General features: G+C 39.9%; 1 protein-coding gene and 4 long non-coding RNA genes across 10 annotated transcripts in view; 2 read left to right on the forward strand and 3 right to left on the reverse strand.

The window, feature by feature from the left end:
* The first annotated feature begins 27,957 nt into the window (after nt 1-27,957).
* Nucleotides 27,958-34,869, forward strand: LOC145453419 (uncharacterized). The gene is made up of 3 exons (XR_013919756.1): nt 27,958-28,115; nt 32,489-32,599; nt 34,600-34,869. It is a non-coding gene; the product is annotated as an uncharacterized LOC145453419 (long non-coding RNA).
* An 11,792-nt stretch (nt 34,870-46,661) lies between these two features.
* Nucleotides 46,662-51,120, forward strand: LOC145454234 (uncharacterized). The gene is made up of 3 exons (XR_013920083.1): nt 46,662-48,563; nt 49,864-50,049; nt 50,943-51,120. It is a non-coding gene; the product is annotated as an uncharacterized LOC145454234 (long non-coding RNA).
* A 4,444-nt stretch (nt 51,121-55,564) lies between these two features.
* LOC145453312 (uncharacterized) overlaps nt 55,565-72,089 on the reverse strand; it is a 17,720-nt gene continuing 1,195 nt past the window's right edge. Inside the window, exons 1-5 of one of the 5 annotated variants that reach the window (XR_013919708.1) lie at nt 70,875-71,028; nt 70,364-70,486; nt 70,187-70,299; nt 68,590-68,749; nt 55,565-55,726 (exon numbers count right to left, since the gene is read on the reverse strand). This is a non-coding gene — a long non-coding RNA (uncharacterized LOC145453312). Of the gene's footprint in view, nt 55,727-68,589; nt 68,750-70,186; nt 70,300-70,363; nt 70,487-70,874; nt 71,029-72,089 lie in introns of those variants that run through there. The other 4 variants (XR_013919710.1, XR_013919707.1, XR_013919709.1 and 1 more) reach the window with 4 other exon arrangements.
* On the reverse strand, nt 59,013-68,535 carry LOC145453325 (uncharacterized). The gene is made up of 2 exons (XR_013919726.1): nt 68,010-68,535; nt 59,013-60,959 (listed from the first exon to the last, which is right to left on the reverse strand). It is a non-coding gene; the product is annotated as an uncharacterized LOC145453325 (long non-coding RNA).
* On the reverse strand, nt 61,309-66,806 carry LOC145453309 (uncharacterized). 2 transcript variants are annotated; one of them, XM_080331295.1, is made up of 7 exons: nt 66,554-66,802; nt 65,524-65,662; nt 65,112-65,179; nt 63,600-63,702; nt 62,837-62,902; nt 62,421-62,492; nt 61,309-61,674 (listed from the first exon to the last, which is right to left on the reverse strand). In XM_080331295.1, exons 3-7 carry the CDS (start codon nt 65,132-65,134, stop codon nt 61,405-61,407), a joined length of 534 nt encoding a protein of 177 aa, XP_080187421.1. In that variant the 5' UTR covers nt 65,135-65,179; nt 65,524-65,662; nt 66,554-66,802; the 3' UTR covers nt 61,309-61,404. The 2 variants fall into 2 exon arrangements, with proteins under 2 accessions (XP_080187421.1, XP_080187422.1); XM_080331296.1 differs by lacking the exon at nt 62,421-62,492 and having other exon boundaries at nt 66,554-66,806.

Here is a 72,089-nt window from a genome sequence, read left to right on the forward strand (position 1 = left end):
CTGAAAGCGATATCGGCTAGTTTCGATCTGTGTAGTAAAACTCTCACGGCATAGTCCATATAAAGATTGAAGACGATAGGGGATTCGGGTCGGATTGCTGAATCGATAAATTATTCGCCCATTTATCCACATATGCAAGGAATAAATAGTAGTTAATGAATGTATTAATTAACGACAGCAATGTCGCTTCAAAGTCATTTCTGGTCGATAATGACAAAGACAATGTGGATTTGAGAATAGCATTGCCATACAGGCGCCGCCATGTCTGATTCTCTCTGATCAATCAAAACACGGTGCAATCCTTAATTAAGATTTCAAGGCGCTCGATACCCCAAATTTACCAAGATATCAATTCATTAGGGTTGAGCAGGTGACGAGATAGCGTCGTTGTTCAACTGCGTGGCCTAATTAATCTCGATATTGAATTCATGCGGCCCGCGTCCTATACGAAATTTGATAAGTGGCCCGCGACTCGTTTTGAGTTGGCGACCCCTGGCATAAGCGGTGTCTTACAAAAGCCTAAAAGTGTGTCAAGCTACAAGTCGGAGGTTACGTAACCAAAAATAAGAAATATCAGCCTGGTGTAAATGACCATTGTAGTCGACAAACACCGTGATTACCACAAACGACATTAGGATTGAGTACATCGTAGATGCCGATAATGCAAGTCTTCTCGCTTCGACGTACTTACGCGTAGGATCCACTCTCGCACGTTGCGCATAGTGCGCACACACGTATATAATAATATACAGTCACTTAAATTTGACTTAGTAAGCAAGTAGTGTGGAATCTCGGCAGAATGGGGCCGCGGGCAACATTATCATGTAAGACGGAAAACAGTTCGCGGGCCGGATCCGGCCCGCGGGCCGTATATTGCCCGCCCCTGCTCTAGTCATTAGAATTAGTCAGGTCCAGTGCGAACATGAATTGTGTTGAATCTTTGCTCCGTACGTCGTTTACGCAGTTGCCTTTAGAGCGAAAACTAGAGGCCTAGAAATTGTCCATTGATCCAATCGTACGCCGGGTGCCTCCGCTTTGGTTGCCTATCACCTGGTCGAAACACACCAGGATCGTGTTCGAAACATTTTCGGACAGCCTTAGAAAAACTAGGGCCAATCGATTTGCGTATTCTCTACCACGAAATCATAACGCATGCTACTAAGGATGACCTGATGATTGATTCGTGGCATAGGGACGATTCTTAGTTCGCGCACATTTTGTAAAATAATCCTTTGACTAAAAAAATGAATAAAACATTTGTTACCACTGCACTTAAAGTCACGGCTCACCAGCAAATTCATGTGAGCATCATAAAGATAGTTTTTTACGTTGGAAAACGTCATTGTGACGTCATGTTGATAAAAAGTCGCTTGCAGCCCTTGCCCCACCACCCTATATTGTCACGGGCCGCCACTGCCGCGGAGGAAAATAATTGCCCACCCCTGATCTAAACGAAACACGCATCTTTCATCTCGCTACGGTTTCTGAGCATCCCTGCCGCTGGAGGGGGTAGTGTAGCGACTCGATAAAGCGCGCAATTATTATTATCATATTTTTTATTCACAGTAAAACTGGTAAATACACACATAATCTGGGGAGCAACCTGCCCCCAAAGGAAAAGGCGAGATTGGAGTAAGTTTTAAAAATTTCGGTAATGCAGTCAAATTGTTATTCCTATTCAATACATGGAGTAGTCAGATTATAGAATTGCAGTAGATGAAGAATTGACAAGGGTTACAGAGCAGAGGAAGAGATGATTGAAATGAAGAATCGAAATTACAGAAATTATGCTGTGATTCACTAGTGTAATTTTAGTCCAGTGATGCATTCAAGGCCTTCCGAAGAATATGCACAGTGCCCAATAACGTGATCTTTTGGATCATGTCGAATCGAACGTTACCCGAAATCTGCTGGATATGTCTCATGAGTTCTTTGCTTACGACCCCTGCAGCGCCAACGACTATCGGTACAATGTTTATTTTGCATCGCCACATTTCCTCACATTCCAATTTTCAGTATAATGTGATCAGCTGGGACTGCCAGTTCAATGAATAATCATTCTCTTTCCTTTTTTAGTTTGATTATCATATCCGGGCGGTTGCTCCTGATTTCGTAGTCAGTTATAACTGGTATAGAGCCCACAAAATTTTTACTTCGTCGTTGTCACTGGTGCTGGGCTGTAATCATTCCAATTTTGTGTCGAAGTGGTGATGCTAAAATGTTTGCATAATTCAAGATGAATGTAGTGACCAATCCTATTGTGTCTCCATGTGTATTCGGTAGCTGCAAGTGCACAACAGCCGGACATGAGATGTGCTACAGTTTCATTTTGGTTGTGGCACATTCTGCATTTGCCGTCCGTGTTTTGCTTCAGAATTCTTTTGTGATAGTATTTTGTAGTAAGCGATTGGTCTTGTGCTGCGAAAATGAATCCTTCGCTTTCCGCTTTCAGGCCAGAGCTGGATAGCCAGGTCCATGAATGCTCATCTACATGGGGCTGTGAAGTTAACTTCTTGTGCTGTCCACGAATAGGCATCAACTCCCATATCGTTTCTCTCATTTTGAGTGTTGCATTTTTGTATTGAACTCGTGCCGCTTTTGCTATTGTTGTGGGTTTGGCAACAGTGTTTTCAGTAGCGTACAGGTTAGCTGTTTCCATGTTGACCACTATCCACGTACTTCTATGAAGACACTGAAACAGTTTTTCGCGACGTTTTTGGGCACGCCCCCTTTATGATAGTGAAAAAATTTGTGCCGACCCGCTCATTATGGTATCACAACATATTAAAAAGAGCAACCAGAATGATAGCAATCCCAACGGATAGTTTGGTGGCATAGAAGATTATGGTTGTTGATGAGAGAATTCCGTAATATCGAAGTCGGACATTAAACAGAGCACAAACCATAGTATAAGCGGGGGAAATTCGCGCGGAGCGCCAAAATGTTTTTCATTTATCTTCAGTTTCGCGCCTCCCTTTAGATACTTTCCCGCACCCCAAATTTCGAGAGCCACTGAACTGAAATGTATATGAGATAGTACAAAGCTTGTCTTCGTCGCTGCATTCCGAGCAGAGTGAATCTCAAATAGCCTTGATGTTGAGCGAAGTTCGCAGTTTTTTTTTAAATTCGCCCTCCCTTGACCGAGTGTTTCGTGTTTTGTCATAATTAAAATCCTTAATCTCGGCGACATGCTCGGCAAAAACTGAAAGGTTGGGTTTACCCCTGACTCCAGTATACAAATATTCAGCGCTCTAAACCTTCTTTGAATTTCAGCTTTCGGCATTCTCTTTTGGACATCCCCCGTTCATCTTTAATGGGTGATAGATATGATGAGCCATATACAGGGCCGTAACATCACTTCGTCAGCACCCCCAAAACGTTCGTCTTGGCCCCCCGTAGGGTGATAAACCTAATTCCCCCTCAGCCTGTGCGCTGTTTCCCGCTACTTGTCCTCTACATTGCCTGTCCATTCAGTGTGTCAGCTTTTCCCGCCTAAACGCGTGAAGCGCGAGAATTTTTATAATTCGATGACTAAATCGGTCAATATGATCAGGAATGCATATATATTGCTATTAGTTTGGGGTGCGGCAGTTACGGCCCTGTCCATATAGTAATCGCGTGCACTGATTGACTTGTTTTACGAATTACGGATTTGGAGATGCCTCACGTTACAATTGAAACACGTACCGTATAATGCGTAATGTGACAATGGCAACAAAGATTTCACCCAAACTATATGGAAAGAGTGATTTCTTGTGAATTTAATTGTCCCTCATACTTTGCCACATTGCTTATTTTTTGAATATGGATTAAGCATGCAAGGTACGTAGACAGCGTAATCGTGTCATATTAATAAACATACTTGAAAGTAAACGAATTTCCTGTTTAGTTGATACAACCTATGGTTTTAGCCAACATTCAAAAAGCAGGATTAATGTTATAAATTCCAAGCAACCTTTCGCGGGCCGCACAGAATGGGTTCGCGGGCCGCACTTTGCCCAGGTCTGGTTTAGATCTACTTTCAAGGCTTGACAGTTGACGCATTCTTCTTGCCTGTTTGCTGATGCATGATCGTAGTGCAGAAATACGTTCGTGCCTGTCAGGGTCACTAATGCAGCGAGAGCTCCGTTTACTGCGAGCGATTCTAGTAACATGCGCACAAAACTACAGTGACCTTTACCCAGAGGTGATCAGTAACGAAGTACTTCTACTTTTTCGAAGTACTCAAGTAGTTTCCCTCTACTTCTGGTACTTACTCAAGTAGATCTTTTTTTCAATATTTCTACTAATACTACGAAATATTTTGTGAACTACTTACTTACTTTTCGCTATTTTCAGTTTGTCAAATAGAAGTATTTTAATCCACCAATAAGAATGATCGCCTAATGAATAACGGGGCTGTTTTCACGTAGTACCAACATTTAATTTTCATAAAAGTCACGTAATACCCACAAGTTTCGTTGCCCTTCGCGCACAGTAGTTATGGAGTGACAAATATGTTTTAACAAAAGTATCGCTGAATATAATTTAGATACCGGTTTGCGTGGTTCCGTTCACACCGTATTGTCGCCTATATCGACTATTTCATCACAGTAAGTATGGCCCCCCCAAAACGTTTGAAACTACTGTTTCGCAATCTAGCAAATACCAATTATACCTAGCAGCCCGTGACGTGTCCTAATACAGAAAAGTGGACTTTGACATTTTTTACCGTTAGACCTGTTTTAGCAGCCCACTGTTGAAACTTTCTGGACAAAAGACATGAAATATATTTTCCGCTTTTTAGAAGTAGTATTTGTTTTGTTTTTGTTTCAACTACGAGTATTATACGTTGAGTACTAATTATAGTTCCAGTTCTTTTAACTGGAGAACATACATATTGAAATATAAAGCAAGTGTAGTGATGCCTCATATTTTCAGAAAATAAAGCCATACACTATATGGCATTTTTACGATCTGCCATAATTTTAATTAACGTATACTCTAAGCGCGAAGTGTTAAAGCCGTATCCGACACAACTTCTCCGTATTGCTCTTCGACTGAACTAGGGGCCTTATAATGCCATGATATTCTCTAATACGGGGTGTTCGAGTAAACAAAGGATTAATATCGCATTTCCATATCAACACTATCATATACATCCCATGATGTGGACGACTGCTTATTCTGTCAAAACTTGACACCTCCTGGGATGCATCAATATGAATCAAGCTCTCTACGCCTTCCGCATTTCTCAATTTGCAGCTTTCGGCAGTCCATGCGAGAAAAATTACGATCGTTTTAACAACTACTTACTTACTGGAGTAGATTTAAAGTCAGTAAATTCTACTTCTACTTCAAGTAGTTTTAGGTTTCTTATGAAAGCAGTACTTCTACTCGTACTTGAGTAGATTTTTTCGTCGCTACTTCTGCTTCTACTTGAGTAGCTTTCTTGACTACTTTGACCACCTCTGCCTTTACCTTGAAAATGCAATGGGAACCATTTCGCAATCAAGTCAATCAATCGAGATGAGCGTTCATTGTAAAGTCGCTTCAAAATCTTATTTTGGTTCAGGAACGATAGCATTTCGTATCAAGAGACTGAATTTATTTCTAAATCAAATGGTATATCCTTATTCGATCTCAATCGAACCTTGATCTTCCAGCCCAGTCTGTGAATAAATGCGAACGGTAATCGATGTTGGTCACGGAGGAAATGAAAGTGACCTCTGCAGCATCATCCTGCATATTCCCCTCCATCATGATTCAAGTACCTCAAACCTACTTCACGTGAAATGTTCCGAAGAAATGAATGATATAAGGGAAGTAGTTTGCTATGATATTGTAAGCTGCATCAACTGTTTTCAATAGTGTTGTTTTACTATTGTGCAGAATTACTGCTCTCATTACACCGAATACAGTGCAGTGATGATGGAATGCAGTAAAATGGCAACCATTGAAGCTGTGAAACAAACTCAAGTGGTTCTTGTTTGAATGCATCTGAATTAAAATTCCAGCACGAACAGATCGTGAAATACGGTAGAAACTTGAGATAAACAACTGAGACAAATGTCATGCTCTAATAAAAAAGCCTTTGGCGTTGTCGCATTTAGCGGCGTATTCATTGCTCAGGGATTACAACAAGCATGGCTTAAGTCAAAATGGCGCACAAGTTTATAAAATGATGTTGACAACAATGTCATGATAAGCACGCCTAATACAGGTACTTTCCTGCAAAGTCATTATTCCAATTTTCGACCTTCAATCATAAACATGATGTCGCAATTGGCTTACGCTGTTACATACACGCGATCACATTGAGAGTTAATCCGTATAATCGCAAAAGCATTACCAAAAAATCGCAATCCGATCACGTTGAGTTACGTTCGCTTCTACAATCTACACACTAGTATGGGCATGTCGAAATTCTTACGATGATTACGATTGTGTCGGCCACCTGCGCACGTGACTCAATCGTGACAATTTTATGGTTACGTATTCGAAAACTGATTCGTTTACTCGGCGGTTCCCGAGCCGGCAGTAGTTCCAAACCACGTATAGAAGCTTCTGGCGATGCTGCATACAGCATGGCCGCAGAAAGAAACAAGTTGGTTTATAATACCTCTCGCTGTCCGATTATATCCATATTAGGGATGGTGTGAACGTGAGGTTCACGTTCGCGTTCTGTGTGTGAACCTCAGAAATTTAGAGGTTCACGTTCACAAACGAACCTTGGTAGGTTCTGCACTGTGAACCTTTTTCATATATTACATTTTCAATTCATTATAACATCTTTGGTTGAAATTTATTGCATTTAAACTGCGGACCACTCTATGCATGTCGCTGGCAGCATAAAAATCAACACTATATGAGCATCAAGGACAAAAATAAACTACGTCCTTTCCTTTCCTTTCCATGCATCTTCACAATCTCAAAATTTTACTTGCCTTGTTACAAAAGTTTGCTCGAAAAATCCAGCTTTCCGTCCGTGAATATTTAGTGACTCTATGCTGTGAGAGTGACCCGCAATGACACAACATCAAGAGCGAAATATACTACATGTAGTCAACGAATGATGCTTAATTCAATGGAATTGATATCGTTGTCTGATATAAATAATATACCAGGTGTACGGGGTCAATTTTGACTTCATATGTTTATTGCATCCAGGGATATCTAGATATCCGTGATTGTATCATAAAGATAAAATCCGTGCGATTGGGATGTTGGCTACTGCTGTATATCTTGTTAATGGGGTAATATCGGTAGCAAGTATAGAAACCCGTTTTATACTACTCTGTTCAATATCAACGTCGCAGTGCTCAGACGCCGAATACATTGTTGGCAAAGCGATGGAAGATATTGATTTTATAGGATTATTATATCATTTGATTGCCCCAGTTGATACCTCTGGCGACGTTTAAAACGTCAATATATACTTAGGCATAGTGGCATTATGTGGCCCCAGCCATTTCTTGGTATCGTGTAGTGTAGGCTATATTCATATAGGCTATCACCTCACTGAAATGTAGGGTTGGAATTAGCAATATGACGTCACGTGACGTCATGAGGTTCACGTTCGCGTTCACACAGAACCTTTCAAAAAGGTTCGCGTTCACACGAACCTGAACCTTTCAGAGGTTCACACCATCCCTAAATTCCATATCCATACTGCTCCTTAGATGGCTCGTTGTAGCATGTAGTTTTCTGTTGAATTCGATCCGTACACATTTGCGCGGAAAAAGTAGCAACCTCTCAACTAGATGAAGTAAATCATGGTTGGAAACGTAATTTGAGTTTCGAGCGTTCGAGCCTGTCGAGCCTTCAAACCTTTTAATCGCATGTGCTCTTCACGTGTGGTATGATGCCCGAATGTTATCTACATATCCTTACCTTATTTTATCACTGGGATGTCCCAATTCAACTCTTAAGACTATTTTCGTTGTGCCCTATGTTTCCTGCCAGTGCGTGTTCTATCGAGTGCCAAGTTCGAAAATTCATTTCTTTGTATCTTCATTGCTATTCAATTCATTACCCTCCTTGGTTTTACTGACTGCAAAATTTGAAGAGCTTCTTGGCGGCACAGAACTTCAATATACAATTTAATACTATATTCATATCAAAATGAAGCAAAATATTTTCGGCTGACACTTGTCAGGGGTAATCGTCGGCAACTAGTAGAGAATTGGAAAGAACATTGTATAAATACAATCGCGTATCACAAATGCTGCAAAATGAAATATATTTTCAAATTTAGTTGTGTAAAGTAAATTTAGGCGATTTAACAATAGAAAATTTATGAGTAATAAACTTCAGCTTGCTTACTGAATTACGCTTGAAATACTTGATCTTAATGTCACGCATGACTGTTTTTGAAAGCTATTGGGTACTACACCTAGTTTTCACCTGTTTGAGTTGGAGAGAAGATTTCAATTCTGCTCCATTCTATGGCTAGACAGTATAAATCGGTCTCAACAAAATGGTTTGGCAAGCACAAGATTTTCATTTTAAAGAAGGCGAGAACATTGCGAACGGGTGCGAATTTTACCAAATTCAATTTGTTACACCCAGGGCTAGATACCAGACACTCCTAAGGTTAATTGTGACTCTGAGATCCATTGGCCAACCAGGTGCTTGATTTGACAAAGCAATATCATCTTTTCAAAAGCCAGGTTCTTCAATAAATCAGAGTAAACAGAGATGTACGAGTCACTCGTACTGCATGCAGATAATTTTAAATCATCAATCAGGCCGATAATACTTTTTGCGATTCCTGGTCTGCCGATAGCACGTGTTGCGCGGACTGCCGTGTTAGAAATATGTGAAAGCCCTGTAATCTTCCTGAAGTCATTACTCTGTACTCACCTTTGTAATGTGTTAACCCAGAGGCGGGCAACATACGGCCCGCGGGCCGGATCCGGCCCGCGGACAGTTTCCCGTCTTACATGATAATGTGGCCCGCGGCACCGGTCTGCCGAGATTTCCCACTTCTTGCTTAAACGTCAGATTTCAGTGACTGTAGGCAAGTCCGTAAATGCCGCACCTCAAACCCTCGAATTGGGAGGAGTCGAGCTCTAAGGGGGCCAAAATTATTTCGCGAATTTAAATGAATTTTGAAGTATTTCTTTAGAAATTTATGCAACTTTTTCAAAAAATTTTCGCGCTGCGCACGATTTAATGTTGACAATTACCTTCATTATTGAGTACCCTTATCCCAACAAAAATACGCACGAATATTAGAAATGGAGACTGGCGTTGGCCATTACCGCGCCACGACGCACCAAGACATATGAAGTTATAGGCCATACTGCAACATGCGACTCCAAAACGTGTGCCATATAGATCAGCAGCAAGAAGACCTTGGCCGAAAAGGACTGCCCTTGTGCTGACCGAAAACCTAAAATATATGTTTAAATGTCCATTGGCGCCTAAATGGCTGGCGCCGAATGTTCCTGTCCTGGCGCCCTGAACCCCACAAGACAAATACCATACAGCAGGGGAGAATTATATTAGCCAGGAAAGAAATATAAATTTGAAATCGTGTGCGTCATTTAGTTTAGCAAGTTTGGGCGATTTCAACATCTTTTGACATAGCAGATAAGAGGTCACGAAATAGCATCATTTAGCGAAGTCATTATACTACGGGTCCACCCAAAGACGTTTAATTATTATTTAGTGGCCCTATATTTTCCAAGACACCTCGCTCAGCTCTGTTACCGGTAAATATGATTACGTAAACAGAGAGAGGATATGAAATGATAGCAATACATATGCATTTTGCGATCAAATTAAACAATTCAATCATGAATTATAGAAATTTTTGCGCGCTTCGCTCGTTTAGCGTTTAGGGGGGGGGCAATATCAACATTTTTGGGGGAGGGGCTGACGAATTGCTGTTACGTTCCTGACTGTATGTTATTATATACGTTTGTGCGCAGCGTACGAGAGTGTAGCTCACGCGTAAGTTCGTCAAAGCGAGAAGACTTGCATTATCGGCATTCGCGCTGTATTCAACCCTAATGAATTGATATGTTGGTGAATTTGGGGTACCGGGCTTATCGAACGCATTGAAATCTTAATCAAGGATTGCACCGTGTGTTAAATGATCAGAGAGAAGCAGAGGCGCCTGTATGACAATGCTGTTCTCTAATCCACATTGCCTTCGTCATTATCGGCGAGATATGGCTTTGAAGTGACAATGCTGTCGTTTAAATACATTCGTTAAATACGATTTATTCATTGTATATGTGGATAATGTATCGATTCAGCAATCCGGCCCACCAAGTACCTAATTTTCTATATCCGGCCTGCCGACCGGAGAAGTTGCCCGCCCCTGCAGTTAACCTTACAAAGAATATGACACAGGAACCTAGTTATTTTTATCGTTTCAATTCCATCAAAAGCAGGTTGATTAGCATCAGTATCATTGACTTCAATGGGTTGTATATGCACGTGACGATGCAATATACCGTGTAGTCTAGTTTCACCGATCTTTCACATATCATGCCTCAAATTGATATTCTTTGTCGCATTGTCTGTTCTTACGGAGTCTGATCATAGTCAGCAATAAATGGGCTATATTCGAAAGCGACCGTATCCAACGAAGCGTCGAAAAACACATTTCACGTCACAATACCAAATACGACACACACGTTCTGACAAATGTGTGATTTGTAGCTGTAAACCAGAGGCGGGCAATTTTTCTAGTCGGCGAGCCGGATATAGGAAAATTACGTAGCCTACATGGCGGGCCGGATTGCTGAATCGATACATTATTCGCCCTATCTATCCATATATACAAGGAATAAATCGTATTTAATGAATGTATTTTAACGACAGCAATTTCACTTCAAATCCATTTCTCACCGATAATGACTAAGACAATATGGATTAGAGAACAGCATTGTCATACAGGCGCCGACATGTCTGGTTCTCTCTGATCAATTACCACGCATTGCAATCTTTAATTGGGATTTCAAGGCGTTCGATAAGTCTGGTACCCCAAATTTAACAAGATATCAATTCATTAGGGTTGAGTACATCGTACATGCCGATAATGCAAATCTTCTCAAGTCTATTATTATCGATGAAAAGGTGAGTGACGCTTTTCGCCTGTGAGACCAGGTGCGTCACGGACTAGAATGTGCGATCGATGCACCAAAATGTGGGCAAGAACCGATTTAAAAGTGAGTAGTGAACAAGCAGTGGATAATCTCGGCAAACTGGGGCCGCGGACCACATTATCATGTTGGACGGGAAACTGTTCGAGGTCCGTATGATGCCCGTCCCTGCTGTAAACATTACTACACCAGGATGTCTACACGTTGGTTTGGTAAGCTAATGGACTTTGGCTGTCATATTTCACAAATAAATACCTTCCGGTTGTTAGATTTGTTGAAGACATATCTAATAAACGACACCAGGTGAATCTCCGATTGGATAGATACAATTTCACTGCGGACAGATGTTCACAATCGACATTGTATCATATGATGGATTCCTTATAATACGAATGATTTCTTGTCAATCACATATCGAATTCGGGTTAACTATGAACAGCTGCTATTATAAACCAACGTTATTTCATGCTTGGGACTTTATGTTGTTTTATCAGAAATGAAGGTAAACAGGGCTTTGAAGCCGGAGCAAGGAGCCGGAGCCCCGGAGCCGTGCATTTTCAACGGAGCTGGAGCCGGAGCTTCACATAAAATTCAACCGGAGCCGGAGCTGGAGCCGGTTATTTGAGGAGTAGCTCCGGCTCCGACGTATTTCATGAGATTCTATTATATATTCAACAACCGTATCTGCTGATTTCACATAATTTAACAGCAGGTCTGAATTTCAATGCGAGAAAACACACCCGATTTTAACCAAATAACTCTTCAGCGTGCAGTTTTCAGTGCGTATAGCTGAAATATGACGGAATAGAGAAGACGATCGGAGAGCATCGGCGCAGGCGTGAGGAATGATTCTCGGAAGTGACTACAATGCGACCCTGTGTCCAAAGAACGATATTGGTCTTGCCATAGGTCCTTGCAAGTTAATCGGCTTGGCAATTTCCGGGATCCCACTGTGTCCGGATATCCAAGCCAGAGTTACATGGAGGCGCTGATTGGCATGACTGAATCGGGATACTATTAGTTACACAGAGTTTTTACTGGGTGGCAATCATATATTTAATCACCATTTCAACAGGCGCTCAATCGCGTAGTGGAGAAAATGAGGCGAAAAATAAAATGGTTTTGTTGAAAATGTATTATAACGCGATAATGTGATTTCATTGTGGCGAAACGAGTCCGCTGAAGCAGTGGTCGGCAACCTATGGGCCGAGATCCAAAGTAAGGTGTCCTTATCTTTTCTTGAGATCGCCATGACTTACGACACTCAATTTAATACCGTTGCGATTCAATACAGAAAAAATACTGATCCAACTAGTTCGCAACATTTGCTTTTGTTCTCAGTACAGCTGATTTGCACGCTTCCACAGGCGATTTATGGAGGTTATGGTACCCTAAGATTAATAATGTTAAGATTTTTGGCAACAGTGCTACAATAGAATTCCATTAAAATTGACTATTAAATGTTCTCTGCTCTGGTCGACACCCGGTAGCAACAAAGCGAAATTCGACTGACATACGAGTGAACCTACTCATTTTTTATGCAGATCTCTTCGTACTTTATTAGTCTGTGTGAGTTTGAGTTAATTTACTGTTTCGTGCTCGATCATTATAACCAATTATTTCATTACATTAGATACCAAATCAGGGTATATAAATGTATCTTGATTCTGGAAATATACATAGGTCTACATCAGCCATTCTCAACAGAGGGTCCGCGAAACGTAATTGCTAAAACTCACATCACTAGAATGGTCGTCTGAGATGAAATATTCTTGTGCAAACTCATTTTAATTGCCAAATTGCCATTAGCCTACTGATACAAGCATATGGCTGTTTAGAGACGTTTGTTTGTGGTTTGCGGAAAAATGAAAAGTTGGACATAGTGAGGTTAAACAGAGTGACTTCGAAATGTTTGCAAAACATTTTGGATTTGAAATTGTCAGTCTCAGCAAATTAGTGGTTATTTGAAATAGAAATTCCTGAATATATTTCCTAATCTGTCCCAATGAAGAGATTGAAACATCGCCATGAAATCCATTTTCTCCTGTGATATACATAAACACCAGTCCAGAATAACTTCAGGATGAGATGCCAGATAGAAAGGACTAGGCTCGACGTGATATATTCATTAAAAACCGTTTCTCAATTTAGGAGTCATGGATGTTTCGATCACATCAAAAGATGTCCTCGGAAGCGTTACGCGTTAATATTTTACTTTCGCCACCACCTATCTTTGTGGAAATGAATTTTCGGCACTCGTTCATATCAAATCGAAGACGCAAATTTTAGGACAATACATAATGCTGCAAAATTAAGTTCGAAATATAAAAGTCTACCCAATTTCTACATATAGTATAAGGTTTTTTATCAACAAAAGTCATTTTGTTGCTGTTTATCAGAAGTCTACATTTTACATTTACACAAGACAGATGACGTTTGCAGCTAATTTTGAACGAAAACTCGAGGTCGTCCGCATATTACGAAAACATATCCACTAGGCTAAGAAATGCGTAGCAAGGGTCATCTGCTTCTAAATCACTGTATTGGTCAATCTAAAGATTCCTACAAATCAAGACACAAATTTTTAGTCTCGAAGCTGTTCGGTATTATGCGGATGTTCATCTGCTACGAATCTAAATTGAAGGATAAAGCTATGCCAACACTAACTAGTCGTTATGACTGTTTTTTACATATATATTACATTCGTGAACAAAATGAAATAGGCTACATATTTTTTGACAGAACATCTAGGAGTGTCTTTTGTTTGTTTTTTCAAGGTTGCTGATTACGAATATGACATAGGTTTTGACGGATTGACTCTAGTTTAGAAGATACGAACACCCATATAAAAGCCTAAATTATTATATAAAGCCCCTAAATATTTCACTTGTTAGGAAGTAAATTGTAGCATTTTACTTTTCTACTGCGAATAAATAGATAATGGACTATAAAGAACCCTCCTGTGGTATCCAGTTATTCAATGAATATGAACTTGACCTGATGCGAGATCTTTGTTTGTCGAAAAGCAGTCTGTTAAGCCTAAAAATTGTACTTTTGCACGACGGAAATATATTTTCACCTATGTCAGTAGTTCCCAAAGTATGCGCCAGTGCTCCCTGGGGGCGTTCGCAAGTGTGAAGGGGGGGGCTGGCCATGAAATAGGCGATTAGGGGTGCTGGCTAAAAAATGGTGAGTGATAGGGGTCGCTGAGAGCAAATGAGGCGGCGTGGGTTTAAAAAGCAACTGCTGCGCCGTGTTGAAACTATTGATAAATAAAGCATCTAAATTCGCAGTAAAAATGCAGAAACGATTCAATCAGAGAAATTTGGAGTCGTCCGTCTATTTATTCAGCTGTACCGGAAAAGTCCGATGTTACTTGACAATGTTGATCCTGTCAATCAATGGACTAATTGAGCAGCCGGCAGTATCCCTGAAAAGCGTGGTTCATTGTGTACTGTGTGAACTACGAAGTATTTCAGCAGTTATTGCTCAATGAAAGGTGTGATGGCTTTTAAGAGAGACCGCCTTCAGAGATTTCACTTTCTGTTTCAAATGATCGTGGATTTTCCACATTGCTGCGTGCGATCGTGGCCTTCGACACGGCGCTTCTGGTTGCGAGAAACGATAACGCATCTACGTGACCGGCATATTTTTTCAAAATTAATGAACAGAATATATTCGTTCTTAGTAATGATGAAACCTTATAATTGTGAAAATGGTACGGAGCGGATGCAATGATAAGCCCGTGATATCCCACCAAAATTTTGCGACACGTGAACTGTTCCAATTATCATGCTTCCATGAGCTACCAGTCCTGCTCGAATACCCGATTTTGATGGAGAAACATAAATTATTCATCTCAGAAAATTGCACGTCGATATGGTGCTTTGATTCCAGGATATATTCAAATTGAAAATACCTCATCGGATAAGCAAGGTGAAGTTTCCAAGCATGAAATTATAGAGGAGCTGATTACATTGTAGTATAGAACGATTTTTAGGTCAAACCAAAGCCTAATATATCCAATAAATCTTTCTGGATAAACAATTGAATCAAGTCAGGTTGAGTTTTTCGTCGTTGTCCTTCCCAGGTCATGTTTGATAAAAGTGTTTTCAGTGCCGCGACACAAGTTTCCGACTCACAGCAGAAGCCGACTTGACAGCACGGGACATGGACATAGAGGATTTTAGAATGAGATTGTGCTTTTCAAAAGCCACACCTGATAGGTCGATGATGATGATGATATTATTATTACACCAGCTTCATCCATCTCAATATTAGCTGTAATAAATGAGGAAAAACTCGTTTTATTATTTAGGCGTGGTGAGGGGAGTGTCGGGGGCGCTGGCACTTTATTCGTTGTCCATGATGGCGGTAGCTCAAAAAAATTTGGAAAACACTGACCTATATCAATTCGTCGATCTACCAAGATGATAGAAGGGTATAAAGCTATCAAATTAGTCCTTGCAACGTTTAATTACAATACTGCTATGGGTCTCATCTCTGTTGACTTATAAATAGTCAATTTTCTTCTGGCCAACAAAGTGGGTATACCAAGTAACCCTATCAAACGATAAGCTTAAAGCTGGTATCTTTGATGGATCTCCGATTTTATTACGGATGAAATATTATAATTTGATAAGAAGAAAGGAGAAGTTCTCTGCATGGAATTCCTCTAGGGATGCAGCGTATATATTCTGTAAAATCACACAGTACCCAGTTACAAACATTTGGTCTGAAAACTGATGTCTGCATTTGGAGAACTGCAGGCAAATATGAGCAATATAGTTCACTCCATGTTCAGTCATCTTAATATATTTCCTGCCGATCTTGGTGATTAGAGTGAAGAGCAAGTAAAAAGTTTCCACCAAGACATCAAAACAACAACAGAAAGATACCTGGGCAGATGAGATGACCATATTATAGCAAATTATTGTTAGAGCCCTTCGACAGACTGCCCTAAATAGCTTATAAGTCGAAGTCGTAAAAGAAGAAATTATATTTTAAGATAAATTAAATCTAGTGTTCTGGGTGATTGGTTTGAATTTGCATTAGATAGTTAATGACATAAAACTGATTGAACTAATGCAACATTATTGAGCATTTATGCAGATACTTGTGTAGGCTATATGATTGGAGTTTATGTACGTCAGGGGTGGGCAAACTACGGCCCGCTGCAAAACCGTTTTGTGCGGCCCGCAAAAGCGTTCAGAAACGTTGTAAGAAAATTGATAAAATGCGTATAAAAAATCAAATAACTGTGAGTAGCCTACTTGATTAAATTTTTTTCCGAGCATTTTAAAGGTTTCAATTGATAAACATCACAGAAAGTGAAGCGTTAATGACTTATGCGGACCAGGAGTTTGATTTTAGATTGGCAACACGAGCGAGTATATTACATTTAGTACTGCACTTGAAAAAAAACGATTCACGAGTGTGTTGGATAGATTTGTTCTTTGTATGTGTGGAAGTAATAATATTTTTAATATTTATATATTGTAGAAGCGTATTTAAAGGTAACATGGTTATGATATTTGTCAGCATTGTGAGTCCTGGACAGAATCCAAAAGTACAATCGGCATATCTATAAACTATAATAGCATCTCATTGACTCAAGTTTATATCGAGTTCTAAGAATCGGGACGACCAACTTTCATCCCTAATTTTGACAATGAGGACGACCATCTCATAAATTATCGTCAACTTTCTTTCGCGTACGTTATCACCAAATCAATGTTTGGTTTGTTTCAAAAATACACATAAATATGTTTTCCATGTGTTTGGTCACTATATAATCAAATTACAATATTTATTTTGGCTTATTATCCCAATTTTATGTGGTGCGACCCGCGAATGGATTCAAATGTTGAATGCTGCCCCCTAGCTGAAAACTTTGCCCTCGCCCCAATATTTTTCGACACACGCGCGCGATTCCAAGTTAGCATTTGTTCACGGGTCGCAGTGCTTTCGTATGCGGGTTGCATATGTACTGCGGCGCTTAGACTGTATGGATAGGACTATTCAGCGAAAGCAATTACTACGCCAGGACAATCAATATCAAAGATTTCAGCCAACAGAGGGCGCTCGTTTGGCGCCACGGTATTTTCAATAGCCCACTTCGAGGAGTCACATGTTGACCGACACTTCATGTCCTGGTGTTTCCTGCAACACCCTATAGACCAGTAGTTCTTAATCTTGGCGACAGCATGAAAAGCACAATTTAAAATTTCAAGTAGAAAAGGTTTGCTCAAATATATACCAGTTTCTGTTGAATAATGTAATAATTTTGAGCCCTCTTCGAGCTTGTCTCTTCAGGAAATGGGTTCGGATTCGGTAGGTACGACCGTTGTTACACTTTGAATACCGAATAGACATGATCCACTCAGTGGCGGAAGATGTCTATGAATGATGTCATTGATTACAAAAGATTTAGTATTGCGCATATAGTGGTGTAACCAGAAAAAAAATATGGAGAAGGCAAATACCTGATGAATTCAGGGACATCCCACCAAATAACTAAATAAAAATAAATAAAAATATTGTCTTTGGACCTTAGTGGGTGACGGAGACAATAGCTCAGGGCTTCGCCTTTCAGAGCCTCCATCCTTTTACGGGCGATTTTATCGTTGCCCTTTTTTCATACATTCATTTCCAGGCACACATGCAAGTTTTACGTATCAGACTATGTCCGGTATTACGCGGTTTACGATCGAGCCGGAAGTAATGGTGAACACAATATTTACCAGTTTATGTCTAATAACTTTTTACGTTATATGCATCAAACCGCAAATATTTATGTTACTAAAAATGAATGTGCATATGTGCAATATCCTTTCAAGAGAATTGGCCATTAATGGTACTTGCATTTATAGCATATACGTGATCACTAATCAGTTTTACCGGTTAGAAGTGGTTTCTTCATCCCTGAGTTCACAAATATTTCTCGGGTTCGCTTCAGGTGGCTTCCTTGGTATTACTTACTTTGTTGAAGCATGCTGTTATTTCGTGACTTCCTTATTCCGTGACTGTGGCGAGAATTATCGGTCACAGATTGCAGCTAAAGTTGACGCTACGCTTAAGCGTTTCTTAGAATTCACTCCAAAATCGGATCGGCAAGTGAGTACTAATCTTTGCTTATGCGATCCCATCGTAAGGCGAGGTGTCAGGTTTTTTCAGTAAGTTTTCAATATTATCAACAGCTATCATTCAGCCTCTTGTCATATGATCATTATGACGAGTCAACGAATTAACGAGAGATTACATACATATACCGGTGCATGGTAGCACGAAATCTAAGTCTTGTTACCACAAAAACTATTTTACACGCTACTTATTTCATTTCATTGACAAAATATGACGTACACTTTTTTGAAATCATAAAATCATAAAACTTAGTTTGCCGAATTAGAAAACAGCTGATTTTGTAATATTTACTGGAGATCTTGTTGTGTTGATTAAAAGAAAGGCCATCACTCCGGCCTGACTCCCGTATAATCCACTTTTTACATACAGTTCTGTGGTGTTGACTAAAAAAGATTAAAAAAAATGAATAGGTCTCTTTTCAGATTTTATCCCCGTATAAACCGTCCAGCTTTTAGCCCAAAATTTAACGTCTTTTGTGGTCCTTTGGGCCATTTTAGGCTAAAAAGGTGGACAAATTGTAAAAAAGGATCATTTGGCAGAACATTCGTTTGACATGCCGTTTATGGTATCGTTGTAAAATCGCTCATTCCTATGACTACCGTTTCACATCGCGACAGCAGGAGAGTGCAAAGAAGTTAGTTGTATGGCTATCTAATGAATGTCTGCGGAACAAGGCCAGGCATGTTCACTGAAATGTTATGGTGTGGGTCTATCATCGATGAACATGCAACATTTTTCTTCCCACTGTAGTTTCACTTCGTACGTGGTATTGTATCACCACCATGAAATGCCTCATGACTTAAGCCGTCTTCACGTGCATTTTTTGATCGTTTTAAATAAATATATCTCACTGAACGTTCTTAAATTATAACTCGCCCCCTGTTGCCCCTTGTTTCTCAAAATAGCCCACTGGGGGCGATATCGCCCACGTTGGGAACCACTGCCTTACCTCAACATGAATCAGACACAGACGCTAACTGGATATGCGCCATAAATTTGCCGCTATACAGATGTACTTACGCGTGCTCACATATACACAAGCCCGTGTTTGACGATAATGACTACGGTTTGACATAATGCTTTTACCGACCAACCCATTCCACTTATTTTCCTTGTTTTTCCCAATTATTATTTCGTTGGTAATTTTCATTCAGAGTTCATACATCACATTTTGCATTTCTTTTTCGCAATATAACGCCAAGGTGGCCGTTGATTGATTTACGGTGTTTCCTACAGTCGTTTCAACTCTTTCCTATTTTTTCATCCCAATCTGTGTGTGTTATAAATAGATTGAATTTTAATAAGCCAAAATGAATTTGATATGCACACACGCTCACACCAACTCATTCACTCGTACGGACAAATCCATACATACACTGTACAGTGGAGAGAGATGCTTTGAACACCGAGGTTGGTAAACTTGGTATGTGTAGGTAAACTTTAGATCAATGGTTCGCAACCTGTGGTACGCGTACTACTAGTGGTAGGCCTACGCGAATTTCTGCCAGGTGGTACGCGAGTAAAGACTCTGTTTTTTCGACCGACGGGAGTTTATTAGATCAGGTGGGGTTGAACACAAAGATTGTTCTCCAATAAACTTCAGGCTTAGCATGGCCTCCTCGTACTTGACTCTAGCTTCTCATGCTATTCCCCAGCTGCTAATTTTCCCTTCTACGTGGGAGCAAGGATTTTCATATCCGATGACCAGGCCGTGTTATTTTTGGCATATGCCAAAACTGCCAAAAATAACTTATTTTTGGCATTTTTCGATTTTTATTTTTGGCAGTTTTGGCATCGTCCTCTAAATAGATAGTTTCAGCCTCGAATTAGTCACAAAAACGCTTTATTTGGGCTAGTTTGTCAAAAGACACCCCAAAATGTGCAGCATCCACGTATAATCAGTGCCAACAAACAACAATAAGAAGAAAAAAACTAACGATTTCATAGGTTAATAATATCAAACGAAACCACAAAATGTGGAGTATCCAACGGAATCGGTGCCAATAAGCAAAAAAAAAGAAAGAAAAGCCTAACAAACACGCTCAACAGCTGATTGTTACAGCTGTTGAATAGACTGAAATCGTTTGCACTGTAACAGTGCTTCCAAACTCAGGTCAGCTAAGTTTCTCCTAAATTCTTTTCTCGCCCAGCGAATCTGGGAAATATCGGCTTCAAACAGTAGCCGTTGAGGGAAATAATGTTGCCAGTCAGTTGGAGGGCCGAACCGGCTTCCATGCATCATGAAAATAGATCTCTTCGCCAGTGCCAGCGATCTCACCGCGGAAAGAATTTTCTTCCCGATCCTTTTCCAGGAGTTTCCTGTGTTGTCTCTCGGTACATTCTATTTAGTAGCCCGACTATCATTTCTCCTTCAGTCTACCGATATATTTTCGGAGGACTTTTGTCACTTCAGGTGGCTTTAATATTACCAACTTGCATGGAAGAGTCCTGGGAAGGTTAGCTTGTTTAAGAACATTGACGCAACAAGACTGTCTGGCAAAACGAGACTATGCAGCTCAGAAATAGCCAGACAATTTGTTGCGTCACAATGTTCAACTCGATCACAATGCAAAAATCGTGGTTGATTTTGGGGGTTCCAGTTCCATGAGCAGAATATAATTTATATTTTAATAATCAGTACTGCGGTAGCTTCTCATTGATACCCGTTTTATCAAATTTAGCGCTCGACAAGCCGGTCAAAAATGGTCGTAAAATTGCAATTGGAGAAATGGAAAGTATGACGTAAACCAAATGCAGTCAGCCGTTCAATCTCGCTTTGCCCACATCATTTAGGACACCATGCTTTCATCCCTAATGGGTGAGCTGGACCCAGATTAAGTAACATTCCTTTCACAAACGATCTTCTCGCTTGTAACGCGGTCCTGTTAACACAACACCATGAACGAAATACACTATTTGGCAGGCCGTGTTATTTTTGGCATATGCCAAAAATTGCTTATTTTGGGCATTTTCAAATTTTTATTTTTGGCAGTTTTGGCATCTGGCTCCTGAAATGCCAAAAATAACACGGCCTGCCGATGACTAAAGTCGAAGAAACGAAACCGACTTGTTGCAACCATGTATGACTTTCGATGCGCTGTGAGCAAACAGATGCCACGCATCGACCAGCTAGTGCAGTGGTTCTCAAACAGGGGGTGTGAACGCTTCTGAAGGGGGCGCGAAGCTGCAGCCAACTGAAACAATTTTTCGCGCTCCGCGCGATTTCCCTTCATTTCGTTGTTTTGACTCTGTGTATAGTCCTAATTACTTATTTGAGAATTCTCTTATCAACCGTCATAACTCATAACCGTCCATGCCACCAAATTATTCGCTGGGATTGCTAGCATTCTGGTTGTATTTTGTGATATGACGATAAGGGGGAGGGGGCACGAAATTTTTCACCATCATAAACGGGGGCGTGTCTAAAAAGTTGGAGAACCACTGAGCTAGTGGAAAATAAACAAATGAAGCAATCGCATTCAATAAATTGACGTTTGTTGCTTGCTGTTATTTCATTATTTTGTTCTTCTTGTGACTGGTGGTGAAAAAACAATTCCATGCATCCCATTAACCCTGTGTCCGATAATGCCTAGTTTAATAGTATTTGCTATTACGCCTCGCATAAGTCAAATACGTCATTATGAGGTCATAAATCACGGAAACATTTTTGACCGCCTTCAGCGCGCGTAACTTATGTAGGTGGTACGCGTGCACTGCATAAAACCTCGAAATGATACGTGGGTGAAAAAAGGTTGTGAACCACTGCTTTAGATGATGACATGAGTTGTAAATTGAGATATAACCATCGTTTCCAGAGTCGCACAACTATTAACTGAAAAGAAACTATGTGACACAGCTGACAATATTGAAACGTCACGTCATTGTTGAAAAGTAAAACTGCCAGAATAACAGGCATTAGCCATTCCATTAAATTCTTTTGACTATATAATATTTTTAAAGAGTATGCGATAAATTTGTTACCTACATGGCCAGAAAATTAAATCTTTCGGTTACCATAAACCGTGTCAACAGTATATCTATGGAACTGTTAACCACCCTGGTGTTGAAAACTTGTTTAACCAGAGTTGTCTCGAGTTAACTTCAAACAGAAGCATGCGGTTTAATGGGTCGGATCACCTCGACCACGGGGGTAGCGGGTGTAGCAGACGGTTAAACACTGCAGTCACGACACCAATGGTTGCTGGTTCGAGTCTCGGCTCTGCCATGTTTCTGTGTGTCGGGGGTTTATTTGGGCTCATCATCGCCGATTCCGCTGTAAACACAGCGCATTAAAAAGCCCCAAGGAAGAGATAGAGCCTAACTCTTGAAAGATGGCAGCAAAAGACCAAGTTGTAAGAGCAAAAAAGCTAAAGACATATGACATTACTGAAATAAATGTACTGGGCGCAAATGACCTTACAGGCGATAAGCGCCAATGTTGTGTGAATAATACAAGCAAACAAACAAACCCCGACCACGAACGAAAATGAGATTTCATCATCATGTTGTGAAAATGTACCTCACCCAAGATTTACGGAGTAAGATTTTTAAGGAATACATTTTCGCCAAGCTCTTCAACACTGCAACTTGACTTCTTGACATCTTGACATCCCGTTATGAATACACAAATTCAATCGGTTTATAATTTTGTAAAGCTGTAAGAAGTAAGCTATAAGTCATCGCTCCGGATGTTCAAGCACCACATTGGTATCGACCACACCGGCTTGCGGTCACAAGATTTTACTTTCATCTTTTCAAATCTAGATTCATGTGGTACAGTTATAAACCGCTTTGTCACCATGAGCTACGCCTTCCACTGCCGACTACTTCTGCTTAACTGTTTATGATATTGTCTTCCTTGTTCATTTCGCAGCAAATCTTGCTGTAATCATCAGTTATTTATCGATTTACAGCGTATTATCTATTTGATTTGCCGAACTATTACCGCCTGAATACGTGAAATCATGTCGTACTTACAAATATTGAATATCATCCGTATTCTGTACGTTCAATTATTAATTTCCAATGTATTATACACCATGGCGCCACCAAAACACTTTTTAAATGCTACTACTACTACAATTTTGCATAATTAATTATTTATTTATTCAATCAATAGTTAATTACTATAACATAATCCAACTTCTTTACTGACGCACCACTGCCGTATATGTGTGGCAAACGATCTGGTTATACCCCGCATGGACGTGATCCGCCGTAAGAACGGGCGGATAACCCCAGAAGCTCCGACCACGCAGGAATACCTAGGTGGAGATATTTCTCACCATGGCGCCTGAGCTCAACTGTGCGCACGAAACAGCTTCACTGCGAAATAACCAAAGGAGACAAAGATGGAGTAAAGAAGAGAACAAAGAAATAATGAGCTAAACAAGATAACTTTGCAGGAGTAACAGAAGGAACATTCTAAGAATGGAAAAGACAACAGCTCGTCGACCATGACTGCCAACACCCTGGCAACTATTAGACACTGTGGGATGAAAAATTTATCAACACCAGAACTCGCAGAAATCTAGAGTAAAATTTATAACAAAAACAAATGAAATTATTAGGCACTAGAACTTCGATTTGGCCAATAAGACCTACGCCACAACCACTTAACGACCCGAACTGGGGTACTGGTAAAATTGATTTTGCCTATGATTAAAATCGATTTTAATCGAAGGAATAATTAAAAACATGATTTTATTTTTATAGTTTTTACTGATAATAAAAATTGTAAATGAACATGCGATGACTGACGAACATGCCAATCAAGGTAATACAGCATATCGTATGAACTCAATAATGCGCGGCTCGGAATCACCTTCCCATAAAATTGAAGAAGTTCAACCTGACTGGCAATTATGATAGAATCACTATTAATCCAGTAAACCGAGACGTGTTGAGTAGGGCTGGGGCAGGGTTGTAACCAGGCCACAAGGTTCTGAGTCACAAGTGAATCCCACTTGAACAGTTTTGACTCGAGTCAGGTCGGGTCGTTTTCAAGTCACCACAGAGTCAATTCAGGGCGCAGAACGGACATTATATTTTTGTCATCGCATAAAGTGTATAGGTATATGAATTTTCCATGTCATTTATACAGTTGCGATTTCAATAATGTATGATACTCAAATACGTGACTAAAAGCCTAATACCCCATTCAGAATCGAATCCCTCAGGTACTCGATTTCAATCAGCTCTAATGTTGAGTCTAGTCGGAATCATCCATAACACTAGCATATGTATAATGGGTATAATTGATGATCACTGATGTAGTCACTGGATGCGAAAATCTATGTCTGGTTTATGTAAAAAGCACATGGTTTTCCAATAGTAAACCATATTCACGCCTCTCCTCAGAAAATAAAACATCTGCAAAAAATTATTCAAATCAGCGCGGTGGAATTAAAATCAAAAATCAAAGGTAAGAACCTGAAATAAATCGCACTGATTAAAATCAGCCTGATTTAAACCGGAGCACGAACTCGAACTTCACAGCAGCCGAGTTACAAAACACCGGTGGACGCACTAATGAACAACAACACTTAACGATGATGACATAGACACAGAATTAAAGTTGAAGATCAAAAATCAAATCATCGACTGAATGTACTCAACATTGAATATATATGACAGAGTGAATTTACTTCACCTGCAAAATAAAGCAACTGATAGAACTTGAGACTGATATTGCAATATCGAACAAAATTTTGTCAGAAAGCATGAGAAACAAGGAGAAAGGCCCCAATGCTCCTTAACAACAATCAACAATTCAATTTACAGCACTGAAGCAGTTATCTCAGAAAGGCACTGCAAAATATTAAGGCCCCCCAACAAAAATGGGACCAATATGCCTGCTTGGCAACGTATTATTGAAGAGAAAAGTCGCATAATTAAGGTACCAAGTTGTCATGCTATCAGAACCCGTAAAATTAAACACAAAGTAAAAAGAAATTAGCTGGAACACCACACCAAACTGAAATCAACAGAAAAAGTGAAAATGTTGCAAGAGTAATTGAAAATGAGATTGCGGTCAAGCCACTTGGCTGAGACGTTATAAAACACCAAAAACATAATACCTTCAAAACTTACTATTTACTCGTAAACCCGGCCATTTTTTCCCATCGCCGAAAAACGAGTCAAACCACAATATTACCACCAGTACCATAACAACCAGAGCAGATATGGAATCATATTGGAAAAATATATGCGAAACCAACAAATCGCACAATTCAAATGCAACTTGGATAAGAGACCGCCACACGGACATCTAAAAACACTAGAACAAAAGTGGTCTAAAATCACTAAACAAGAAATCAAAACCAATGCACAAGGTACGCTATAACCGATTCAATATCTGTTAAGTAAGTGCGCGTGACTGTGAAACTAATTATGGCATTGTCGCTTTAGTACGGTAATAGCTATGTAAATGTTGGACTGCTATGTTAATGAAATTAAATATATTTTTCATTCTGTTTATTCTAGACATCACGATTTTGTTGTAGCGGTATTATTTCTTTCAACAGCGATGGATTATGAATCGTGCATGCGTTTAATTTGCGAGATGTCGCGCAGGCGTCCTGGTCATTGTATCATTCAGATAGAAAGTAAATCAGCAGCAGCAATTCCAAAAGCGAATTCGACGTTCGGCATGCCACGAGCTTGGTAAATGTTTATTGATTGATATTTTCAAAGATTAATGCATTTACGTCTGATGAATCTGCTCTTGTTGCAACTGTAGCGTGATAGGAAGAAGCGCAATGACAGATTATAACTAGATTGCAATGCGAACCCTCCAATATTTGAGCGGATAGATAGGACACACTAATAGTAATTTTCGACATTGGCTTGGCTTGTGACCAATCACAAGAAAACACGTATATGAATAGCCTGTCGATTTCCGCTTGTATGGAAAGGCCGAAAACAATCAAGAAGTGGCGTACACGTAAGTGTAAACATGAAATTTCCATGCTCCACCTTTACGTGCCGAGATGTTCTCTCGTACTAAAATTCCCTTCACGATGCGTACCGGTTATATTCTTTAATGCATTTCTTTCACTATGAATAAAACATGAAAATCTCATATAAGAATAAATCGACAAATGATTCATTTAAATAATGTTGAGTACCGCTGAAATGACGTAGTTTGCAGTCAGTGCACTTGATCTACAGATTCGACGTTGAATTGTGAGAATTAGAATCGAACTCGCGTAATAAAGTCTTGCGCACAGTACCTGCTTACTAGGAGGATGTCGCGAGTAACTGAGATGAAATAGCTTTTGCAATATTCTAAACTTTACTGATGATTAGATATGCAGATTCGTTCCAAGCATGAATTTGCACAATAATATCCTCATTGCTAATACAATACATCAGATGTTTGTAACGCAAATGCCGTTATGATTAGTAAGTCGTGACTTTGGTCCTTTGGTATCTTCTATTTCATTTAGATTTCTAGTCGTGTATGGATCGTAAAGATTCAAGGCATATATATATATGTAACACCGTATTTATCTATGTACTTAATGTTGTATCAGATAGTCAAGCCCACTGTTGGACACGAATGTTTCAATTCGACTGAAAAATCCCTGATTAGATAACTAGCGACCGTAGCAATTACAACTATTCTTCACAGTACAGCAGATCGAAACTGAACCTAATATTTTTGTTTGGGTGGAAGTTTAATAGCAAGGGTAGGCCATAAAATGATGTAGCTATGAGTAGTTTTCCATAGTTAATCATACACATTGTTACACATATACCAGTGTTACACCTATTGGTGTTGCATCAATCCGATGTGTTTACAAATGCCTTTTTCGTTTCTCGAAAAACCCTAATCCAATCGCCAACTCGAAGCATAACATACGACGCTTCCCCGAACGCTATCATGAACTATATAATAGTAGCGTTAACTTGCGCGAAACCCCAATCCTAAGCATAACATTTCAATGACTTGCTATTTTGAATGTCTTGCTATAATGACACTGGCTCTTTTAAAACTCGCTATTTTGAACTCTCTATACTGACACTCGCTGTTTTAGCACTCGATTTCCTGCACGGATAACATTGCACACGTCCCAATTCTGGGAACAGCCTCCTATGGCTGTGGCTGATCGGGGCGATCTGTATCTGGTGAAAATGCGAATGTGCTATTTGTTATACCCTTTATTATACAGCCATATATATGTCATATACTGCCAGTCAGAATTTAAAGGAAGTTTGTTTCAAAGTCTCCGTAGCCTTCGCATATAACTTTTCTCCGTAAGCCTTCTGATATAACTTGTCCAAAACGATGTAAGCTATTTTGATCTTGTATTTCTTTACTTAATGGACAAGAGTCCAGCTTACTGCATTTTGGACTTGAGATATAAAATTTTAATATATCCGGCGGATCGGCAGGAAACTTGCCACGGCCAATCATCGGTCTGCAAAGTGGCGATTGAGAGCCCCTAATCTATATAACGATCTTAGGTATACTGTTACAATGAAATCACCTACTGCAGAAATGAAATTAGTAGGCCTAGATTCATCCCCCTACAGGACTTTGCGCGATATATATGCAAAAATAATTGTATTCGCCTGAAGTAGAAGTGATGCCGAGCATGAGAATAGCAGTGCTGTGAAATTGTATGATAACAAACCAATGCAATATCAGACGTAGATGTGAAGTTATCCTTGAAACCTAATAAGCGAGGTTTATCATCAATATATGTTTTTTTTTATTACAGCGATTTGAGTGGTGATTCAACTTTGATTAGGTAGAAATGCGTTCAAATATCAAAGGGTCAGCGATTCTATCTATTCTACTAATTACGTCAGTCGGTATTGGAAATTCTGAAGTATTCGAGGAGGAAACATTATCTGCGCGAAAAAGTAAGTGCAGATCAAAAATGTAACTTGCAATACAAGACTTTTATTGCGCGTTGAAGGATGAGGAGAACTTTCGAGGCCGCACCGCGCGAACTGAAATATAATCAAACGACTCATAAGCTGCCCTAACTGATGTGATCATTGAGTTCTCTTGTTTTTTTCTACGTGGACCTAGCTACTGACTTCTTGCTGCCGTCTGTTTACTTGAGACTCGAAGAGAAATTTTCTGCTGGTAAAGGAAGTAGGCCTACTTACTGGCTACAAGTATTACAAGCATTCATTGGCGGTATTGCTTCTTATTTATGGGATGCCTGATATAATTTCGTTGAAATAATTGGCGTTTGCCGACATTGTATTCATGTTTCTTTTGCGATTCTGTTCCGTCTCAGTTTTCTGCCGCTACATTCTTTGCGAAAAGTGTATGCATTCACACCCAAAGGCCGTAAAGAAAATACAACCGAAGTCAGAATTATATCGCGGTCATAAATGCCCATGTGCATACCTTCCTACGTTCCAACGTACATGCATAATGTGGATGAAAATGTTGTACTCGATTTATACCCCGACATAAGTCTGAGGCAGGTTCTGGTTTAGTATGCAATGGGTGTATTTTCACATCCGTGGTGGTACACGGGTCGAAATACACACAGCTATTAATATTAGGTTGAATTCGAATCGAAATCGTGAACACCCACGTATTTCAACTCTCTTATTAGGGACGGTGTGAACCTTAAAAAGGTCCAGGTTCGTGTGAGCACGAACATTTTTTGAAAGGTTCTGTGTGAACGTGAACGTGAACCTCATGGCGTCACGTGACGTCATATTGCTAATTCCGACCCTACATTTCAGTGAAGTGATGGCCTTGTATTAATTGTTCACGATGCCTGGCGACGAATCGGGCCATATAATGCCGCAATGCATATTGACGTTTTAAACGTCGCCAAATGTCACACGGATTTGGCTTTTATGATACAGCAAACATATCAAATCAAGATTGACCCCGTACGCATGCCAGATATTTTACATCAGACGATATCATTTGCATTGACTGGTTGAATAAACATCATTCGGTGACTATCTACATGTTTATTTCGCTCTTGATGTTGTGTTATTAGAGGGTCAAGCTGACAGCAGAGAGTCACTAAATATTCACAAACGGAAAGCTGGATATTACGATCAAAATTTTGTAACAAAGCAAGTAAAATATTTGAGATTGTCAAGGTGCATGCTCGTTTGGTGTTGATTTTTTTATGCTGCCAGTAACATGCATGGAGTGGCCCGCAGTTGAAATGCTAATAATTTCAACCAAAGATGTTATATTGAAGCGAAAATTGTAATATAGGAAAAAGGTTCACAGTGCAGAACCTACCAAGGTTCGTTTGTGAACGTGAACCTCACGTTCGCACCATCCCTATCTATTACCTAGTCTTTTCGTCTATCTCCATACTTGTCATTTTAGTGCGCAACGTTCGATTGCTCTATAACTCGTCACTTTATTTTATGTGGCTCTTAGTCGCTACTTTGTATGTATGACTCATATATACAGCCATTGCTATTTTTGGCATTTCGGGAACCAAGTGCTGAAACTGCACAAATAAAAATTTGTATATCCTAAAAGTAGGGCTTTTTAAAAATATAGATATTTATGGAAGTTTTTGATAATATCGTCAACAAGAATAGACTGGAGTTTGTATGGAGCGTCAAAACAAGTGTATAACGCCGAATTCTTAAATTAGGGTCCGTGAGTCCTTCGGGGGTCCGCAGACTACTATCCACGTTGTCCATGAATAATGAATGAAAAGGTCAAAAAGTCCAGCGGTTAGGAAGTAGATGATGTCAACACGCTTAAGTAGTAATAAGCATATCTCGGAATCTGTGATAGAGAGCCATTATTTTCAAATTTAGCGCCACGCGTGACCCAGGCTGCATTTAGCTCAAGGTGCATTGCATATCCAAACTCCATTCCTCTTTAACTTACAATTGAAAACTGCCTGCATGTTCATTGTTCAGTAACTGATAGATTGTGTCACGTTTTCTAATAGGACATAGTATAGGGTTGCCATACATCCGGAATTTCCCGGACATGTCCGGAATTTCACTGTTTTTAATGCGTCCGGGAGGAATTTCCAAAATATGCCCAAATGTCCGGAATTTTGAAGGCTTGAAAAAAGCTCATAATTTTTAAATAAATGAACATAGACAAGATTGATTTTGGGAAGATTTATGAAATTTTTCTTCGCGCTGCGCGCGATTTAGTATCTCATATCTTCGTTTGGATATCGGGACTACCACCTTCTCAAAAACTGCGCTAAAAAATATTAAATAGCAATTATCTACAGAAATAAGTCTAATTGTAATCGCAATTACAAGGTAACGGTATATTCATAGAGTCGGCTGAGGCCGTTTGGATGCTTTATTCAAAGATAGTTTCCCTTTATTATGGGGTTTACGAAGAGGTTGAACGAAATCAGCTTCCAAAATAGGCTGTGAGTACAAATCTGGGCAAATTTGCCGACCATTAATTAGTAATCAGCTGGGCAACGCCAAGTTGGAAATGGAGTCGCGACCATGAAAGGTTGGAAACCACCGTATGTGCGGTGTTTATGTAGGTCAGTGGTGCAGGCTGATAAATGATCCTGTCGGTGTGACATGATCATGACGTACAATTACGCTACTTGCATTTTCGAAGTCATCATCCTCCACCAGCTCGACCGCTAACTCTGATCATGTGGGCGGAGAGAGGATCAAAATTATATAATAATATATGGAAGAACCAATATTATTGACTTAATTCCACAAAACGCGAGGGAGATAGCGTAGTGGTGACGATAAGGGCCCACTAACCGGGCGGAACAGGTACGATTCCCGCCGGAGGCTTATCTGGTCTCCTCTTTCCTCGCCGTAAAAAGCCCAGAAAAAGATCCGACGACAGAAAGCACTCACACGGAATAGAAAGAACTATAGAGGGCCGCGGCTTCATAAAATGTCAACATCGAAGAGAACTGTGACGTCGGGCACTATAGGCCTATCTGTTCATTACAACACATTGTGTCTTATCGCATTGTAGGCTACCTTGTGTGTCTTGTTCAGATAAAAAATATCCCAACGATAAATTATTAACATTATCGATATTGATTATCGATTATCGAAGAGGATTAGTTCTCCGCACTCTTCTGTAACTCATTCAAATCATTTACGACCAGATGCATATAGTAAGTCCCCAGCAGAAGTTGCATCGATTACCGTACGGCGGGCCGATCAGTGTTTATTTGTGCGGGAGTGAGGTGAAAAAATGTGGCTTCGGCCGTGGTTACAACTTACAACACACAGCCAACATACGCCTGAACCGGATCGTGACCACCTCTAGACGATAGACAAAGCTTTGCTGGTGTGACGTCATATTGATCGAAATGGGCTCATTACTCATTTAAAATCCGCTAGTGGGCGCTAAAGAGCGTCCGGAATTTGGGTCACAAAAATATGGTAACCCTAACATGGTATCATCTATGAACAGACGTGGTATAAAAGGGCCCCCAGATCTATACGTTCCATTCATACACATATAAATTCAGTCCTTTCCTAGTTTTTCATTGCCGGGTGAATAATTTTTCATATTACATTGATTATTAAAGTCACTCATGGTTTCTAACCACTGGTCCATTGATCCAAAATTGTCAGAAACCCTTTTGAATTGCTATCATAAATATTGTGACCTATGTGAATGCCAGTAATTTCGCACGCATAGTGAACGTGGTGAGAGTATATTGCAGAAACACTCGTTTTTGGATCGAGTAAATTTGTTCTCCAACATCAAGCGTCCATACTGCATATTTTTATACTTTCATCTCAAAACAAAGACAAAGCTGAAGCTTTTCACGTGGTTAATTCGAGTCTATAAATATGAATTCATGGCGATGCCAAAATTGCCAAAAATTAAATCTGATAAAGGCAACAAATAAACCTTTTTTGTTATTACTGGCATAGGCCTATGTAAAAAGTAGCACGGCCTGCTCATCAATGTTCAGACAGTCATTAACACATTGAATATATACGTATATTTCAACTTGATCCAGACTGTGGCAAACTACCTACCCATTTGGATGTAAATTTGAGAAATCAAAATGCTTCACTAATAAAAATGCGGGGTGATTATCAGTTCTACTAAACTAACCGCATAGCATTTAAATATAGCAGCACATTAGACCTTTCTGAATAGGAAATACACATATATATAGAACCTATTTTGGTAATTAATATAGGAAATTCTTCTATATTGGTGGCCTTAATATTAATAGTAATTGAGGTTCATAGTACTTAAAAGCGTTTTTGGTTCCTGGGATTTGTCTATCTACCAGTTATATGTTATTTTTCTTCAGTGATTATAGCATTTGAAATGCTGCAATAAAGATGCGAGGCGAATTATTGTCCGTTATATCTCAACTTCGGAGACTGCAAAACCTCGTCAAGACTTCGAATTCGTCGTAAATGTAAGAAAATATAACCACAGCTTAGAACCGGCTGCTGCTGTATAATGCAATTCGTATGAGAATATGAATACATTTACAAATTATTATGTAGTTGCTACTGCGATCTTCATTAGAATTACTGGTTTGGTCGATGTCTGCGACCAAGTCACAATCAACTTGATGCACATTAAATTTGTCACCACGTCGCGAATTCTAAGATACATTGTTTACTTCCAATGGTCAATATTTACAATGTTTGAGTAATTTGCTGGCAAGATTCGCAGAGCGTCAAGATTATGGAACTGGTTAGGTTTATTCAATTTTAAGAAAATGAACTCAAATCTTCAGAATTTCCAGCCGAAACAAGAACGTTGTAACGATTTCCCTAACGTTTGGACAGGGATCGAATTTTAAGCGAAAATACAATAACTTTACCAAACCAATTTGTAGAACTTCGGTCCAGTGGGTGGTTTCGCATATAGCAACTATTACTGATATAAAGTTACGAAATTCGTCTAGGACAGTGGTGCCCAACCATTTTCGACTCATTAACCCCTTATTAAGCACGACACAAATTTTCGCCCCCCATATTTATGGATCTGAAAAGGAGGACATATAAACGGGACAATTATTCGTCTAACTCTGCTCGCTTTTGAATTGACTAAAAACAGATCATTTTCTGAGTATCTGCTCGGAAAACCGAAAAGATAGCGTAAGCTGAAGCGTCCAGCTTCTTGATCGGTAGGTCGTGGGTTGTATCCCCGGCCGGGTCAGACCAAACACCTGATTAGTAGCACTGGTATCCATGACTTCCCTGTTTGGCGCTCATGCATTATTGGATAGCATAGAAGGGTGGTGAAAAACTTAGAAAAATGTTCAAGGCTATAACTGTACTTTCTTTGTCCAGCGGCATATGCACATCATCCATTCATGGTGTGCATTTGCACAGATCGGGTGTTTGTCTATGAGTAGATATATATGTCGCAAAAAAACATCAAGGACAAAAATAAACTGCATTCTTTTCCTTTTTCACGTCTACTTGCCGTTGAGTTGACCCTTTTCGCGTCATATGCAGAATAAAACGTCTTCAAGTGCATTTTTGACCATGATTTTTAAATATATATCATTGCTCGTTCTAACATTTTTCGCCCCCATCGCCCCCCTCTCACCCGTTTTGGTATTTTCGCCCCCTTGTTTCTCAAAATCACCCACGTTGGGAACCACTGGTTTGGCTAGAGCTCTCCAACATTTTTCGGCGTGGTACACCCTTTTACCGTTTAATCAAAACTCGTACACCCCTGAGCACACAATACACCGATTTTGCAGTAAGACGAATTTTGATTACATATATAGCATACGGTCGCATTCCAGCGGAGAGTCGTCACAGGAATTTCTTCGATAATGCTGGTATAGTTTCATATTACTGTCAAAAGTTTATTCTTTCAGAAGCCGGTAGAGCTGATGAAGAGGGTGTCTTCCAAAGATTTGGGCACAAAATCAATGATGATGCATCTTATTGTGATAGCTAGTCACCGATCCATTATAATGCGGATCTTGTACACCCCAGTAATCTACTACCCATTCGAGTGATACACCCTTTAAAAATTAGCGTACACCCGGTTGAAGAGTCCTGGTTTAGCGGACGGTTGCTGAATAACGGCATTGCAGTATAACTAGCTGTTGTTCGTACTAGTCTAGCTAACAATTATTGGAGTAATTATGCGGCTCGATTGTGTATAGATAAAATATCCGCTCGGACTGATGTGTTACTCAAGTATCGCATCCACCATGTGCTTCTTATTCGGAAACAGTTAGTGGCTTTATTCCAGCTTTTCACTGTTTTCTTCGTGCTTATTGTTTGCGGAAAAGGTTAACCTTTGGCGGCACCGCTAGCTGGCGCATCTATACCGATTTCAAATCATTACTCAAACGGTGGTTATTGTAAAATTGGTTTTGCTTGGTTTGCAGCATGTATTCTTATTATTTATTCTCCTTTCCCTAATATTATACTTTCATTCCAGTCTGCCGGATTTGCATGACACATATCTGCCGAAGGGGAACAGGAAAATCTCCTCTGCTCGGATGGTTACATTCAGGGAAGGGCGAGGATCATTGACCCTGCAAAATGGCCAACAACAGTAACGAATATAACTGGACTCAACTCAAGGAAGGGAACATTAAAATGAATATGTAACGATCGAATACTCCTAGATTTCTATGACCTAGTTCCTATTATTTGCAAAAGAACAAAATATTATCATCGAAAACACCATATTAGCAATGTATAGGTTATATATCAGTGGTCGGGAACCTTTTTCGTCCGAAGAGCCTTGTTAGCCCCATATTTTCATTTTAACTCCCAAAGGGCCATACATGTCAATCAAGTGTTACGTCACAATGGAAAAATCGTAACGTCATGGTAGTACCGAATTTATAATAACTGATATTAATCTAATATAATCATAGCACTGATTCCGAAAATCTAAATATTGATCGACTTCTCAATTCGGCGGTAACATGAACGGTGCAAGATATGACTACATTTTAACGGCAGTACTAGAAAGTTACATGATTGTTTTGTGGTAATAATGGTGTTTGTCGGCTACTGTGGTCATTTACACCAGGCCAATTTTATTTATTTTTATTCCGTAGGTGCCGACTTGTAGCACGACCCACTTCTAGGCTTTTATAAGACATCGCTTATACGGATGACATGGCGAGGAGGAGCCTAGATAAACATCCAACACTTAGGTAGCAATTCTGGAGTCGACCTCGTTCGGACTCGAACACGCAACCCATTGGTGTTGCAGCTGTGGATTATACCACAATACGCTATCTCGCCACGTTACTTGTAATTTAGACGTGAATAGCGAAGTGTTGTTTTTAAATTAGACTTGTAACTGGAATCTCACTTCCAAGGCAGTTCATTTCTCGGTGTGGATCAGGAGGAAAATGTGTATTTGAAAACTCAATTGTCATATAGGCGTCCCCATGACTGCTGTTTTCTTGATCAACCAACTTATGATGCAACCCAAGATTACGCAGCGTGCGATGCCCGGGTACATCAAAATCGCGAGATATATTGATCGATGGCGCTACATAGTATAGCGTGCTCTGTCGTGGGTGCGCGTTCATCTTGTTCCGCGGCTCGGTATAGATAACGTTGACACGTTAGCGTAAGTCTTTTATTAAAAGCAGCTTAAAACAACGGCGATGTTCGTCCGACAGAGACTAAAGAACGACCGCTCCTCGGACGGTAACTGAAAGGCGACTCATTTGACAGGTGGAAAGCATTTTCAAACACCCGCCTTTAGCTTCCTTCTCGATCACGTCAGGGACTTCAAGAACATCGCCGCTGTTTTAAGTTGTTTTAATAAAAGATTTACGCTAACGAGTCAACGTTATCTACACCGAGTCGCGGACCAAGAAGAACGCGTGCCCACGACAGAGCACGCTATAATAGCAACTTAAATTTGAGGATTTTCTAAAGGGGTCCGAGCCCTTAACCCTCGATACGCGATACGCCACTACCTTAACCTCTCAACTACATTTTATGCTGCCACGAGAATAATTATTCTGACCGTTAAGAAAATTTACCAACAAGTTGCTGCAATTAATGCAATATCGATGAAATTAAGTACCAAATTCAAAATATGTCAAAGAGCCATATCTTAAACCCAAAAGAGCCATAGGTTCCCTACAACTGGTATATATGACATACAATACATGCTTTTTTACAGTGCATCAGATGTCGCCCTGGTTGCGAGTTTGGCACTTCAAATCATTCTTGTTATGTATGGAGGTAGTGCAAACTTGAAAAATGTACTGAAATCGATGCTGAATTTATTTTGAAATCCAATACAACGCACCGCAGTGATCTGGTCTTTATGTTTGTGATTTTCTTTTCTGTATGAACTGATGTTCACATTCTGGATGATCACCTTTATATTTTCGAAGTTTCCGTCTATACATTATTGCGTATGTAAGGGTTGTGAACACCATTACTAAACACGAACCGTTCGACATGAGTAGCTTAACATGAGATTTTGTCTTGTTTCAAACATACATTTCTGCGTCACAAGCAAAAGTATAATCAGATCATATCGATATTACTCTATTAATCAGTCTGTTAGGTAGTGTAATATGTTTTCACTCAAGAATGTTTCAGTGTCATCATATTTATACGGATGTATTTTTTATTGACCACTAACTCCAATGAGCATGCGATTCATAGAATACCTCTGCATGGAATATGTCTATAGCCATCTTGGACTGTGTGTGTGTGTGTGTGTGTTACAATGGGAATGGTGTAAAAAATCACTGCAGTGTCGCGAAAATCTGCACTGACAACGCCGAATGTGTTGCAATAATTTGACCACACTGCAGTCGAAGTTGAACAGAGATTTATTTAATTGCTCATAGCCTGATTGTGCAACAGGCCTGTTGTAGTGACCTCGGAAGTCCCGGTCACCCAGGACGGCCCTGAAGATGGATTTGAGGAATTATAAGAAGTATTTTACTGGTCTAGCTTGAAGCGCATAGTTGTATTATTATGCATGCAATCGTCGCGATATAACCGTTGAATCTGCAACTCTCTCGATCCAGTAAGTATAGGCCTACCTAGAGCAGGTGTGTGGTATTCGATTTGAGTGGCGTGTCGGATTCAAACTTTTTGATCGCCTGGACAAGTCACATATCCAAACTATCAAATCCTTACCTTTCATTTTTATTGCAATGTTTTGTTATCGAGCCTATGAATATAATATAGGCCTTACACCCCTGACCTAGAAGATAAAAGTCATACTATATAGAAATTTAGAGATATCAACAATAGAACAGTTATATTTCACTCACTGTCTAATGCAGCGGTGTCAGACTCAAATTGCGTCGCGGGTCGGATTCAAATCTTCAAATTGCTTGCGGGCCGGATCATTCGATGTTTCCATTATATCTCACGCCCTTGCTTTTCACTTGAATACTTTATTACTAAGCATATATAGATGATTATCATAAAAATATATAGTTAGCCTACATTGCACCATGGATCATAGTGGGTTTCATTCTATCAATCAGAAACACCTTTATTCGCTAAATGTAATAGGCAAAAATACGATGCTTGGTGGTTGAATACAGTTTATGAACCTCTAAAACAGTGGCGCTTACGGCGATATAAGTTGGTACCTGGCATATTTCTATGCTCACCGTGCTTCAGCCGTGATTTGGCATTAGCCCGGCGCATGCGCTGTGAGGAAAACAGGAGATTTAACTGTAGCCACAGACGTTGGAATGTGTTTATTTTTTCATATTAAATCTCGCTTGGGGTTTTTCTGGAGTCCGGAGACCTTTTGAATTGGAAGTGACACAGCAGAGCAACCACAGAAATTTGAATATTTGATCTTATGTACCACATATAATTTCCATGTAAACTGCATATAACGGTCCCTCATTGGCGTTTTTGCTTTAGGAACAACTACTTTTCATTCCATTTTCCCATGAACCCTAAACTCATTGTGCGGTTTTTCCTTTTAGAAATGGGGTGTCAATGTCGTCGAGTCGGGTGGCTGTAATGTGACGATGGAAATTGAAGATGCTCGATATTTGATGTCTTGAGGGATTGTGTAATATAGTGGTTTTCAGCCCGTGGTACGCGTACCACTAGTGGTAAGCGAGTAGATTCTATTTTTTTTTTCTTCGACCGAACGGAGTTATTAGTTCAGGTGGGGTTCATTTTGAGTTTTTTGAAGCCTTTGTCGTCGTGAGTAGGGGCAATCCCATCAATGACGGCCTATAGGAAAGAGATCTAGTCGTAAAGCATTGGGGTTCTTACCTAACCCGATCCCGTTATAACTAGGGCGAGCTTTTGACATATCAAAAAAAGTGAAGATTGTAGCGTTAAGTCAAAAAATGTTAAAATTGTTTACAAAGTCAGAACTTTTTTGCAACCTGCATTTCGTTTGTATCATCGATTTTGCACTGTCGGTAAACTTATCTTCTGAAATTTTATAGCTTGTAGCCTACTGTATAGGCCTATACCGTTGTAGACGGCCCATTATCTGCTCATTGTGAACCATAACATACGAATGAAACAAATAGGTTGACATGGTGTTGTGTTCAACGTACCGCAATATCCCAACTGAAGCAAGGCTGCGTGGGCATTGCACGCTTCTTATACCAAGAAGCGCATGATGAATAAGTGTGATGTGGAGACCATTGTCAGAATGAAGCAACACGGTTTATCACCACCAGGGCCGTAACTGCCGCACCCCAACAAATTTTTACATGAAAAAAACTTTAATTTAACGAAATTTGGCCCTATGACGAACTCGAGTAGCTACATCACGTATTGTGGTAGAAATATTTAAAATTTATTGTAGTACAAAGAAATGTTTTCCTACATTCTCGGGTAGAAAGCGTCTGTCCTCACTAAGTAGCTTGCCAAGAATGGAGAAAGAACGTTCAACGGCTGAAGACACTGAGGTTGTGCGTACACTGGTGGTGACCAGGACAGTAACAGTACTTCGTCAGGTCCCCTCAAAACGTTGGTCGGGAGCCCCCCATATGGTGATAAACCGATCTTCTGGGCGGCTTCGCCCCACAGAAGCCCTCAGTCTATCCGCGCTTTACCGCTACTTATCATCTACATTGGCTGTCCGTTAGGTGAATCAGCTTTACTCGCCTAAACGCGCGAAGCGCGGGAATTTTCTTTGATTCTTGACTTAATCATGCAATATGATTGCATATATATTGCTATCAATTTTTATTTCCTCTGCTCTCGCAATCTGATTTACCGGTAGGGCTGAGTGAGGTGTGTTTTAAAAGGTGGGACCCCTCAATAATAATTAAACAGCTCGTTGTATACTCGTTGGCAGGAACGAAACAGCACTTCGTCAAGGCCCCCCAAAACAAATTGAGTCCTGGGCTCCCGTAAGGTGATAAACTGACCCCCCCCCCCATCACGTTGTTTGCTTTCGCCACGAATTTATAGTGGTACTGTTTAGTGAGCCTGCGCTAGGCGCGAAAATTTTCAATAATTCATGATAAAATCGGTCAATAAGATCGGGAATTGCATATATATTGTTATCAATTTCTTGTCCTCTTATCGGTGGAGCTGAGTGAGGTGTATTTGAAACTGTGGAGCCCGTAAATTATAATTGAATATCTTCGGGCGGGCGGACCCGTTGGCATGACTTCGTTACATGTTGCGATTTCGTGACCTATATGCTATATAAAAAGTATACAGACGCCCAAACGTAATAAACTAAAAGATCATACGATTTCCGATTGGTACTACTTCACTAGCATATAATTTTCCCGGCAGGTTGTTATTTGTCTTGTGAGGTTCATATTGTCAAGACAGGAACATTCGGCGCCAGTCATTTAAACTATGTGTATTTTGTATGTAGAACGAAGTTTTCGGTCAGCATAAGGACAGTCCATTTCGGCCAAGGTTTTCTCGCTGCCGATAGTTCTGGACACTTCATGGAGTCGCATGTTACATGGGCTAAAACAGTGGTTCTCAACCTTTTTCGACTCATCGCCCCCTTTTCAAGCTCAACGCCGATCATCGCCCCCCAGATTTTGTGAACCGAAAAATCGGTATACAATCTGTAATCATCGGCGGGTTGACTAAAAAAAAGGTTATTTCTCTGACTTGACTCCAATATAGCCGTTTTAACGCGTTATCGCCCCCCTATCGCCCCCTTCGCTTTTTTCGTCCGCTGTCGCCCCCTTTGTCCATTTTCGCCCCCTTCGTCATTCTCGCCCCCCTAGGCCGACATCGCTCAAGTTGGAAACCACTGGCCTAAAACTTTATATGTCTTGGTGCGTCGTGGCGTGGTAATGGCCAACGCTGATACGCCCATTTCTATAAATCTTGCGTATTTTTTCTTTGGGGAATAGTACCCAATAAGTAAGATATTTGGTAACATAAAATGAAAAAGTTGCATAAATTAAAAAAAACTCTATAATTTATGCTAATCCACGGAATAAATTTGGGCCCCGAGGAGCTCGCCCCACCCCCCCAATTAGGGGGTTTGGGGTGCGGCAGTTACGGCCCTGGTGGTGACAAATCGTGTTGCTTCATTCAGACAATGGTGTCTACATCACACTTATTTATCATGCGCTTCTTGATATAAGATGCATGCAATTCCCACTAAGCCTTGCTTCAGTTGGGATATTGCGGTACGTTAAACATTACACCATGTCAACCTATTTGTTTAGTCGGTTTAGTCGGTTTAGTCCAGTTTAGTCGGTAAAATTAAGTGTGAAATCATCAAAAAGCCTTCGAAGAAACGAAGAGAAGATTTCGGAAAATTTTGGGATCACCTTCAAAAATCAATAACCAATCTTTGTCATATAATGGCATTGATCCTTCTGATTGAATTTCCTTTAACTTATTGCTGTGAAGTTGGATTTTCTGCAATGGTATATATTAGGCTTACCATATTTTGGTAATCTAAAAAGAGGACACTTTTTCAGAAAGTTCAGACATGCAAACCGGAGAAGAATTCTCAAAAACCGGTAAATTTTTCCCACTTCGTGATCGGTTGACTAAAAAAAAAGGTCATCACTTGCGTTTTTTTCTCCACATTGCCCACACTATGATTACACCATAGTGTCCTATATGGTGTCGACACATGCAAATCGCACGGTTCAATGAAATTGTATCACGTCACAGTTTCCATTTGGCTACAGGCAATTTGACGGTGATTTTTGACCGGCTTGCCGAGCATTAAATTTGATGAATCGGGTATCAATCGAAAGCTGACTCTGCACTGATTACGAAAATATAAATTTTATTCCGCTCACGGCCCTGGAACCCCCACAATCAGCCCCAAATTATTCATTGTCGAGTAGATCGGCAGTGTGACGCAACAATGCTGTCTGGCGAAACGAGAGACTAGCTCAAGAGCAAGGATGCGGCCGAGCGGCGAGAGTGGGATCAGCTGACGTCGCGGCAATAGCGATGTGCAAACGCGCCACAAAGAAACGCTGCGCTGTTGATACTTTTTCTATGCGTTTCGGTACAAGCGAGCATCACACCAGCCTTTCCTTGACTTGTAAGGGTAGAACTGGGTCCACAGAATGTATTAGGGCCCTACCAATTTTCGCGCAATATCCTTCAGCTGATAAAGATATGTAGGCTACGTCTAAGTAGTCTACATTGGATATGTCAGATTATTATGATATCGATTGCCTTAGCCCGCTTGTTGCGTAGGGCTCCAGAGACACGTCGCGCTATTGATGGCGGGTGTCGATACTTTCTATAGTCGCTTTTATGGTTAAGTGTGAGCAAGGAGCATTGAGCATGAGCATACATTACAAGCTTTTATTTGATCCGTATGGGTAGGACTTGGTCCGCGAATGCAGCAGGTAAAATGTTGATTGTTGAATAAAGTTTAACAGCAGGAGTGTCGAATTAAACTGGTATCGCTGTCCGGATTCAATCCGTTACTAGAAAGCTTGCGGGCCATACCTGCCAAATGATTCCAAAATGTTACCAAATTCATACCTTTGTTTTTCACTGGAATATATCTGATATCACTATAAACGTTGACGTTGGAATTTGGTTTAGAATTTTTCAATCACCAAATAGTTTTTTTGAATGCCGGGGACCTTTTGCGTCAAAAGTAATACAGTGGTATCGCAGATATTTGAATTATATTCATTCTGTAGCCTGTATATATATTCCTAATGTAACTTACGTAAAACGGATTTGCAGTATTTTTTTCGCATCTGTGAATAACTGAATGTCCATTGTCCATTCGGCCCAACAGAGTTTGCACTTTTTCGCCTTCTCGGAATTTGGCAAGGTCACCGACGTGGTGCTTATGGGGACTAGAGTGAAAACTCAACATGGTAGTTGTATTACTACAATATGATATATTTACATTATCTAAATTTGCTGTCTTGAGTGAATCTTATTACTTGAAAGTATATTTTTCTTACTAGAAATATCTCTTAACAGCTGAAGGATTGCGCGAAAATTGGTAGGGACCAAATACATTCTGTGGACCCAGTTCTACCATTACAAGTCAAGGAAAGGCTGGTTTGTGCTCGCTTTTAGCGAAGCGCATAGAAAAAGTATCAACAGCGCCACGCATCTATGGAGCCCTACGCAACAAGCGGGCCAAGGCAATCGATATCATAATAATCTGACATATCCAATGTAGAGTACTTAGACGTAGCCTACATATCTCTATCAGCTGAAGGATATTGCGCGAAAATTGGTAGGGCCCTAATGCATTCCGTGGACCCAGTTCTACCCTTACAAGTCAAGGAAAGGCTGGTGTGTGCTCGCTTGTACCGAAACGCATAGAAAAAGTATCAACAGCGCAGCGTTTCTCTGTGGCGCGGTTGCACATTGCTATTGCCGCGACGTCAGCTGATCCCACTCTCGCCGCTCGGCCGCATCCTTGCTCTTGAGCTAGTCTCTCGTTTCGCCAGACAGCATTGTTGCGTCACACTGCCAATCTACTCGACAATGAATAATTTGGGGCAGATTGTGGGGGTTCCAGGGCCATGAGTGGAATAAAATTTATATTTTCGCAAGCAATACAGCGTTAGCTTTCGATTGATACCCGATTCATCAAATTTAATGCTAGGCAAGTTGGTCAAAAATCACCGCCAAATTGCCTGTAGCCAAATGTAAACTGTGACGTGATACAATTTCATTGAACCGTGCGATTTGCTTGTGTCGACACCATATAGGACACTATGATTACACTACGCGACTTTGTCTACAATAGCATGCTGGCAGAATCTTTCCACGCCTGCAAAAACCTCGACCTGCGTGAGTTATGTGGGGTCTGTGACAAATTATTTACCTTTTAAGGGGTGTAAAGTAAATTTGGATCGAGATATGCATTTTTCTATATCACCCTCCAGACTAACAAACTTGCCATAATTTTTCACGTGAAATATAGGGCTTGTAATAGGGTATATAATGGCACATATTTTTTGAATCAATACTATCCTCGAGTTGACTATTTTCAATTCAATTACAATATTTATAGGGTGGGGGATTTAAGGCACCACCGCCAAATCAAACAAAATAGATGGACCAACTATAATAATCACTTAACAACAGAAACACGCCTAAATATATAGAGGCTGTAAATTATAGTTACCTGTGCTGTTTTATCGCTAATACGAGGTATTTGAAAGTCAAAATGTCGATTTCAGGTAATATGTATGTGGCAAGGTGGTATGGCCGTAAATCAAAACGTGATATTATGACAACATTTGAGTTGATATAATCTATTTTATTCTTGAAGGTAGCGACCAAACATTCTTCACTGGCTAGCTATAGCTTATATTATAGTACACAAACAAATTTGAATTTTTGAGCGTAAGTCTCATTGATCCCATGGTCGTGTGCCTTTGGACCCACCGGGTGGGGACCGATGATACGTTCGAGCAACAAATTGTAAACGTTTATAAATATTTTTTGAAAGGGCGGATATTCGTGTAAATGTCCGCGATAGGTAGAGCTTGTATCGAAGTGTTGAGACAGCAAAAGATCGGCTATTCTCAGCTGAAGATTTGAGGGCCAGAGATCATTTTGCAATTTTTTATACATCGGCACCACATCTCCGCTACCACCAGTGGTACGCGTACCACAGGTTGGGAACCACTGTCTTAGATCTTGCGGACCGACAAAAATCCAAATAATGGTTGTGGACCGGTGAATAGGTATATGATATAATGAAAATTACCTGAAATTGCAATTACGACAAATGTATGTAACTAAAAAGTAAATATTGCAAACTTAATTGAATGCTGCATTTAGATATCAGACGTGTTCTACGTGTTTCTATTGAGGTTTATACAAGCGAATCAGGGCAATCGTCTCACCGGGAAAACTAGCGACTTACCGCTTACAATTTTTGTGCATATGCTTCAGATTCATTAACCCATGTTTATCGTCAACCCCATTGGCTACTACACCAATTAATTCTCTCTTCATAAAAACCATTGACTATGTCTGGCAAAAATAATAACCCAATGTCTTTATGCATGAAGAAAACGACCACTAGCGTATTGTAATATTCAGTACTAATAGTCCAATAAGCACCTACCGTGGATACGTATTGATTGAAACACATCAGGGGTATTAAAACATTTTCTGTTCAAGATAAAAGTTAAATCACATTGCAAGATGTTTATCAATCATAATCACGTAATCATATACCATCGCAAAAATGAAGTCATTTAAATGTAAGAAATCCGATAAAGCAAATGATTCTAACCATGACGTTTTAACCTACAATATGCAACAGATTGCACTATATCAGAGCTTTTCAACCTTTTTGAGCCTCATTCGCACTTTTTTGTAAAATAAATTTCATTCTCACAAACTAACCGAAAATTGTTATGCAAAAAGAAGATGAAAATACAATATTTATTTGTTCAGATGTACATCAAATTAGCTACTATGTATCTTAAGCTATCAAGTGCAGTGTCTCATTGAAAAGGCTACTATGTTCGCTCGTTTTGATTTCAAGTATTTCACAAAAACCGTTCTCGGCCTAACAAGTTGTTGGGTTTTGTACAAGGACGTCTACTAGTGCTTGGATGGCCAGGTCCTAAAATCTGTCCTGCACTCCTATCCAAAATACAACGTAGTTTTCACGAGTGAAAAATGCTTGCTGGAAAAAATCGATTTTGATAGTTGACGAAAAGGTCTAGGAGCCTCCAGTATGTCGAAAGGGTGGAAAACCCACCTGTTTGTGTTGAGCCTTTTGCCTTATGTCTTGGGAAATAAGGTCCAAACGATCAAGAATAATAGGCACATTAGAGCTCGCTACCTTATGAAACTTTTTTCGATTTCCCATTTTCTATCTCGCGAGTACGTGGGAAGAGCATATAAACTCACGATACTGTATGTTCTGCTCTTTAGCCCAATCTAACTCGAGAATTCATAACAGTTTAATAGCTTTTTAGACTACCACCAAAATCTGAGTTTTTGTGGCATCTCGCGACCCGAGCCTCAATTATGAAAAGGAATTCATTTTGAATATTACAGTAGTATGCTACGATTTTACGGACATGTATGACATGAGACAGAACGCGCACACCACAATTCTATCCAACACAGCTCTATATAATATGTCTGACGCACGCGATCTCAAATTAGGGTGAATTAAATACCTACGCGTGTCGCAGTTCCCAGCAAACACAAAACCGTAAAAGGATCATCCGGGATCATCTCGATTAGGTTCTGATTTTCTAAGTGTCGAGGGAATGTCTAAAATACGTAGTAGGATGGTCTTGTGGTTATATTCAATCAGAATAAATTCATACTCGGTGTTGTTCCATCTCATGCATTAGGCTTCGTTATATCCGGTAGTTAACCTAATAATGCAAATTTTCTATCTCTCGCGGGTACGACTAAAATACGTAGAAAGGATGACTTTGTCGGTACATTCAATCACGATGAATTCTATCCGGTTTTGTTCGATCTCATGCGGTAGCTTCGTTCTATCCATTAGAAAACAATGTTCTCCCTTCGTTTTATTGCGTGAGGATGTCACCGGTGTTGTATATTCGTGTTGTTGCTCTAAGGTCGAATAGTTTTGTTTTCCTCTGATATATATGATCTTCATTATATATATATTCGCTCTTTCGGTAATCTCGCATGTTCAACGAGTATGGTTAATAGTTTTATTCAGAGAATAACTAAATAAGTGATATGTTGTACGTTTAGGAATATGATTATCGATGCGTGACTTCTAGAATATTTCGGCGATTCAAATTTTACGTCATCGCGCCATACAAAGATTTGAAGCGCAACAGGTCGCAGCCAGGCATAGTTCGCTCTTTCTGTATGGTAAATGCCGTGAATATATAGGAATTGTGACTGACTGAGGTAGCGGGTTAAAGGTATATATGCAGTAGCATATAGCTTATGGGGTATTTCGAATTGCCTGTAGTATATGACGCCTAGAGCTGTTTGACTTTCTGCAAAACAGGTGTAGACAACTATAGAAAAGTTTCAGCTTTTCCAGGTTAGAATTAGAGCTAAACCGTTTTTCCGAATTAGATTACAAATATATTGCTGGCATTTCGCTCTAATTTAGTGAAATTAGACCACTATAATTCGCTTCAAACATCTGAATTACCGGTACCTATACCTACGGTATATCATAATATTTATGCTTGAATTTTCTAGGTATATAAGTCATATAGATACATTCCTGTAGAACACTGATTCATGATTTTATAAAAGTTGGTGCAAGAATGGAAATTTTCAACTTGATGTTGATTAATGGAGCAAAATTTGATATTTGAGTGCAATTATACCTCGAATCCAGTGACAAGATTATTAATCGTTGAAACCAAACGCAGCTTGATTATGTTGGCCAGAGAATTTGGCTAGCCAGACCATATTGATGGAATATGGTCACAGTAAGATAATATTTTGGGCTATTTTACATGAACTTTCCAACATTTGATTTGATATGTCCACTAAAACAGTTGTTATTCTGCTTTCGAATAAGACCTTAATTGCTGGTTTCAATGGTAACTGTGTTTGTCAAAGGCTGCAAAGGTAATTTCTTTTCCTTGTTAGATGTTTATTTGTTTGTTTGTGGTGTTCATGGTGGTGGTTCGACTACACTGGTCATTTTACACCAGGCCGGTTCTTATTATTATTATTCCGTATCTGCCCGATTACCAGTGAACTCGGCACTTGGTGAATTCGGCCGCACAAACTCGGCACTTGGTGAATTCGGCCGTGGTAGATCTCGTAGCGGTACCGGTCACCATGATTGGTTACTGGAATGTTTGCCGGTGAACTTGGCACTTTGAGTGGTTGTCAATGTTGTACGGCGGTCAGGGCATGCGTAGATCACACAGTCACGGCGTGATTAGATCACAGATTGCGTAATTGCGGGAAATAACGCGACGCTCTTCACTTGGTGAACTCGGCCCTTGGAGGAATTAGCACTAGAACACCTTCGCATTAGAAATGCATTTAGTATGAATGAACAGTATCAAAAAGGAAATTTAAACGTGTCGTGGCTCGTGGTAGATCTCGTAATCTTGGGATCCTTCAACCGTGTTATCGAGACACCCTAATCCCAGAGTGGAATCGTCTCTCCAAAGGCAAAAAATAATTTATTTTGACGTGATCATGCGAAACATTTGTTGATGAGGAACACTGGCTTGTCGTGATCGATAAACGAAGAAGCGCCGCTTGATGTTCCACAGTTTTGATCTCACATACAACGCCAAGATCCATCTTCTCAAAACTTACACGACACAGGCCCGTGACTCACGCCATCGATTCCAAGCAGACCGCGCGTGGTCGGTATATGAGCGCTGTGTTATTTCCCGTGGCTACGCAATCCGTGATCTAATCACGCCGTGACTGCGCGATCTACGGATGCCCTGACCTCCTTACAAGATTGACGAATCACTTGATAATACTATTATTAGTTTGATAATTCATATTAATAGCTGTAAATACACTTCATTTCAAAATTTCCCGAGGGCCGAATTCACCAAGTGCCGAGTTTGTGCGGCCGAATTCACCAAGTGCCGGGTGCATCGGCAACCATCTGCCCACTTACAGCACGGCCCACTCCTAGGCTTTTTAAGACATGGCTATGCGAATCAGATGGCGAGGAGGAGCCTAGATAAACGGCCAACACTTCGGTAGGAATTATGGAGTCGACGTGTCACGCTCGAACCCGCAATTCATTGGTGTTTAGCTATAATGGAACGTACCACTACGTTTCCTCGCCATACCTTGTAAAATGAGACCGTAGCATTTGGCATTTCGTGTGGCAATTGACTTTTGTGTGGAAAATTGTGTTCGTTTTAGAACTTATCCGAAACTTTTATTCCGCCATAGATTGTATATGATAAAACAATATCGGAATTGATCCTAGAAGAATTCCAAAGCAACTCACCACAAAGGAGGATTTAAAGAAGTTTGATGGAAAATTGAATGAAAGCAAAAGCCTTTGCAAGAGATGTGGTATGTTGAATCTGTTTTGGTATTTTTAAATAGGCCTACTTTGTTGTGCCGATAGCAGACAGTATATATAAACGTAAGATGTGGAAGCTATCAAGGTGTTTTTAGAAATTCAGTCAGTCAAAGTGGACGATCGTATTGCTTGGATTATATTTAGGCTTATTTTAGCATCTTTGAGATGCAACTCTAAACGTGGACGGTCATGAACAGTAGGGCTCTTCAAAAATGACTTTTTTTCTCAAATCGTACTGGCTACTTGATAAAATTGTTAGGTTACCTAATTTAAGCCTACAAACAAAATATGGTTCAAATCCAGCCAGTATCCGCTTTGCTACAAGAGAAGAAAGTTCCTATTTATTATATAAAAATGAATAATAAAAAATTTGAAGATTTTCTGTTAACCCCATGAAAGTGTTAGGCTGTCTATAGAAACGATGCTCACCAAATTTGGTTCAATTCCAACCAGTGGAAGCGGAGTTATTGCTGTCGAAAAATTTGGATTTTAATAAAATAGTACTTACGGTGAGCACAACTTTAATAAGTAAACAAAGAATCGGTCACCGTAAATACTATTTTATTCAAATCCAAATTTTTCGACGGCAATATCTCCGCTTCCACTGGTTGGAATTGAACCAAATTTGGTGAGCATCGTTTCTATAGACAGCCTAACACTTTCATGGGGTGAACAGAAAATTTTCAAATTTTTATTACCTATTTATTTTTATATAATAAATAGAAACTTTCTTCTCCTGTAGCAAAGCGGTTACTGGCTGGAATTGAACCAAATTTTGTGTTTAGGCTTAAATTAGGTAACCTAACAATATTATCAAGTAGCCAGAACGATTTGAGAAAAAAAGTCATATTTTAAGAGCCCTAATGTCCATGTGAGAGAAACGTTTTAGGGTAGGCCTACTCATATGTCTCGCAGCGTTCTCTACATAATTGTCAATTGCGATACAAACTGTTTGCTTGTATTGGTAAAGCCATCCAACTTCGAATTGTAAAATGTTGGGAGTCTTGATATCAAATTTTTGAAAGGTGCACTTTGAGAAGATTTCGGAATCTGTCAAATTATACAAAAATTTAGCAAATTCTTTGACATATTTCATCTATTTGGGACTCGATCAACGTAAAAGAATTGGTAATCATTTTATACAATGTATTGTATTTGTAGTTGAAGTATAGTAATAATTCTTATGGTTACCGCACTTGTAACGATTCACGGCCATAACTGGAATAATTAGAATGATGTAACTTTCAAATTGTCATGCATTTTGCAACCACATTGTTCTCAATTTTCAAGGTGCTGACCATTCGAGGAAGAATCACCCACCGGGAATTCACGATCCGTAAACGCGGCCGACTGTTTCTCTCCTCAAGCGGAAGCGACAGAGAAGAGGAACGAAGAGAAAAAAGGAGCAGAAATAGCAAGAGTGTGACAAGTCGCGTCCGTTCGCTTTAATGCGTATTTCCATCCGCGAAGTAGTAGGTGGGAAAACTAATGGGCGTTTGGTTAGGGCTTATATAAGGTTGACTCCAGCGCTGTATTTGCTTAATGTTGCTATGAAATAGGGGTGGTGTCATTTGGTATCAATATTGACTATTGAAAGACCATTTGTTAGTGGTCATGGATTTGTTCGGCCAGTATGCAGTAATTTCTGATGGTCACTTCCCGGGCTTCTGTTCTCTAACCCCTCATGATTGTTATTCTGCTTCTAGTAAGACTGTCGATTCTAATGTTTTATCGTATCATTTGTCGGAGGTTTCGCTCGCTTTATTTACAACGTTTTGCTCTCTGCTAGGTCAATTACTGGCTGAGTATCACTACAGCCTAAGAAACTGCACTAATTCTCATTTTAATGTCTTGCTGGTTATCTTGCTGTCAATTCTAATAATTTATTAATGTCTATACCAGTGCCGCCACTCAAATGTTTTGTTCTCTGTACACAATATTGTTAGGTCTTCAGCTTTCCAGGCAGAGTATCATTCCACTTTCTAGACTTGAGTATATATCTCTCCAACTAGCTGCCAAATAACTGATTCATTTGGATTGTTGAATTGATCATTTTGGACAGAATGTGAAGAAATTTTAGTCAAGAATTCTTTTTGTGTTAGTGGCTGTTTTCAAAGAGTGCTGAAGTAGTCATCGTTGATCTTGATAATCAAGTAGAAGTGACGATTGAAGTCAGTTCTCTAGTCATATAATATTAAAAAATATAATAATAAAACTTGAAAACTTGAGTGGAAATAGTTCAGAATCGAATCCATTTTAGTAAGTATGGGCGAAAAAAATGTAGGAGTCATTCGTTAGTCGCTACCTCTGCCATTTTCGCAGTACGAATGTCTTAGCTATTAATCATCATTTTCATTTTATTTCTGCAGGGTGTTGAGAAAAAAGGCCGCATGCTGGTTATTTAACTGGCTCATCAGAAGATGAAACCTGATGATAAGGACTGTTTTCACTTTCTTTCTAAAGACATTCGTTCGTTTGTTCGTTTTATTTTTTACAATGGCATTATTGCCAATTCGTTTGAAATTAAATTATCACAAATGTGATTAATATGTAGTAAATAATGTGGTGTGTGTACGCAGCCGTGATCAGGTTAAGCCCATAGTGGTAGAAAACAGGTTATTATATCAGGATCTTCTTCTTCTAACGTAGGATCTACATTCTACTCACCATGTTTAAAGGCTGTAGCATCTGCATAATATTTACATTATTGAAGGACATGGAAAAGACGTTGAATTGAGTCGACACAAAATCCCCCTTTCTACGACCTGCCGAGATCTAATATCTACTATATCGGCTCGGCTTTTCTACATCTTTGGTCTGTACTGTGTTTGCTGGGTTGTACTACTGTTCACTCAGATTGCAAGAATATGACTATTCCGTGCCGACAACGGAGCATACCCATATCGAAAGGTTTGGCCATTCAGCATCGCTCATTTTTTGGCCAAGGTTTTGTCGACTCTTATGTTTTTATCAGCGGTTTGTTGGCCAAAACTTTACGTCTTCATTTGACCCGTCGCAGTAGGGGTTGGCCTCGAAATGAATAGGTCTCATAGACCTGAACTCGCTCGTTGCACATCCCTAGTCCCTACACTAGTTTATCCAAACGGTCTTAGACCATGTTTTCCAGAAAAACCAGTCGGACAAATCTTATCATGAACTCTCATGATAAACCCATATTTTCTGCGTGTCTCGCCTATTGACTACAGTAGCCTATCCAACTCCGTGACCTTGGATTTGTAAAGACCATCGCAGGATTTTTGCAATAAATTCCAACAAATATTACATACATATTAGCTCTGGCACCGTGTCGACCCAAAATTATACCGTTTGCGGTCCATACTGTAATAAAGCCATGAAGGGGTAAAAATGTGCGTTGCAGTAACTTGCAATTGTGAGCCTGTAATGATGGTATTTACTACTATCCTCGTTCCTCGCATTAATCGAACAGTTAATACGAAAGTATGACGATTTTTATCTACAGAAAGCAGAAAGTCAATTTGACGTCATTTTTCGAGCCTGTCGCAGGCTCAGACGGGCTGATACAGATACACTGTATGTCTGCCACTACACAAGCTTGCAAACCAGGCTTTTCGCTACGTAATAATTATAGTGCGAAAATATTAATTCCCTACGGCTTGTGAGAGCTACGATTAGTGGTGCGTCGTAAGTTAAACAAGTTTTTACAATTGCGTCGCAACAACAAAAGTTACTCTGCCTTTGAATTTCCTAATAGGTTTATTTGAATTATTCCAGGTCAGAAAAATCAACAATTATTATTCACGATTTTCATTCGCACTAATCCGGGATTTTCATTCGCACCATTCGCACCACCTTCGTCATTCGCACTCATCCCGGATTTTCATTCGCACCATTCGCACAACCTCCGTCATTCGCACTGCAATTTTTTTCATTCGCACCGGTGAGAACCGTCACACAGGTTGAAAAGCACTGCCCTATATGATTTTATACTTCACAGCAGTGTTGGGATCAAGTCACTGCCTTCGAGTCACGAGTAATTTTGAGTCATTATACATTTTGACTCGAGTCAAGTTAAGTCAATCGATTTTCGATGGTGACTAGAGTCAAGACAAGTCAGTCGATTTTTGAAGGTGACTCGAGTCAAGTCACAAGTCACAAAAAAGTCGAATTGACCTTTCGAAGTATGAGGCATGATTAGGTCATTCCATTTTGCTAGCTGTCTGAAATACAGATTGGAGACATCATTGATTCCGAACCGATGAACGATTATGGAGTTAAATATAAATGCAAGAAGGCGCTGCATCGCTCACCTATACGTAGAACTGTTAAGCTATAATAGGGTTACCATATTTTTGTGAGACAAATTCCGGACGCTTTTTGGCGCCCACTAGTGGATTTTAAAACGAGGTCTAAGCACATTGCCGATTACTATGACGTCACACGAGCAAAGCTCTGTCTATCGACTAGAGGTGGTCACGATCCGGTTCAGGAGTATGTGGTTGTGTGTTGCAAGTTCTAACCAGGTCGAAGTCACATTTTTTCAATCAATCAATCAATCCACATTTCTGATACGCCGAGTCAAGTCAATTCAAGTCATTTACGCAAAATGACTCGAGTCGAGTTAAGTCAAGTCATACGAAAAAGGTCACTCGAGTCATCCCAACACTGCTTCATAGCAATAAGAACGTGGAATGAAATATATAGCGGTAATACAATAGATGTGACTCATTATGTCACACACAGGAGCGAAAAATAAAATGGCAGCACCCATTTTCATTCGCAGCCTACCGTATTCGCGCGGTAGCTTGAAGAGTTTCACGTTATATATCATTGCACTCTAGCTGCAGCTATATATTTCTGCGGTATCGAGATCGCTCGCCATGGTTCTCTAACCCTTTGGAAATTTCTGGCACGAATTTCATCCCCGTTGTACTTTCTCGGCGCGACCTCCGTCCAAGTCCCATTTTCTTTGTAATTTTGTGGAAATTTGTGATGCGTCAAGTACTTGTGCCTACAATGTAATACTCTAAAAAGCATGTTTGTGAAGCACATCCCAGCAAACACGAAACAGCCCATTGAGGTAAAGAAAACGTTTTTATTTGGTTCATATTAAAGACTGGCAGGTTAGTTTCAAGGCCCTAAGGTGCAGCTGGAATCACAAAATTTTCCAGTTTTTTTTTTATTGCAGAATCTTGAAGTATGAAACTAGTTCTTTTCAAAAATGTATTGCTCTTGTCTGATTTCGAATTAGAAGTATGTTAAAATACGATTTCAAATCCCCCATTTTCGTAGAAATTCACCCCCCATACACTTTCATTCATTTAAGCTCACTCAAAACGGTATATAAGCACTCTGCCAATCTGATTTTACACAATAAATAGAAGAGCCATATGTCTAATCGATGAAGCGTGACTTTCAAAACATTCAGCAGCCCAGCAGCCGATCGCTTACCTGGGAAGAGCTGAATTCTGCTGATATTATGAGCGTTGTTTATCGTATTGTATATTTTTCAAGATTACATTGGTATATTATTGATAGCTATTAGCTAATCGCTTAATTGACGATTAGGACAAAGACATACACTACGAAGTCATTTGGCATAGGGAAAGATAAAACCATGGTAGAAAAGAACCAGTGGTTCCTGAGCTGAACAATCGAAGAAATCTTTTGAAAAAGATTGGAGCTTTCACCGCCTTCAACATCTGATAATGATGGTTCGGATTCGGCGGAATCGTTTTTCCTCGCAATTTCTACATTTTTCATGCAGTTGTTCTCAACACTGTGAATTGCCTGACTGTGGCTCATCCGGCAAAGAATATTGGAACTGCACAGGCTATGCATAAGGGTTATGCAAGTCAAATTAGTGTCGCAGTGTTATGATGAAATTGATGCTAAAATTGTATGTTTGAAAGATGTTGGGGGGTAAATATGTGTGTAGTATCTTGACTCATACCAACTGAAATGGGTATTTTGACAATGTCACAATATTCTTGACATGTTGTTCCATTTTCACAACATCTAACTGATGTTTAGTTCAAGGTTTGCAAATTTTTCGAATATGGTATAGCAGTTTTGAGAAAAAATCATCAAAACAATCATACTTTATACGACTTATTTTGCATTTAGGCACATTCAATTGTCTTCAAATTTGGCTATATACTGATTAAAGCATGCCTGCACCATTTAAAAGCAACAAATTTCAAATACCTGCTTTACTTTTTCACCAAAATATTTTTCAATTTTCAAAGTTGATTTTCTCCCATTTCTAGTTTTTGGTAATATGATGTCGCGGGGACACGAAATTTTGATATCAGGTGACCTTCAATCCTGATCAAACTTTGCTCAGTACTAGCAATAAGACTGTTCTACCTGGTGAACTTATTGTTTTTGCTATAGGAGTTTAGGTGTACTTACTATGTTACTGATGATCTGAATTTTGTGAAAAAAATTAGAAAATTCGGCACCGTACTGATATCAAACAAATATTTTGGTAATTTTTTCGAAAATTCGTTAGTTTCAAGCAGTTCACCAGGTGGTTAGAGACCTCAGAACACTTTATGAAGCCTTGGTTAGAATCTCTCAGCATCCATTGATGAGACAGGCGTTTCCCCGTACTAACCGTCCGATTCACCAATCTCCCCCCCAATTTGGGCCCAAGGAATTACTGTGAAATGCTGAAATTTATACCGTACATGAAGTTGGGTATGAATAGCTTACACACCAATTTTTGAGAATCTAGGATTGACTGTTCATAAAATATCGCATTTTGAAAATTTTGCGAGTCTAGCTGCACCTTAGGGCCTTAAGTGGGTTTTTGTGTCGACGCGTTTTAACGCGTTCTTCACGCAAATCGGGATCGTTGATAAAACGCAGATAAAACTCTGTATCTACAATGCTTTAGAACGTACAATCGATGGTCAAAAAAACATCCTGACATACTAACATCACTATATTCCCATATTTAGGCATACCTGAGGGTGGCTGCGGACACATACACGTATCACACTACACATTGCATTTGATGAACTTATAATTCATATAGAAAACAGTGTCAAAGAAACTCAGAACGAAACGAATGAAAAAATAATCAAGATCCAAAAGCCAACTGAGTATCTTATTCATCTTCTGACGACGAGGACAAGAAGCTGCATTCTGCATTTTCCCCCATAGAACCCTACAGAGAAACAACAACATTGAATGTTAAAGACATGCTCGATCCTGTTTAGATAGTTCTTAGTACTACCCAGTGTTGGGATGACTCGACTCTTGACTTGGACTTGACTCAAGTCAACTCGTTCGTATGACTCGACTTGACTCGAGTCTCTTTGCAAAAATGACTTGACTCGACTCGGCGCTCCAGATATGTGGATTGACTCGTGCCTCGGAGCAAAATTTACGAGTCAATTTCAAGTAATCAAGTAAACGGTGTCAATTAAATAACCCTATATCTTATGTACGTTCGGATTTTTTGCGATATGCCGGCGTCACTTGCGAGAGCAAACAGCCATTCACTGATCGCACCTTTCACTGATCCGCCGTTCTTACATCATAATTTAATTCACCGCAAACGAGACGGTAACAGCTTATGCTTGCGTTGTCGTCGTCGTAGTAGTTTATTCTGTTAGCAAGGTATCTTTGTTTCTCAGACAGCACAGTGCTTAAATTGCGCGGTGCTATCTTTTACCAACCCTCTTCTATAATTTAAATCGAACGAATATAGTTTATGCGTCTCTATTCTCACGGATGGGTAGTATATTGTACCATATCAATTTATTGCAACTTCTCGAGGCTTCGTATTCGATCCTCTATTTTGGCTGATAATAGACCATAGCGTGTAGCTATAAAGTTACTCACATATGCTATTAGCAGTTCTACGTGTGAGTGACACAACGCCTTTTGCATTTACATTTGACTTTATATTATTTGATTGAAGATAAATGACCGATTAATCCGTCTTTTACCCAGCAAAATGGAATGACTTTATTATAGGCTTACCATATTTTGGAAATCTAAAAAGAGGACACTTTTTCAGAAATTTCAGACTTGCAAAACCGGAGAAGAATTCTCAAAAACCGGTGAATTTTTCCCACTTTGTGATCGGTTGACTAAAAAAAAAGGTCATCTGTCCGCTCAGATCTCAAAATACCGTTTTTCTCTCCACATTGCCAGGTGGATGACTAAAAAAAGGGTCATCTTTTCGCTCAGAGCTAAAATCGCCGTTTTTCACTCCAAAATACCCACCGGGGCGTCACGTCTGTGCTAATTTGCGGCATATCACTCATAATTTGCTCTAAACCTGACCTAAATCTTCAAAAAAGAGGACAAAATCTTAAAAAAGAGGACAAAAGGGCGTCCTCCGAGGACACTTGCAAAAAAGTCAAAAAAGAGGACAAATCCTCTTAAAAGAGGACGTATGGTAAGCCTACTTTATTATCTCTGCCCTAAGACTGGGTACACTGTGAATCCGGCACTAACCCAGGGCCGGAAAAATGTGGTTTGCGAGAAGGTTTTCAGTGGCCCGCGAGGCAATTCTCAAAATTAGTTATAATATCAACAACAAATAAATTACCCAGGTAATTTATCGTTAACTTGCAAGACCAACCGAAAACTTGATTAGCCTCACCGCGGACTTTAGGCGGTTGATGACTAAAATATCAGTTCCGACGTATTGGCGTAGCCAGGAGCACATTTCGTAGATCTTCGTATATTACCATAAATTAGAATATCTCGTAAGAGATTTATTTGTCTTGATGTTTTTTAGCGCTGCGCTCGATTTATTGCCAATCGATTTTTTGCTTTTAGTATTGGTGCCTCCTCCTGAAACGTCTAATTTACGGAATTGATATTAGCTATATTGGTAATTATGCGAGAACATGTAGCCCGACATCCGACTTCGCGTCTGCACTCGCGAAGAGATTGTCGGCGATGAAACCTTTGCACAAAGTGATAGACGCGCTTTCACTGAACTCTTCGATATTGATATGTCCAAGCGTTGATTAATCATGTCCTGGTCAAATGAGCCCAGCGGTATACAGCGACGGCCCACAATATATGCAACTAACATTATTTCATTGACCGAATTGCTTCATGAACTATGAAAAAATTTAAAAAAGGTTGGCCACCCCTGCACAAACCATAATAGACTTTTGAAAACGGTTGGTCACCCCATGCACTAAGCATAATAGACTTGCAATGTTAAATTACATAACATTCTGTTGAATAACATTACATCGTGTCACATTTGAATAATTGAACCACACTGAATTGGTTAATCGGTTGAATAATGATTGACAAAAATTTATTTATACCGTACATCAGGGGTGGCCAACCTTTTCGGCCAAAGGGCCACATGAGATTTCCGAACCATTGCGCGGGCCACTTGAATGTTGATGTGCTTTTTTAGTCGTTTGATAGGAGCGAACCGGATTATAGGTAACGGTAAAAAAGGACTCATATTACCACACATCAAAATCGTTAACAATTATGTCATGAAAACATGTCCTAGTCGCGCAAAGCGCGAAAACATTATTAAAGTTAATGAAAGAATTAGGTCAATAAAACATTGTTAGTTGCATATATTGTGGGTCGACGCTGTAAACCGCTGGGCTCATTTGGCCAGGACATGATTATTCAACGCTTGGACATATCAATATCGAAGAGTTCAGTGAAAGTGCGTCTATCACTTTGTGCAAAGGTTTCATCGCCGACGATCTTTTCGCGAGTGCAGACGTGAAGTCGCATGTCGGACGACACGTTCTCGCATAATTCCCAATATAGCTAATATCAATTCCGTAAATAAGACGTTTCAGGAGGAGACACCAATACTAAAAGCAAGAAATCGATTGGCAATAAATCGAGCGCAGCGCTAATAAAATATCAAGACAAATAAATCCGTTACGAGATATTCTACTTTATGGTCATATACGAAGATCTACGAAAATGTCTCCTGGCTACGCCAACATGTCGGAACTGATATTTTAGTCATCAACAGCCTAAAGTCCGCGGTGAGGCTAACATTCGCACACGCTGCGCACACGCTGCGCACACACGGCAGTCCTGCTGGAGACGCGATAGTTCAGGCTGGTAACGTAGTATAGCCAGAACACCCTGCATGTCGCCAAACAATGTGTTGGGGTCGCTAATATTCTGGCTGCTCGTTTTATTATTTTTGATATGACGATAAAGATGTGGTGGCGAAAATTTTAGCTATTGTCAAGGTAGCGTGTCAAAAAAGTTTGAGAACCACTGAGCTAGCTCAACATTTACATGGGGTCTAAGGTAGGCTACTGAACCATGGCCTACTAAAAACACGGCCTTACAGTCTGCCTATTGACCTGAAAATTAAGAGGCCTAAAGTCTACTTTCCTATCCTTACCAGCTGTGCACTCAATTGGTCAGAAAATGCGATATTGTCATATTGCTACCTGTCTCTGGTACTCTACTAACACACCAGTGCAGAATGTATGTGAAAACAGTCTATTGCAGCAATATATAACAAAAAATTAGGAACAAAATTTGCATAATCAAAGAAAAATGGGTGCAGAAACTCTTGAATTAGAGCCTTCGAAGACAAATATCACAGCCTTACAGGACCATCACTTCTTTTGCCTTTGCCTCTCTTTAAATTGGCGAACTTAGTCTTCCCTGAGTGAGGAATTCGCAAATTTTTGCTGATTATTGTAAAAAATGTTCACAATTTTCTTGAACGCGACATTTGTACAATTTTAACTACGTATATTGCAACCAATTCGTGATTTACCTAAAACAACTTTCAACACACGTATAGCTGCACGGCGTAGAGGAACAGTGCAAAGGTTAGATATGAACTGATTAGCCGAATCTAGAACTGCGAAGGAATCAAATACAAAATGGGCCACTTGAACGGCAGGTACAGTCAACCGTCCCCTATCCACCAAACTGAAATATTCATCATATTACTCTTCGGTTTCATCAGTCGTGGGCGATAAGCTACACTCAGTGCAGTCCGTAGAATGACAGCATTACCAAGACTATTGGGGGAGTACCTCTGCTTGCTGTTTACTACACTCCACCACATATGTATGACTTTGAGGTATCCGCCTTATCTGGAAGGTATTAGGAGCAAGCTGCTATGGTTTTTTCATCAAAGATAGCCAGTGCCAGGTTGACGTTCTGCTTGTGGTTGTGGCCAGGATGTAGTGCTTCCTTTGTTAGCTTTGGAGCCATTCGGGAATTAGGCTACACTTCAACTGCCATGCAATATAACCAGCAGGGCTAATTATGGATATATCGCCACATTTAATATAGAATGATGGAGAGGAAAATCTCCTAGCATTCAGTAGATTGTTGCGAATGTTCTTCACCAAATGAACAACTCACCGAACTGCGATGACAGTGTATTGAAAGCACGAACGTTGGTACTGTGGTTGTCAGAAACAATACCTCTCATATTAAATTCTAGATCCGAGATTTTCGTGATGCACTCAGACAGCTTTTGCGCTAACCAGGCACCTTAAATTTGTGTTTCTGGTAAAATTTGTAGGACTAAAAGAAGCGATTTTTCAAGTCCCTTGATCATAATCACTATGACGCCTTTGTAAAGATTTCCATCTTCAGCAGCACCATAATATTTGCCACCATGATATTGCACACTTTTTTGCAGATACATTTCATCCACCATCACGATAACATCCTCAGAAATTTCCATGGCCTTTGAAAAATCAATAGTCCCTTTAGTCTTGTTCGCAAACAGCTCAAAGATGGCATAGGGAAAGTTTCCAAAAGTGTCCTGTGCGCTTGGCAAGAAATAGAACGTAAAAGCAAGCAGTACCGGATCATATTGCCAGAGTATGCCAGAGTATTGCCAGCCTTGTGGTATCGTAGATTACGCAGCTCCTCCAAAATATCTACTTCGGCATCCGGATCAGTTAGACTATCCAAATAGCTTGGGAAGTTTAGTAGCTCGCATTTCCTTTTGAACAGAGTATTTCTGCTTGTGCGGAACCATGTTGGTAAAGGCACAGGTATCCCATTATGTTGCATCTGCACCCTCAATTGACTGTAGATTTTATGGCATTTTTGATTTTCGGAAAGTTTTCCAAACATAGCTCATAGTATATAACATGCTGATCTCCTGCTTGAGACTTTGGCAGATTTGGCAGTAGTATATCCAGACCAGAAGTACACCCAACCACACAACACTTAAGAACCATCGCCTATTAACTACACTAGAAAATGAATATTAACAAATTATACATCACTGAAGTAAAATAGTATTCTGGCACAGCACCCTATCCAAGCCTTGCAACAATTCATGAAATTCTATAGAAGCAGTTACAATGAACATGCCTTCGTCATTATAAATGTCGTAGAACCAACGCTACCAGTTATACAATTCGTCAAAATAGACTACCGTATCCAAGACTACACTGTAAAAACTGGGCCCACCCCTAGAGGTGGTTCAAAATGCCACCCCATGATCAGAAGGGTAGGGTGGACTGGTCTACCCACGCCACAGGGTAGACTAGTCAAACCACGCCACAGGGGTAGACTGGTCTAACCACGCCACAGGGTAGACTGGTCTAACCACCCCTATCCGGATATAACCCTTACCTATCCGGATATATCAACCTTGGGATATTATTTACAAAAGTAAATCCAAGGCATAACAACCTATATCCTGCCCGAAAATCTTCATCAAACGCTCAATCTCCGGTTACCAATACCAACCCATATCTTTGTCAAACGCCTATTCCTGCAGCACTCTTATATACCATATCGGTTTTTGTGATGTTTATTGAAGTGTTCATTATGCCTCGCATGCTGACATAAATTACCAAACATCGTCATTATTTCAGGCAACTCATTTGCAAATTAGTCACTAATCTCGCGAAGTTTGGTGCGAACAGCACAACTGGCCTTTAAATTAGGCACGCGAGCAAGAAAAATCGATATGAAAGTTAGAGATCTTTCAATCTTGGGTGAAAATGTCATGTTGAAGACCCAATGAATTGATATCATCACCGCCAATGCCTGATGAAAGCTGCGTATTTGTGTCATGCGTTGCCCTTCAAAACCGACTGTCCACTCTTCATTCGTCGTATCAAAACAAATGACAGGGTATCCATTTCCGTGTTTGGGTGTCTGTTATTATATCAAAAAAGAATTAGGACAAATCTACACAGCACATCACACAGACACATACTTCTAGCTATCAGCAGTGTTGGGATCAAGCCACTACCTTCGATTGACGAGTCATTTTGACTCGAGTCAAGTCAGAATTCAAGTCAAGTTGCCTTTTCGAAGCAAGATGTATGAATATGTCTCAAGTGACTCGAGTCAAGTCAGAATTCAAGTCAAGTTGCCTTTTCGAAGTAAGATGTATCATTACGTCTCAAGTGACTCGAGTCAAGTCACGAGTCAAGTTGCCTTTTCGAAGTAAGATGTATCATTACCAACCGGGGGACCGCAAAGCATTTTCAGGGGGTTCGCGAAGCCTCAAAATAGTTGATAACCTAATTTGTATTTTTTTAAATTCGGAAAATCACGAGGCAGTTTCGCTTCATTACTAGTAAAACTCTCAGAGCTTATATCAACAGAATAACGTGAATAAAGGGATGGTAAGAACCCTGAAAGGTTCAGGTTTGTGTGAACATTTTGCTTATATTCAATATTATACCATGTTTTTTGTTCAAAATCCGCGACACACAGTTTGGGAATCGCTGGAATAAACTAAGCAGATTATGCAGCCAGGTGAAAGTTGCAATCTTTTTTTGTCACCAACATTGCTAATTATGTTAGTTGCGGCAAAAAATACCAATGGTGCGTAATTTACATAGGAGAATTGATAATAGATTCACATGCTAATTTAACATTGATGAACTTCGTACCCGATCAATCAATAGGAAGTGGTCATACTTTTCGTGAAAAACGGCGGGTACTGCGAAGTGCGACCATCCAATCTAGAAATACAATAATAAAATTGGGTACTGCGGGGAGCAAAAGTTTACTAGTTGATGACAACATAACTTTGATCACATTGGTTGCGGTCAATGTATTTGTGACACATAAATGGAGAGTTAGTCAAAATATCAGAGCAACAACGGATTTTAGAAAAAAAATTAAACTTGGTACAGCTGGAATAAAATATGCAGATTTGGCAGCCAGGTGAAAGTGGCGATCTTTTCTTAGTCGCCAACATTGAACGAATTATATTAGTTGCGGAAATAAAATACCAATGGTGCATAATTTACATAGTGGAGTTGATAATCGATTCATAGGCTAATAACATTGATGAGCTTCGTACCTGATCAATGAATAGGAAGTGGCAATACTCTTCATGAAAAACGGCCGGTAGCGACCATCTGAGATTCTGTAAAAAATACAATATTGAAGTCAGGAGTTAGTTACTGCGGGGAGCTAGTTTATTAGCTAGTGACATAGCTGTAATCTTTCAATTACTATAGTTCAGGGGCGACCAGCCTTTTCGGCCAGAGGGCCACAATAATCCAACAAACCATTGCGCGTGTCACTTTAGTTGAACTCGTTTCTGTAAATTAGGGGCAAGAAATCAAGTGACCATAAATCGCGCAAAGGGCTAAGAAAAATTCCAAGTCAAATAAATCCGCTGCGAAATATTCTACTTTATGGTCATATACTAACAAATAAAATCTACGAAAACGTGTCTGGCTCCTGGCTACGTCAATAGCTAGCACATGGCAAATTGTTATTGATTTTGATTATAAGTTCTATTATTACCATTACCTAATCTGGTTTGCGCCTATCGGACAATGAAAAAAATGACATCAACATTCAAGTGGCCCGCGCAACGGTTCGTCAATTTCATGTGGCCATTTGGCTGAAAAGGTTGGCCACCCCTGCTATAGAGCAAGTGCTTTGTTTGCTAAGGAGGTTTCAAATGGGTGCCATATCTGATTTTGATGACTAATCAATACCGAGCAAATCACGGCTTATGAAAATTAATTGACATGAAAGTCGGAGATTTTATAATTTTAGGTAAAAAATAGCATGTTGAATACTCAATGAATTGATATCATCACTGCCAATACCTCATGAATGCTGTGTATTTGTGTCATGTGTTCCGCTTCAAAACTGACTGCCCACTCTTCATTCGCCATATTGAAGCAGATGACAGGGTCCATACTTGGGTGTCTGTTAATATAACAAAAAAGAATAAGGGTCAAACATATACACGCAAACATACATATCGACTAGACTAGCCTAGCCTAGCCTAGCCTATATAGCAGTGGTCGGGAACCTTTTTGTCCGAAGAGCCATATTGGCCCTATTTTTTTCCATCCCAACTAACAAAGAGCTATACATGTCAATCAACTGTTACGTCACAATTGAAAATTCAAGACGTCATGGTAGCACTAATTCGAGCTCACTGCGTGGGATTCCTCGTGTGCGCCATATTTTCTCAGTAAAATCTGGTATTTATTGTTCGGAAAGGAAGGTCGAAACGAGAGGTATAGAACAGACGGGCCAAGCCTCACCCTTGATAACGCAATTCATATGTAGCTTCGAATTTTTTACAACTGATATTAATCGAATGTGACTGTCACACTGATTACGAAAATCTAAATACTTATTGACTTCTCAAAGTATTCGACGTCAACATAAAGTTGCGTTACACGTATACATTTTATCGCCGCGACTACACAGAGCTATACTTACCGATCAAGAACGTGGATAGCTATGGCGTTGTTTGTAATTCGAATTTTTAATTGTCACATTCTAAACAGTTCATTTCGTGACGTAGATCAGGAAGACAATGCGTATTTGAAATTGAAAACTGCGTTTTGAAATGGGCGCCGCCGTGTCTGCTATGCTCTTTCATTACTTAACGTATCGCGCAATTCAAGATTTCGAGTCGGGGACATAGAAGTCGCGAGTGATATTGGCCACCGGCGTGACAGTTACTTAAATTTGATGATTTTGAAAAGAGGGGGTCCGAGCCCTCAAACATGAACACGACATTGTCCTTACCTCTCAAAGACTTGTACTGCCACGAGAATAATTATTTTGGCCGTGATTAAAATTTACCAACAACTCGTTGCAATATTGATCAATTCAATACAAAAATAAATATTTGGTAAAGAGCCATATCTTATACCCAAAAGAGCCATAGGTTCCCGACCACTGCTATATAGTATTCAGCTTATGAAATATAGGGTATGATCAGGCATGGACCAGGCATTGCTTTTTTCAGACACAATATGAATATAGTATTGACGCAAAAAGTTGTCGTATCGCTCACCATAAGTAGACCTGCCAAACGACGAAAGTAATGGAATAGCCCCAATTTCCAGCCAAAATACATATATGCTGATTTGGCAGCCAGGTGAAAGTGGTGACCTATTTTAGTAATCAACATTGAACTTATTCCATTGGTTGCGGTTGCGGCAATAAAATGTCAATGGTGATTCATACCCATGCAAATTTGTTTCAATGTTTTACCGCTCCGCGAGGTACAAAAGTTGCAAAACACTTCTCTAAATTATATTCCATCAGAATCAAATGTAAACCTTTCAAAAAAAAACAAAGATCATTTGACGTACCTGATCAACATATTATCTTTCATGCAGAATGGTAGGTATAGAAACAATCCGGTCTAGATTTGGAGATGCTGTAACACAATCACAAAACATCTTATTGAGTCAAAGTTCATCACTTGATACATGCAGATGAGCATTAACTCATTACAAGACACAGCATATCGAAGAGTGCATCGACGTGTCGCTTCATATGCACGTATTTCTTTAGATAAAAAACGGTACACATATTGAGGCATGGCCTGATTTCGATTGTCATGCAATTTCAGCATGACTAATGAATACCATATATCATGAGAGGCAATTAATAGATAGAGATTAACTACTTGGTACAAATATTTGAAGAGATCACGGCTTCTCTCAAAATCAACAGCTTTATTGGAACAAATACATACATAGCAGAAAGAGAAGAACATACCCATAACATTACAGCATTTTGTCTCCTCGGGATATCAACGCCCGCTTCATTCTATCAACCACGGTAGGAGGATCAGGATATTTCGAACCGCGTTGATCTCGCTTACTTCGTCTTCAGGTACATAAGTCGAAACAGCTTTCTACAAAGCAAAGCAGTCAAATTTTGAAATATGCACTGAACCGGAATTAAAATTTCATTAGGAGATTGAATGTGTGGAACTGAAACTCAAACATTTTTGCAACAGGTGAAGCAATAAAAACAAAGCAACCTCGATACAATATAGTACATTTATTTAGGCAGCTAGTGTGAAATGGAGATAGTTTTAATTATCTTTTAGCTACAATTTCTTTACAGTGGCTTTCTGTACGGAATAGCTGATGCGAATGAAAATTTTGTACTGATTAATTTGAGACCACGTCATATTTAGAGAGCAGTGCCCCTTCAACTCAAACTGTACCACAGGCACTAACCATTCTTTCTAATGATGGTAAGTTTGAAAGCATCACTCTTACCTAGAGCATGTCCGGATCAAGATGTTTTATCTTTTGGCTGTCTGCCAACATATTTATTGCTTAAATAATTTCAATACCGTACATATAATTCCAATTTATGTTTTATAATTTTATCGCGCACACTCGCATTCATACACATGAAATATAATAGCACAATGCCCACACTCTCATGCAGAAATGACGATATTTACATTACCAAGGTCTGTGGTGACTGCTATGGCTGGAGCAGATATAATTTATAGCTTTTACGGTGACTTGGTAAACCAGTCGAATTTTCATGATAGTGATATTCAGCCTGCCAGACGACCAATCAAGTGTGCTTCCGACACCAATTCCATACTGGATATACCAGCATGGTTTCATACTAGAAAATGACATTGAATTGCAGCAACTTTTTGTTATCAACTATATAATTCGACCGAACAAATCTGACTCAATGACTCTAACTCAAGCATGCAAATTTGAAAAGGCAAATTAGAAGCATGCAAAATACACTTATGAGTCCATTATCGTCTCACCTTCAATTTCTTCACGTAACGTAATATCCAATATGGCGTCCGACCGTCAGAAACAATATAGCAAATATCGTAACCGGGATAGGCCAGCGAGAATAGAATGCGTTCATAACGCATCCCTTAACAGGATGAACAGGAATCATATTCTAAAGCGTACAACTATTGCCCTGTGCAGTGAGGATAAGAAATTCGCATCATAGTAAAACTGCAAGACATATTCGCCATCTTTCCCCTTCGCTTCTCGCTTTCAATCCTCGATTTCTGAGTCACTAAAGCGTAACCGACCCGGTTGATCAATCAGCATCAGATATTATAGTATCTTCGCTTTGTGTGCGTGCCACTTCCTACATTCACTAAATGAATATTATAACTATCATTATTGAGTTCAGAGTAGAAGTCGATCGAATATGATGGTAAGATGTAAGTCGAACCATTAGCTCATCTGTGTTTATAAAACTCGGTGGTTGTAAGGTGTTTGCCGCTTCAATTTGGTTCCCGCGGAAACACAGCTGATTTCGTGGGATCGCCGCGCAAATAACTGAGGCGTTGCATTACGGTAATTTTGAATCATATTATCTCGATACCGTGCACAACGATATTAGAATTTTAGATCAAACTTTATACGGTAGATCGGTATATCGCCTAAATTTTATTGTATAAGTTTGTGAGTTTAAAACAAAAACGATGTTGCGATTTCCTGATATAAGCTCACTGCTAAATTTTGAAATGAACAAACTATTATATCTTCCCTTAGCTCATTCAATTCCTCTTTACCGGTGCTGATTTGCACATCTGACCGATGAATATTCTATCAATCCCGCTCTCCCGCTCTTTACCGAGCAAGGTAGTGTAATGGTTATGCGTCCGGCAACTTGATCGGTAGGTCGTGGGTTCGATCCCCGGCCGTGTGAGACCAAAGACTCGAAAACTGGTATCCGGCGCTATCCTGCTAGACGCTCAGCATCCACGGATAGCATGGAGGAGAAAAAAAGCGGGGGGGCTGACTAGATGACTAGTGTCCCATCTCCGTCGTCAAAAGCACCTCAATGGTGCAGACGAAACTGAATACCCCTATTCTCTCTCGATAAATGATATGTCTGTCAGTTCGGCCGTCTGATATGTTGATTTGCACCAGCAGAGACTTTGAGCACATATGCATTCAATCTCGCGACATCAACGCCGTGCAAGCATCTCGCGCGTACATAGCCTATACACCACAGGTGATTGGAATGATCACAGCGGAAACATATTTGTTTCCTCAATTGATCAGCGGTGGGGTCGCCGTACCATGCTTAATCCAGGGTGGCAGGATGTCATCCACCGTAATGCAGCGGTAGGAGCAACAATCCACGCCTATTTCACTCTAAAACGGGGTGGAGCAAAAAGGTACACCCCTACGCTACGGTGGATAATTCATATCCACTCCTATTCCACCCCAAAACCCACGGTTATTTTTTACAGTGTATGTTAGCGAGCAAGCAGATTATGATACTACAATGGAGCCGTTCGAACACGACGTTCTTCGCGTCAACTTGAACCGCTGGCACTGTCGAGGAACAGTAACCTGATTGCTAACTAGCCTATCAAATGATTATACTGACCCTTAGCTCGTGAATATACTCTACATAGCGAAAGAAACAAGTGCAATGCGACGAACAGCAACACACGGCTCAACCCGAACAACTACAAATGTCTTGACTTCAACAACAACAACTACATCTGTATTCATCCGCACGAGTTTTTGCAGTGATATCCGTGAATTGACCACCTGACTAGCAGCTGTTTTGGGACTAAAATGATTGTTTCCGTGTTAAAACGATATTCCATCATCTTAAGACAATAAATCCTAGTCAGAATCCACTGTGGTTTTGACTTGCGCGCTACTTACCATATGCGTAGGTATAACTGTGAGATTTACACTTTTTCAGAACTGGCCTCTTAATTTTCAGGTCAATAGGCAGACTGTAAGGCCGTGTTTTTAGTAGGCCATGACTGAACACATATAGATAGGTTCGAAGGTAAACATAAATGTTGCTCACTACATATGATCTTGTACAACGCGAGCTCGTTAGAAGCCTCCTTCCCACATTTTCCAACACAGCTGTAACTGCTCCACACACGGGTAGTAGCGACCTTTTTCATGATGGATCTGACAGATTGGCCAATTGTGTCGCCTCCAACTGAGCTGAATCCAGCTATCTGAAATCATAATATACAAACAGAATTATTCAAGTGCAACGATCATACCCGGCAAGGACTTCACAAAAAGACTTGGACAACTAGAAATATTTTAGCTTTTCCTGATTAGATTGGAATTACAGATAGATATATTTCCGAATCAGAGTAGAGTAAGGATTATAGCTACACAGCAGTTGTCTGCAAATTAGATTTAAATTAGAATTATAGCTAAAGTTTGTATACAAATTAGATTAAAATGACTAAATTCGAGAAAACTTGGACATCGCATCAAGTTCCAAATCATGGTCCATTCTTATTATGGACATGAGAATGGCAAATGTCTGTACCGTACAGCAAGCTTGGCTTGTTTCACACAATAGGCCTACAGTAGCCTTTACAGGAAAACCAGGAATTGGATTAGAAGTAAAACAAAAATGCATCATCATGCATCCAAGCCTCTTGCTTTGAGTCTGGAGTTTTAACTAGGATTGCAGAAAAGTTGTGAGAAGACTGCTAACGTTACGTCACTGCTATTTCAATGCAATGTGCCGTGTAACTTTCCAATTGACCGAACAGTAGCTATAGATATAGGTATTGATAACTAATCTACGGATAGATGTGCAACATGTGGCTGACGGTTGAATGCTGAAATTGATGTCAGTTTCAAATTATTGTTTTTTTTTTCTTCAAAATAAGCTATTCGCCTGTGCCCAACAACACTATTCCGCACTAGCAGAAACGGCTTTGTCGTTGTACTAACGCATGGTGTTTCATATCTGTTTGTAAAAGGGTAATGTATTGCATCTTATCAATTTATTTCTCTATTCTCTATTTCGGCTGGTAAAGTTACCAGTTCTAGAAGTTCTATAAACTGAGGCTGTGCAATTACTTACGCAGTTTAACAGTTCTGCGTAACAGCGTCTTCTTGCGTGTATATTTAACTCTATATTCGTTCATTGGCTCAGAGTCAATTACCGCTCAATCTGTATTTCAGACAGCTAGCAAAATGCAATGACATAATCATGCCTCATACGTCGAAAAGGCAACTTGAATTGAATTTTGACTCAACTAGAGTCACATACAAAAATCGAGTGACTTGACTCGACTCGAGTCACCTCCGAAAATCGATTGACCTGACTTGACTCGAGTCAAAATATACAATATGGCGGTATCGTATCTACAGGGGTTCTTAAATACTTTTGGTCATGAAATTAAAATGCGGATATTCGACCCCCACATTGTTTTCATAATATTAAAATGAATCTAGTGCACATAACTATCCCCGCAAAACATGAAAATATAGTCTCAAGTTACTGAAGATACCTCATTACTCTAAAGATCCCTATTGAGGGATTCTGGGTACAGCAGTTGCAGTTATTGCTTCACATCCACAAATCAAACAATGATACTTGGTTTGAGATTGAGTTTTTGATATCATTATATTTATCAAAGACATACCGAGGGAATACTACGAAAGTATGTAAATCCACTTTTGCGATCGTCTCAGTGTGATATTGTGACATTCCGGTTTGCCAAGTGGGAAGTTGCTTCTGCGTTGGATGAACTTTAAACTGCAATTTGTATATCATGTTTTGCTAGCCATAAGTCTCGGAAGTATAATATTCGGCCACATACCTGCTTCCTCCGGTACAATCTTTTTGTAGAGCAGTTTAATTCACTTTCCGGTCAAGAAGTTTACCAATTTTGCCAGCTCTTACGCATCTGCTTGCTCTTCCGAAAAAATCAGTGCTGCTGTTTCTGGAATCGAAAGCAGTAGGTGGTAATCTTAGCGCTGGCAACTCGAGCTCAAAATTTTGTTTAACTGGTCTCAATCGAAAGCTACTGTCACATTGATTTCGAAAATATAAATTAAAATTTGATCCGGCCACTGGAACCCCCCGAAAATGACCCTCAATGTCCGAATCTGCATTGTTTCTAACAATTGTATCGCCCGTAGACAATAGTCGAAAAAAGTCTCTTTTCGACTGTGACGCCATCAAACGTCTCGGCAAAGTCGAGCTGTGTTCCCCATGATTGTCAGAGTATTTTGCGACATATAATTTAATGTGATCCAAATACGTCGACTAGTTTTTGCATTTCGCATCATCGCGCATCCACGAATTTCGATTATACAAATGAAGCCTACCTACGCATATCACTGTGGAATTCGATATAGATGCGTACTTCCTTGCACGTAGCAGATGAATCCATTCGGCTCTTTGTGGGTCATAAATTTCATCGGAACTGACAATATTGTAATATAGTTCTAATGTGAATGAGACACCAGTGCGATAACACACTAGGTGTTTTCTGCGTAGAACTGGCTAATTAACGAAACAGTGCGAATAGTGCATCATAGATAGATAAATTGTACCTATAATTGGGACCTTTCATACATTTGCGATATCTGCGACGCCGATCGAAACCAAATACTTTTTGGGCGATTCATTATTTAAAGCAAAGCATTCGACCCTTTCTCATTATGCATTCAAACCAGTTTCGGAAACGCAATAATCGCAAGGAAATTCGAACTCCGACTTATGTGATACAGTTATTTGGCTATATATTGTCGCTTATAACCTGCCCATGGAGGCCAAAAACCACTTAGATCACACACCACTGTTTATGCCATTTTTGGTTTGGTTGGGATGCCGTTTAGGACTTGGCTGAATGAATTATGAGAATGAGCTGTTTTGTTAATCAGTCGGTTAATCGCAGAGAATAACTGGTGTGTTCTCATTTCTATTTGTCCAAATTTTTATATGCGCGACAAAAATATGAAAGTACTTGCATTTTAGGACGTATTCGCGTTTACAGCGATACAACCAACTCAGAGTAGCTGCAACCAATGTTCCCTCCAATTTTTCAAGAGTCTGCACGCACTCAACTTGGACAACAGTGCGTAGCGACTAAAAAAAGGTCATCACTTTGATGTTTTGTGCGCAGCTTAAATTTTCTGCCCCCAGAGACGGTGTCAGCATGTCGCAATTGCACACTTGAGCAGCTTACAGGGAACATTGGTTGCAACACTTAAAACTGCGTTCCAATATTGCCAATTCAAATAAAATTTAGGAACCATTAAGACCCGAATGGAACTATATAATTGTTTTGTAAATTGGCCAGTTAGCTTCAAATAAGTACATGATGATGTTGATAGTAAATTCTACAATATGTGTTGGCTTCAGTGCTATCATTTGTATTCTCAAATTTGTAAATGCGCAACGACGCGAAATACGAAAACTACTCGAATAGGACGTATATTGGCATCACATCAATCTCTAGCAACATACTCAGAGGGTCACGGCCTCACCGGGAGCACGGCTTGACATCGCCGAGACGCTCAATGGCATGGCGTCACAAT

Source organism: Botryllus schlosseri, chromosome 13 (assembly GCF_051294905.1).
Source record: "Botryllus schlosseri isolate E-star chromosome 13, Bs_hap1, whole genome shotgun sequence".
In the NCBI taxonomy this organism is placed as follows: domain Eukaryota; kingdom Metazoa; phylum Chordata; class Ascidiacea; order Stolidobranchia; family Styelidae; genus Botryllus; species Botryllus schlosseri.

Bases quoted from the DNA above. Each gene is read 5' to 3' on its own strand.
- LOC145453309 (XM_080331295.1), bottom strand. From the start codon at position 65,134: ATGAAAGATAATATGTTGATCAG. The intron at 62,903-63,599 runs GTATTGGCAGTG...TATTTTTTACAG, and splicing joins AAATACACAGCATTCATGAG to AATCTCAGATGGTCGCTACC. The intron at 61,675-62,420 runs GTACGAAGTTCA...ATATAATAACAG, and splicing joins ACTTCCTATTGATTGATCGG to ACACCCAAACACGGAAATGG.